This window comes from Molossus molossus, unplaced genomic scaffold (genome assembly GCF_014108415.1).
Source record: "Molossus molossus isolate mMolMol1 unplaced genomic scaffold, mMolMol1.p scaffold_m16_p_17, whole genome shotgun sequence".
Taxonomy (NCBI): Eukaryota; Metazoa; Chordata; class Mammalia; order Chiroptera; family Molossidae; genus Molossus; species Molossus molossus.
In genome coordinates, this window is record NW_023425352.1 from 23052000 (window position 1) to 23123411 (window position 71412).

At 48.8% G+C, this 71412-nt stretch overlaps 1 protein-coding gene across 1 annotated transcript; it reads right to left on the reverse strand.

Annotated features, from left to right (window-relative positions):
* Positions 1–38074: 38074 nt before the first annotated feature.
* Positions 38075–43702, reverse strand: TLX1 (T cell leukemia homeobox 1). The gene is made up of 3 exons (XM_036265787.1): positions 42901–43702; positions 40619–40820; positions 38075–38297 (listed from the first exon to the last, which is right to left on the reverse strand). The coding sequence occupies exons 1-3, from the start codon at positions 43460–43462 to the stop codon at positions 38075–38077; spliced, it is 987 nt and encodes a 328-aa protein (XP_036121680.1). The 5' UTR covers positions 43463–43702.
* Between the last annotated feature and the right edge of the window lie 27710 nt (positions 43703–71412).

A 71412-nucleotide genomic window follows, 5' to 3' on the forward strand; every position in this document is an offset into this window, starting at 1 on the left:
CAGATGGGGACATGAGGCTGAGGGCAAGGCCCTTGTCTGCTGTGGCAGATTGCAGGCGATCAGAACTGGACCTGCTTCCTGAAGCTGCAGAGCCCTCTCTGCTGTTCTCCCGGGGCCACCTCTGGGGCCTGCCCTTCTGTCTGCAGGGTCGCGGCTTCGCTTTCAGCCTCTCCTCCCCTCCTCCCAGGTGAATGGTGATGTTCGACTCTCGGCTTCTTGCAACTCCAAGTGTGGTCCTGGAGCCCATGACTGTGGCATCACCTGGGAGCCAGTTAGAAAGGCCCCACCCAGAACCTGCATTTTAACAAGATTTCACTGAGTGATTTATGTGCACGTTGGAGTTGAAGCTCAGCTCTCCGTCTCTCTGGCCAGTTGAAGGTAAGGAAAACCCTTAGGTAAGGGATGCTCATTTCATTCAAGACCTGCAGCCTCTCTGTTCTGCTTCAGATTTCCCAGGATTTCTCCCTTCCAAACCTTCCCTTCCCTTCCAACCAGAAAGCCAGCTCCTCCTGCCCTCCCCATATCCCTGCATTACCTTTTATTTAAAAGTAAACTTTTAATTTCAGAATAGCTTTTAATTTACAGAGAAGTTGCAAAGGTAGTACGGAGAGTCCCCACAGACCCCTCACCCAGTGGTGCATTTGTCCCAACTAAGCGAACAACATCGGTATATTACTACTAACTACACTCCACTGTATTCAGTTCCACCAGATGTTCTACTAAGGTCTTTTCTCCATTCCAGGACTTCATCAGGATACTACATGACATAGAGCTGTTACAGCTTCTCAGACTTCCCTTGTTGTTTTTTTGCTTGTTTGTTTTGTTTTTTAATTTTTATTTACTGATTTTAGTGAGAGAGTGGATGGAAGAGAAACATTGATTTGTTCTTCCACTTATTTATGCATTCATTTATGCTTTCTTTTTTTTTTATCCTCACCTGAGGACATTTTTTTCCCATTTTTTGTTCAGATAGAGTGGAAGGGAGGGAGGGGGAAAGAAAGAGAGAGAGAGAGAGAGAGAGAAACATCGACGTGAAAGGGACACATCGAGTGGCTGCCACCCGCATGACCAACCATGGCTGGGGACAAACTGCAACCGAGGTACATGCCCTTAGCAGGAACCAAACCTGGGTCTCTCTGGACTGCAGGCCAACGCTCTAACCACTGAACCAAACCGGCCAGGGCATCATTTATGCTTTCATTGGTTGCTTCTTGTATGTGTCCTGACCTGGGATCAAACCCAAAACCTTGGCCTATCGGGACAATGCTCTAACCAACTGAGCTACCCAGACAGGGCTTTCGCTTGTTTTTGTTTCTTTAACATTTTGGAGGAGTACTGGTCAGGTATTTTGTAGGATGTCTCTCAATTTGGGTTTGTCTGGTGGTTTTCTCATGGTTAAACTAGGCCTATGGGTTTTGGGAAGAAGACCACAGAAGTGAAGTGCCCTTCTCATCACATCACATCGGGAAACTTGCAATTGACATGACTCATTATTGATTATGTTAACCTTGATCACCTGGCTGAGGTCCTGTCTTACCTAACCTTCTCTCCCCACTTCTCTATAGTTTCCTTCCTGGTAGTTTCTCCTTATTTTAGGAGTTAATGATATGTTTGTACCGCAACATCTCCATCACCCTGCCCCGCACAGTCCTCCCCATGGGCTGTGGCTCTGGTGCTTTCTTCACCGCTGAAGTGGGTTGTTGGAACATCCTCTGCCAACAGAATCCCCGATGCAGTCATGGTTCTCCTGCCAGCATGAAGCTGAAAAGCTAAATGGAAGCTTCCCACCAGAGCCTGGAGGCAAACAGGTTGGACCTTGAACAAGCCAAGGTGTGCTTTGGATATCTACTCGAGGTAAAGGAGAAAATTAGAGTTATATCAGAAGGTGATCAGGAAAAGGGCAGTGCTGGATGTGTGAAGAGGGAAGTATCCAGTCATGCCCGAGTGTTTGCATTTCTTTATATTGTGTTCTGAACTCTGAATTACCCCTCTCAATCATGGGAGGCAGTAGCTATGTGCTTCTGCTCTAACACAATAGTCATATTTCCACTTTAGAATAGCAACAGTGAATGAAAAGCATTCTCCTGCCCTTCCCACTTTGAGCCTTCAGTCTGTCTGTGCTGCATAAGACAGTCCCCTTCCCACCCTAGATCCAGGGCTGCCTCTTGCCGAGTAATCATGACAAAGAAGTGGCCCTGGAGAGTTTGGCGGGCCAAAGGGTCTCAGGTTTGATTGCCGGTCAAGGGCATGTACCTGGGTTGCGGGTTTGATCCCTGGCCCCGGTCAGTGTCATGCAGGAGGCAACCAACTGATGTTTCTCTCTCATCTTTCCCTCCCTTCCACTCTCTCTAAAAATTAACTGAAATAGATCTTCAGGTGAAGATTAACCAAAAAAGAGAGAGAATTGAAAGACATTCATCCTACAAGGGCTCCAGCAAACAGACTTGGTGCTCAGGAAAGAAAACTCTGGCTTCTGGAGAATTGATGTCTTTGGAGCCCTAAGGTGGGAGGGGCACCCAAGATTCCTATGACCTGACTCAGCCCCTGCAGCCCTACCTACCACCCCTCGCCCCCCACCCTGAAATCTATAGAATCATGTTCAACTTCCAGAATTCTCCATCCAACATTACCTTTGTATGGTTCCAGGACTGTCCAGAGATGATGAAACATTGGTATTTGTTCTTCCTAAAAGGGCTACTCATGATCAACAGTCACGTCCATGCCAGGTAGGAGTCTGCCTATGGAACATTCTGCAGGGTTCTTTGCCACCCTACACAGGATGTATGATGGATCCAGAGAATCTGCCACTGGCCAGTGTGGTAGAGGGTGGTGGGTGGAGGGAGGGACAGTCAGCTGCCACCACCATGAATTCTGGTTGTTCAAGAGAGATCCACTGTGGAAGAATATTCTCTGCACTCATTTAGGAAGAACCAGCTTTTTGATCCAGCTGGACACTCTTGTGAGCCACACACCTTCCAGTAGAGAGAAGTGAGGGACAAAGAAGCCCCCTAAGGCTATTGGTAGTTGTTTTAATAAGCTCTGTTTGATGGCAGTGAATGGAAACCCACCCAAAGCAGTTTGATATAACAGCTATAGAGGACTCCTCTTTGACACTTCCCTGAAAGTGGACTTCAGGATCTGGGGTACAATGTGACCCCCACTCCACCAGACATGACTTATTGGAGCAAGAGTGGTTTCTAAGCCACATTGCTGATCTGGACAAGAGCTAGAGAGTGATCAGGACATCTCTGCGGCCACTCAGACGTGTGATCTCTGGGGCTGTGAAGCAGCCACGTTCAGCCTGGTGCACAGGGAGAACTGGAGGACAGTGGTCTCAAGGAAGATGCCTGAGACCATGGGGCTGAGAGAGAGCAGGGCGGCCTGGCTTCTAGGTCCTCTTGGGGCCCCGTGTGCCACCTGTCCTTACAATAACTATGTTAGGTAATACCTACACCTTATAATAACTACCATTTTTGCCTAAGTTAGCCTGAGTGAGTTTCTGTCACTTATATTCAAAAAAGCCCGAGACAGGGGGTATTGGAATGTTTTAGAGAATATCACAGAAAGGAAGGGTGGGAAGCACACTGGGGCTCAGGAATTGGAAAAATCATGCCCCCCTCTCTCAATCTGCCCATCTGGTTCTTTTCTTTTTCTGTTATCTCAATGGACCAGTTTTCTTTTTTGTTGCCAAAAGTGAATCCCCAAGCAAATGGCCACCCTAGTCCTGAATCCACACGATCTTTCAGTTCCAGGCATTGGACTGTAATTTCTGCATCTAGTTTAAATCTGAGAGACAGACTGGGGGAGGGAGAGAGAGATTGATTGATTCTGCTTGGTTTGGGGGACAAGGTGTCTACACAATATATTGACCAGAACTCCCCACCCCCCTTTTTTATTTAAGAAGAGACAGAAGTTCAACTTAAGGTAGCCCAAGAGGAAAAGAGGGAATGGATTAGCTCAGTAACTGATATGAATAGAGGGGGAAGCATCACTGGTCCAGGCATTAGGCCCGGGGAAGCCCAGGTTGAGCCGACTTCTGTCCCATAGAGGGTCTTAAAGTAGCCGTTCTAACAGCAATGTAAGCTCCTCTCTGTGTTGACTTCTGTCATCCCCAAGTCTTAAGCAAAGTTTTGTCAAATGCTAACAATAATAGAAAGACATTAGAGGTCAGAGGCCTGCAGGCAAACCCTCCCTTCAAAACTGAGACATGGGGAGACATCAGGATTACTTCACAACTCCAGTTGTCTCTCAAACAAGTCTGTTCAGACATCTTCAAATATGCATTTTAGCACCTCTTTCTGCCAGAGTGTTGACACTCTGGGCTGGCTTTCCCAGGGCTGAGTGATGCGTCCGCGGGTCTGTGTAGCACCTTCCTGGGGCTCGGAGGCACAGGCAGGAGAGTGAGCCAGAGGGGCATTCCTGCTTCTCAGTCAGTACCTTTTCTGTTTGCAAATCCCTCAGCACAAACCACTTAATACATGTGGACAAATCTGTCCAGACTCTCAAAAGATACAATACTTGGGAGTGAGGAAAGAGGAAGGATGGTCTTTTCCACACCCTTGGCCATCACTCTTTTCCCCACCTCTCAGCAAGGGCTGGCAAGATTCTTCCAGTGGATACAAAGGTGGAAGCTTGGGGATCGCAGTGAAGAGATAATGGGTAAGGACCTCACCCTGGGTCTCAATGGGTGGCTGGGATAGCGCTGCTTTTGGAACCCATTATCCTGCAAATGTGTAAACTAGCATCTATCAAGGTCTAAACTAGTGCCAGATTGTGTTCATTCAATAAGTCCCTTTTAGCAACCTTTTTACTTTGGAAAAAATTCAAACTTACAGAAAAGTTAAAAGAATAGTATAATAAACTCCTAACTGCCCTTTTCCAAGATTCACTGATAACTAATATTTTACTACATTTCATTTATTCATTCTTTCTCTTACACATGCACACAAAAAGGTGCAATTATCTTAGTATTATTTTTTTCTGAACTATTTGAGGATAAATTTCAGACATTGTAACCCTTCATCCCTAAATACTTCAGCATATCTCTCAAGAGCAAGAACATTTTCTTACATATCCTTCAGACAACTACCAAATTAAGGAAATGTCATTGACACACACTATTACCTAATTCATGGTCCATATTCAAAATTTGTCTTTTATAGCAATTTTTTTTTTTTTTCCTGATTCAGGAACTGATGTGTTGTGGTTCATTTTCATATCTCTGTAGTCTTCTTTAGCCTGGAAAAGTTCTTCTCAATCTGTTTTGCCTTTTATAATGTTGACTTTTTTGAAGAGTTTGGATGTCTGACAGTTTCCTCAGGATTAGATTCAGTTGGTGCCTTTTGGACAGAGATGCCACAGGAGTGATGCTGTGTCCCCCTGGGTGCATGGACCACAGGCACAGGATGTCAGGGGGCCTGATTATTGGTCATGTTACCTTTGAGGGTTGGTTGATGTGGATTCCTACAGCCACATTAAAAAAGTAAAGGCTACATTTTCCCCCTTTGAAATTAACAAATGCTCTGTGGGAAGATGCTTTGAGACTGTCCTTTCCCCCAGTAAGCTCTTGCCCAATAGTTTTAGCATCCATTGGTGAGTCTTTCCTAAATCAATAATTACTGTGACAATTGCAAAATTGAGTTGTCTCCTTTTAACATCTAGAATTAGCTGCTATTTATTATCTCACTTGATAGATCGGACCATTGAGGTTCTGAAGGTCAAGTAACTTGCCACGAAGCAGTGAGATTCAGACTTAGGCCTGATTCCAGAACCTGTAGCCATGCTGTCCTAGCCATGACATGCGGGAGGTGATGAGATGTTCCCTCACCCCTATCCCCCCACAGAACACTCTCACTCCCTGCCTCCCTTCCCAAATGTGAGGCTGAGGCTCTGGTCACAGTCGGGTGGAAAGAAATGGGCTGCAGGGTTACCTTTGCAAACCCCCACCCCCAAACTTTCCCTCTTAGTCCCTCACGAACCTTCCAAAAGTGACACCAGAGTAGAAATCTCACAAAGAAGTCACCTCAATTACCCTGCCCCCTTTTCCAACACAAAGGCAGACACATGTGCACACACCTCGGAGCTAAGAGGCTCTCTCCTCTCCAGATCTTGGGGAATTAAGAGACTTTGCAATGTGAATGAGAAGTACCTGTGACTAGAGAGGAGCCAGAGGCAAAGCTCCAGGGCAACTGCAGTGCTACAGCGGTGAGCTGGGAGTTCTGGAAGGGAAAAGAGGAGAGAGGGAGGGCATACAGGAAGTGCTTACAAGGGCCGGCTCTGGAGTCTGGAGCGGTCTGCTGGAATTTGAACCTGGGTTCACTAGCAACCTCTGCAACTTGGCATAAGTTACTGGCCCTCTCTAGGCCTTGCTTTTGTCACATGTAAAACACACCTGTAGGACATAGTAGTACCTACCTCAAAAGGTTGTTGTGAGGATTAAATGAGCTAATTCATGGAAGTGCTCTGCCCAGGTGAGTTATTGCTCCATCAGTGGTGCGGGTGTGCTGAAGAGGAAGATGACGTGGGTAATGGTGGGTGGCTGAGGAGTCTTGAAGGGCCCTGGCCCCAAGACAGTGCCCACATGAGGAGAGAACCCCTGGTTTGTTATTGGAGAGGCTGGTGGGTCAGACAGAGGCAGGAAGGATATTCCTGTCTTGCAGGGCTGGGAGGGCTGGGATGACTCACTCAGTCACTTGTTTACACTTTATCTCTCACCTGCTTCCAGAAAGGCTTTGAGGAGCTCATAATTAAAGCCTCAGGTGCCTCAGCCTGCTGAGACAGAAAAGACCGTGTCCCGGCTGGAGCATGGCTTGGGGGAGGCTGGCACAGCTTGGCAGGGCCTGGGCCGGCTCACCAGAGGGATGGAGAAGGCCGACTTCCGTAGTGTGTGGGGTGGAGGATAGCAGGGATGAGAGCAGAGGGAGGAAAGCCAGACTGAGCCCCGACTGACCAGAGGTACTGGAGGCTGGGAGTGTCCCTTTTAGATAAAGAAATGTGGTAGGAGTGGTGGGGGAGGGGCAGGAGGGCTCCAAAGGCCTGGAATCTGGCTGCGCCCATTTCCCATATTTGCTCAGTTGCTGTCTTTGGGCTTCCAGCGGCTGTCAACCTGTGGGTTGCGACCCCTTTGGGGGTCGAACGACCCTTTCGCAGGGGTCGCCTAAGACATAACAGTAGCAAAATTACAGTTATGAAATTACAGCAACGAAAATAATTTTATGGTTGGGGTCACCACAACATGAGGAACTGTATTAAAGGGTCGCGGCACTAGGAAGGTTGAGAACCACTGGGCCATCCTGTTGAAGATTCCTGTTGGCCAGTCCTGGGCCCTCCAGCTGCCCCAAGGCTCAGGCCTCTCTCCCGGGAACCACCAGCTTCTCATCTCTGGAGGGCGGATTTCCACTCCAGGTTAAGGCCCAGGGCCAGGTGCCTCTGGCTTCAGGTTGAAAAACTTATTAGAGGAAATCCTGTCCTCTGCCCAGGTCCCTATCTGATCCCCCACCTGCCTCGCCCCCATTCCCAGCATGAGTTGGGTGTCGCCCACTTCACCTTCACGCATTTGGGACATCCTAATGGCCCCTGTGCCTTGGTCTGGCAGCAGTGACAAAGAAGCCCTGCCCCCACCCCTGGGAGCTCTTCTTTCTCAGGCCACCCAGGGCCTGAGCTTTGCCTGCCCCTCCCCCAGGCCATTTCCTGCCTCTTACCTGGAACATCCCTCCTGCCCCAGTCTCAGCTCAGCTCAGGTTTCTTTGGGAGGCTCACCGACAGCGTCCCCACATTACACCAAGTTTTGGCAAGTCCAGCTCAACTCTGACAGACTTTCTGTCACACTCCCCTCCAGCAACTGAAACCACACTTTACCGGTAATAGAATACCTTTCGTTTAGGGAGGTGGAGGGAGTCTCCCCCAGGCGGGATTAAACATCATGACAGTTTCTAAAGGTAGGGGCTGGAATTCAGGCTAAAAAGTAAGGCAGCAAGACAGGGTAGGGGTTGGGGGTTGGACAGGGATGGTCAGAGGTTCTAGAACCAGCATCTGCCAGTCTGGGTTGTGGGGCCGCCCGAGCAACAGAGGTGCAGCTGTGGGGTACAGGAGGGCAGGTGGAGGGCAGGGAGGCAGGAGGTGCCTGAGTGGACAACCAATGGCCACCATGTAGAAAAATAACTTATAGGTTGAGATGTACCTGTGTGGGGACAAAGTTCCCTGTTAGAAAGAGGGGTCTGGCTACAAGGAGCAGAAATGCATTCAACTTGCTCAACCAAAACAGGGTGTTTACTAGAAGGAATAGCAGCACATGGACTTCAAGTTGCAGGGATGGAGCTGAGCCCTCTAAGGGCCTTGATTCAGGAACTTGAAGGATGTCTCTCCCCAAGTCTCCTGTAAGCCCAGTTGTTCCCAATTGTATGTCATTCTCTCTCTCTCTGGATTTGGTTTTATCTGCTTCCCTTTGTACTCATGTAGTGGACATTTGTCATTTTGGGGCCACTCAGCATCTATAATCCCCTTCCTAATAGCACCCCTATTTCCTATGTAGAAGTGTTTAAAAACGTAACCTGGATTTTGCCTTTATTCAGGTATGAGTGGCCAACTGATCAGGAGATGACTGCCGCTGAAATGATAATTTGTTACTCATAGTTTCCCTGAGGATGGGGCATGCGCACCATGCAGGGCCACATGGACGTGTCAGGCTGGCCAGGAGGCAGAGGAGTAAGAGCAGCGCATGGGCACAAGCCTTATGGTGGTTTCCGTGGGAAAGGCAAGGCCAGGGAGGCAAGCAGATTTAGGACTGGAAGTTTGAATAATTTCGGTGGGCTCTGGGCGATAGGGTTGTTGCCTGGTACCTGGCCCCGGGATAAATAGAGGGCAGAGAAATATTGTCTCCTGGAGTGTAAGAGCCAGACAGAGGAGTGGTTTGGAGGACGGGCTCTGGATTGGTTAGTTTACATGCAAAAGACACACCCCCTGTTTTGTTGTCTCTAAGAATTAGTTAACCCTAGTCGGTGAGGCCCCAGCTGCCAGAGCAGAAAGGAAATAAGAAATTATAGTTAATAGAGAGACCTAGTCCTCTCACACTGGCTATGATCTCGGTGAGATGGTAAAGCCAGGCATTCCTCTCTCTACAAAAACAGGGAAGGGAGTGAAGCTGGAGCTGTGGGCACTCTTTGTGTTTCTCAGGCTCATTCTTAAGGAACTGAGAACATCCTGTTTCACCCCAGCTCCTGAAACACAAATGTCCAGCACACCAGGGTCTGTGAGATAGAATCCATAGAGCCATCTCACCTACAACTATAGTCAGGGAGGAACCTGGGCACTAAGAGCCAGGTCATAGTGTCCTCTGGCCTTATGATTTCAAAACCCCCAAAGGGAAGTCCCCAGTGCCCTACATGAGGTACAGCACAAAGGTCTGGGACCGAGTAAAGGCTTCCACCCTGACCTAAAGTCGTGGGAGACCCACAAGATTATTGGTGACATATGGCAAGATGTCACTAATGAAGAGAAGCAAGATACTTGAACAAGTATGAAGTAGAAAATATAGGATAGAATGACTCTCTGAAGGCCTATCATAATTCCTCCGTATGCCTTCCTTTTACAAGTGCCAAGTCGTGCAGGAGCAGGTGGAGAGGAAGACAGGGACCATTTCACATGGAGAGGGAGATGCTTACATGAGCACTCAGCCTGCTGAAGACTACGGGTGGTTTTCTGATTAATTAATTAATTAATTAATAAAATACACCTTTTGCCCTGGCCAGTTTTGCTCAGTGGTTAGAGCATCAGCCCACAGACCAGAGAGTCCTGGGTTCGGTTCCCACTAAGGGCATGTACCTCGGTTATAGTTTGTCCCCGACCACAACCGTGTGGGTGGCTACCACTCGATGTGTCTCTCTCACATTGATGTTTCTCTCTCTCTCTCTCTCTCTCTCTCTATTTCTCTCTCCCTCCCTCCCTCTCTCCCACTCTATCTGAAGATAAATGCAAAAATGCCCTCAGGTGAGAATAAAAACAAATACTCCTTTTTTTAGAGAAGCTTTAGGTTCACAGCAAAGTTGAACAGAAACCACAGAGTCCCTGTGTACTGTCTTCCTCCCCACAGCTGACCCCCACCAGAGTGGTACATTTGTTACAGTGACACATTATCACCAAAGATCACAGTTCACATTGGATTCACTCTTGGTATGAACTTTATTCCATGGGTTTTGAGAAATGTATAATGTCATGTATCTGCCATTATAGTATCATGTAGAATAGTTTCACCACCCTAGAAGTCCTCTGTGGTCTGCCCATTCATCTCTCCCCTCCCCACACCCCTGGCAACCACTGATCTTTTTTTTTTTTTTATCCTCACCCGAGGACATTTTTCCATTTTTTGTTCAGATAGAGTGGGGAGGGAGAGAGAGAGAGAGAAACATCGATGTGAAAGGGACACATTGAGTGGTTGCCACCTGCATGACCCACCCAGGGCTGGGGACAAACTGCAACCAAGGTACATGCCCTTAGCGGGAACCGAACCGGGGTCTCTCTGGACCGCAGCCTGATGCTCTACCACTGAGCCAAACCAGCCAGGGCAACCACTGATCTTTTTACTGTCTGCATAGTTTTACCTTTTCCAGAATATCATATAGTTGGGATCATATAGTATGTAGCCTTTTCAGATTGGCTTCTTTCATTAGTAATATTCAAGTTTCCTCCATGTCTCTTTGTGGCTCATTTCGTTTTGGTCCTAAGGATATTCCAATGTCTGTGTGTATACAGTTATTCATTCACCCACTGAAGAACAGCTTGATTATTTCCAAGTATTGGCAAATATGAATAAAGCTGCTATGGATATATATGTGTAGGTTTGTACATGGACATAAATTTCAAGTCATTTGGGAACCAAGATTGAAACACAATGGGCTCATCCAAAGGCACTTCGTCTCCCGCCTAAGCGAACGGCTGGGAGGTGGCAAAATGAAGGACCCAGATCGTAGTAGTTCCTTCCCTGGGTGCACAACACAGGCCAAGGGAAAAATACCACAGGGGAACATGACATTCGAGAAGTGCGATAGTTATAAAAGAAACTTCAAAAATGAACAACCTATGTGAGAAGTAGAAGTAATGGACCAGTGAGAACAAGAACTTAAACAATCATAATAAAAATTCTCTAGGGATCACGGAGAATATTATAAATTTGAAAAAGGGAATGAGAATGTATAAAGAAGTTATCAAGTATGAAAAACATAGTAGCTGATCTTTACCTCATACCATATACAAAGTAAAATGATGTGTTAAAATGTGAAAGGCAAAACAAAAAAACTTATAAAAAATATAGGAGACTATTTTTTAATATATTTGGGGTATTAAAGCTCAAATTATTGATAGAAATACTGACATATTTGCTTACATTCAATGTCAAAAGACAAGCCATAGACTGAGATATGAAATTTGCTGGGCACATAACTGACAAAGCATCAGAACACAGACTACAGAATTAACTCCTACAAGTCCATAAGAAATAAACAGCTCACAATGGAATATTACATGGCTATAAAAAAAACCAACAAATTCTTACCCTTTGTCACAGCATAGATGGACCTGGAGATTATTATGCTAAGCGAACTAAGCCAGTCAGAGAAAGACAAATACCATATGATCTCAGGTATATGTGGAATCTAATGAATAAAATAAACAGATGAACAAAATAGAACCAGAGGTATGGGTATATGAAACAGACTGACAGATCTTAGATGGGTAGAATGGATAAAAGAAGATGAAGAGATTAGCCAAAGAACATATATGCATAGATCACAGACACAGACAACAGTGTAGTGAAGGCCTGGGGAGGGTGGGTGGGGGACAGGTAGATGGGTGCCAAGGTGAGAAATGGGGGACATCTGTAATAGTGTCAACAATAAAAGAAAAGAACAGCGAAACTCAGTGGCCAATAAAACATGTGAAAGGATGTCCAACCTTACTAGGAGCCAGGAAAGAAAAAGCAAATTTAAAAAATGAGATATATACCAATTCAGATGGATTAGATTGGAAGATTGTTTAACATCTGACCAGACCAAATGTTGTGAAGAAAGTAGGAAAAGAGGATCTCACATGTTGGTGGGAGTATAAATTCATATGTTAGTTTAAGTGGAAGAAAAATGCAACCCTGCATTTCACTTCCAGGTGTACCCCCCAGCGATACACTCACATATGTTCACAAGAAGACGTGAGCTAGAATATTCACCATTGATTGCAACAAATTTTAAACCACCTAAATGTTTATCAACAGCAGACTGGAAGAACTACAGTACAGCCACATGAGGGAATACTACACAGCAGTGAAAATGAACTGGAGCTACATCTATTAATATGCATAATTTCCACAACATAATTTGGAGAAGTTAAAGAATGATATATACATTATATATCTGTATTGAGTTTAAACTCCCTGAAACAAAAATCATGTAATAGCTAAGGAAGCAGAAATAAAATGAAAGTATACAGTGTATGTGGGAATGATAAAGACTATATTAATGATTGTGGTTTCCTCCGGTAAAGAAGGGAGTGGGGACAGAGGAGAGGTACACAACAGCTGCGGTGGAGGCTGTAATTTTTCAATAAAAGTTCTGAAGTCATTTTTTTTTTAACATCAAAGTTTGACGCCCTGGCTGGTTTGGTTCAGCAATTGGAGCATCAGCCCGCGGACCAAAGAATCACAGGTTCAATTCCGGTCAAGGGCACGAAACTCAGTTGTGGTTCGCAGAAGGCAACCAATCAATGTGTCTCTCTCACATCGATGTTTCTCTTTCTGTATCTCTCCCTTCCACTCTGCCTGAAAATAAATGGAAAAATATCCTTGGGTGAGAATTTAAATATATATATATTTAAATCGTGGGTACACAGGTGTTCATATACTATTATCTTTTCTTGTTGTGTGTTTGAAATTTTTCATAATGAAACAAAGAAGTTAAAAGTAAAAAAATATATTAGAAACAGCTTTATACCAATAAAACTGACAATCTATAAGAAATGAATGTTTATTGAGATATGTAAAATGCCAAACTTTGAACAAGAAGAAATAGAAAATAAGGCAACAACAGGTAAAATAATTGAGATAATCATCCAAGTCATCTCTTAAAAGGTTTTCTCAGCTCAGTCGGCCTCACAGCTCAGTTCTACGGAACCTGTTGTATGAAGCATGTCCTTGATGCCTGTGGCCTTGCTAACCCTGGAGACACTGACCTCAGAGGGCCAGCCAATTCTTAGATAGTGAAGGACTTACCTATGAGACCACCTTTCATATGCAAACTGACCGGTCCAGAGCCTACACACCCCACTACCTCTTCTACCCAGCTCCAACACCCTCTCCTTGCTCCAATCACCTCAGGGCCAGGTACCAGACACCTAGGGACAGCCCCTACACCCAAGAGCCTGTTGAAATTATTTCAACTAGCCAATTCCTTGTTCAGTAATTTCAGGATGATGCAGTAAAATGTTAATTCAAACAAATCACTTTAAATATTTGCTTCAAAAAAAAAAAAATAGCCAATCCTAAACCTGCTTACCTTGCCTTGCCTATCTCCTCCTGGTCATACGCCTCAGAGCTACTTAAACTCAGGTCCCTGAAGGGACATGTCTGAGTGCTGTTTGCCACAGCAGAGAATGGGAGGCATCCTAGGCATTCGTCCTGAGGAGAATGATCAGTAAAACACAATAGACACAGTCTATGCGGTACCAGTTTGAAGCAATAGGTTTGAGGTATAAAAAATAACATGGATAAATCTTAAAAGCAGTAAAAAAGGTAAGGGATAGAAAGATTTAAAATGCAGACAAATATAAAGCACAATATATTTTTCTTTTTTCTTTCTTTTTTTCCTCAGGATTATAGTCACTAGCTACTTACTGTTTTTCTGAGACATAGCGCCTCAGATAAGTTGCAGCTGTGATACTGTGGTCATTTTGATTACGAAATCCCCTGAGGGATGACTAGCTTCAGAGAGAGATTTAACAACTGAAGAGTGCAGGATTTTGTATCTAACTGAATGGTTGTACCTTCAGTAAAGAGGGAAAAAAATGATCCCTGGCTTCGAGTTTCCAGGATTTCCCATTGATCGGGGTTTGCAGAGGGAGTGAGCGGAGGAGCTGAAGTTGTTGGAAGGTCCAAGGATTACTGCCTCCCAAAAATATTGACCCAAAGAGACCAACTACCAGGCAGCAGAAATTTTCCACTAAAAATCATGAAAAGAGAAAGAAACGAGAGAGAGAGAGAGAGAGAGAGAGAGAGAGAGAGAGAGAGAGAAGAGGGCCATTTTTCAAAGATATGTGTCTACTCAAGGACATAGGCCAAATACAATCTAGTAAGTATCTATGAGGGAAAGGGGAAATACAAGCAGTAATGGAGAAAAAGGGAAGAAAAATAAGCATATAAAATAAAACTAGATAGGCCTCGTATGAGAGCATAATTGCTTTGCACGACCTGGGGAGTATGGTTAACTGAACTCTATATCTGATGTCTACCCCAGCCAAAACGACAAAACACACACACACGTACTCACACACAAGCTACATCTCGTACCAGATCTGTTGGCTCCCTTAAAATCAGGCCTGGGGCCTCTGAGGTGTCAGGCAGAAGGATTCTGGGGTACAGGTAGTGTTCTTTTTCTCGACCTGCACAATGGGTTATTCATTTTATAACTAATTGTTAAACTGCACAGTCAGATTGTACAAATGTTTCCTTATCGTTATTTCTCATTCACTTGAGCTCTTTTGGAGCTTCTCTAGTGAAGTGGAGACGGGGGGCTTTGCACATTCGTTGCCTACCCTGTCACCTCCCTCTGCCTGCCTTGTAGTCTCTGAGGGGTTCTGAGGAACAGTTTCCAACCCTTCAATCTGCAACTCTAGTTTCACTGAGGCACAGCTGCAGTTTGTATGGGCCACCTTTGCGATGGCCTCTGCCATTTTCCAAAGGTGGTTAAACATCCGATGACTGTAATGGGTCCTGTTGGGACTGAAGACCAGAGGTTAAGGCCCTCTTGACCCCAGGAGGCTGCCCTCTATGTGCCAGGCACTGAGTTGGGCCCAGGTAGCTGAGGTCTTGTCCCTGCCCTCTGGAGGGGACAGATAGTAACCAGAATCCGACCCTTGAAGTCCATCCCTGTCTGTGCTTCCTTCACCCGGAAATCCTTGTGCTGTCCCTTTTCTGCACTTGTCAGGTCCTGTACTTGTTAGTCCTCAACCTCAGTCAGACTACTGGGGAGAGAATTAAAAAGCAAGTGTGCCAACTTCCTGCCAGCCCCCACTTGACCCAGGTTTATCTCTGAGTAGAAGCCATCTGTCAGGAAACGAACCCTCTCCCTTTCAGGGGTTACCTGTACGTCTATCTGTGTTTGCTTAAAGCTCTCCCATGGGCGAGGGAAGAAAAGGAATAAAGGGACTTGTGAATATACCATTTTCCTGGGGGACCTGGTCCTTTCAACCAGCCCATAAAATAAGATGTTAAGTCTTTCAATCTCCCTATCATGGATGATGACTGGAGGTGATGTGACTTGTCCAAGGTCAACAGCAGAGTGAGGCTTGGACACTCCAGAGCATGTAGCCATCAAATCCTCTCCAGAAGCCACAGGGCAGAGACCATGGGGTTGAAAACAAAGAGTGCATTCCTAACCCTGGAAGGAGGTCTGTGGGAGAATAAAGACCTTTCATCCCCTCTGGAGAGCGACTGGGGCCTGCCTGGGGTTGACAGGCACAGAGACACGAAGCTCTGCTGGCCCAGAGGCATCAGAGGCCAGTGTCTCGCCCTCACTGGTGCTGCTTAAGGGAATGTGCCCCGGGGAATGCCAGGTGTGGGTGGGCAGAAACAGGAAGGGTGAAAAGAACATAATTGGTGGCTATTTTGAGGATTTGGAACTATTTTGAGATGGTGAGAGTTTAGAGGAACAAACCCTGTACTTTAAAAGAAAACACTAGGACAAAGCAGTCAGGAACCAGTTGGGCTCTGGCACATGACAGACTTAGCAGGAGCCAAGGTGTCTGGGGCACTTTGTAAGGTGTAAATGAACAGCCCTTTGTGGAGAGAATGGCTACAGTGCACCTGGAATGACAGGAGCCTGAACACACACTAACAGGGGATGAGCTCCCCCTTGTGGCATTTTGTGGTGATGGCATCCCTGAACTCAGGCCGGGGCATCTGGGGAAATTCCTTCCTGTCTCGAGCTGATGAAGTGCTTACAGTGTGTTGGGCTATGCATTTACATCCACCGCTTCACCTTCATAACAGCTGGTGGAAAACTGTTTCTCTTCACCAGCACTTGTCCTCCGTCCTATACCCTCAGGTTCAGGCGGAAGCCTCACTTCCTCTCAGAGAAGCCTGCTGACCCCTGCCCCTGGGTTCTATACTTCTCTTGGTACATCCAGAAAGCCTGGCTGTCTCTCTCCTGCTTCTCACACTTTACTATGATTAATTTACCTAATTGTTTACCTTCACCAACAGACCATAACTCCCTCAGGCAGCTTACTGTCCATTACATCCCTGGCAGAGAGAAGGAACTGAATTAATTTTTGTCAAATGAATAAAGATGAATGAAGGAGTATTCCTGGCATGCATAGTTTGGAGACAGGGTCAACATCACAGCCTGGGGTTATACAGTGCCTCAAAGTGCCACTCACTTTAGGGAGAATATCTCTAAAAGAACGTTAACCTTGCCCTGGCCGGTTTGGCTCAGCGGTTAGAGCGTCGGCCTGCGGTCCTGAGAGACCCAGGTTCGGTTCCCACTAAGGGCGCGTGCCTCGGTTGCAGTTTGTCCCCGGCCCTGGTCGGTTGTGCGGGTGGCAGCCACTTGGTGTGTCCCTTTCACATCGATGTTTCTCTCTCTCTCTCTCTGTTCCTCTCTCTCCCTCCCACTCTACCTGAACAAAAAATGGAAAAATGTCCTCGGGTGAGGATAAAAAAAAAGAACGTTAACCTTGAAACCTCGAGCACTTCCCCTTGCAAAATCCCACATGGCTACATGTTATATTCCTTTGTATTTACACCATTCCTTCCCTGATAAGCTACAGGGAGGAAAAAAAAGTAAGGAAGGAATTTTATGATACAACTATCAGGTGTTGGGACAGAGTCTCTGAGTATTGGTCCTGGGCAAGGTCACTAAAGTGGGGGAAGAGGGTTCATCAGGTGAGCCCCAAGAGGACATTTAAGTTGGCTCTCCGAAATTGGGGTCAAGATCAGTGGGGTCAGGGATCTCACCGTCTATCTCTCACTGTGTTACCTTTTGTGAAGTTCTAATAAGTGACCTTGGCTTCTGCAGGTCAGAGGTTTTCCCTTATTCGTCATCTGTATGTAATGGTGGAAATGGCAGCAGTGCCAGCAAAACCCTGGGCCCCCCAAATGTGCCACAGAAACACCTTTGGAATACCTTCAGAGCACCAGGAAGACTTCTAACAATCTATTTTCACGGATGAAGAAATGGAGGCCCAGAGAGTAATACAGCTTGCTCGCAATCACACGGCTGAAAAGTGGCAAAGCTGGGATGGCAATCCGATGTGTGTCCTTAAAATTGTTTTGAATAAATAATATACTCGCATAATACAAAATTCAAATAGTTCAAAGCAGTGACAAGTCTGCCTTCCTTCTACCGTCTGTCTCAGGCACTCCATTGCTTTTCCCAGAGAACCAGAGCTCTACTTTTCTTGAGTGTCTTTCCTGAACTTGTCTATACATATTGAGACCTACATATTCTTCCCCACACATGCACATGTGGGGGGCAGCTTGGCATGCGCTCTGTTCTGCATCTTGTTCTTCCCACCTAACTATGTATAGCTTTAGAGTTTGCCCCACATGTGTTCCTAGAGCTGCCTCATCCTTTTCATGGCTGCACATTATTACACTGAAGGATATGCCATATTTATTCTCCCAGTCCTCTGCTGATGGACACGGGAGTCCTTTCCAATCTTGTGAGATTACAAATAGTGTTCCAATGAATATGTTTGTAAACATGTCACTTCTTACATGTGAATGTTTATCTGGACCAACGCCTCTTAAGTATTATACTTTGTTTACTCACTTGTTTGTTTGGTCATTTATTCATTCAGGCCCTGAGGACACAGAGATGAAGCATACCCAGCCCCCTCCCTGGAAGTGTTAGCAGAGGTGGTGAACCACCATGGAAGGAGTGTTGGCCAGTCTCAGCTTTGAAACCTGAGGCTGACAACTGTTCCGAGGACTGACCTCCAAGCTCCTGGGTGGATGCTAGGAATCATGGAGACCACACACTTCTTTATACTGCACTGCACCCTCCCCAGGTCTTCCTGGCGTGGCAGTTTTCTGCCCCATTGTCGGTCTTCATTTGAGTAGTGTTCTAGAAGACACCGTGGAGGTGCTAGAACAGGTGCAGCATGGAGAGCGCCCTCTAATGCAGAATGGGAAAACCCAGTACTACTGAGCTCTGGGGTCTTCTAGTGCAGAAGAGAGCAGTCTCAAGACTCCTCCTTTGCCTCAAATGCTAAAGGCTGAGGGAAGAGTCCTTCCAAATCCCACCACCTCCTTCTAGAGACTGGAGGCTCAATTTTAGGGGTATCCTGTGCCCTAGGATGCATTAGGGTGTGAAATCAAGAGAAGAGAGTCAGAGAAATGGGAACGTGGAAACAAACAAACCAAAAAATGAAGGGAGAAACAGAGGTGAAAAAATGGGTCCACCAAAATGGGCTGAGATCACCCCTAGATGGAAATTACAAACACTGTACTTTCTTCACTCCCCAGGTTCACAGACCTTTGTGAGTTCCCAGACACCCCCCTCTCTGCAACTAAGACAGTGATGCTCAAATCAGCAAGTGGGGCCTAAACCCAGCCAAGTTGGGCAGGGCTGGCCTTGAGGAGAGCCAAGCCTGCAGCCCCTCTGCATTTGGGAAAGACTCTGGGTTGGACTTATGGCTTGATGTGGCCTTGTGCACCTGACTGACCCCAGGAGAGACAGTGTCTCCAGAACCCGGTCTGGCCCCTGATTCTTCTCCACATCCAGCCTATCTGCTAACCAGTGACAGCGACCATACCAAATACATCTATCAGTTCCAAGAGCCAGAGCACCTGAGTTCTGGGTCTCTGTCTTCTGAGACCATAGTATGTCTGAGGCTGTCCTGGATCCACATTTGGGAGAGACTGTGGGTTGTATGGTCAGGGTCTTGGGGAGAGCACAGGGGTCCATATGGGGAGAGAAAGAAATTAGTTCTGGTACTGGAGCTTCTATAAGTGACAGGTGTGATAGGCAGTCTTTGCAAAGGTTCCTAGTGACTCCTGGTTCCTGTGGAATCCCCATCTCTTTGTGGAATCATTTCCCACTGAGGGTGGATTATACCTTGAAATTTGCTTCTAATGAATAAAATATAGCAAAAGTGAGGGGCTGTTACTTTTGAGATTAGGTAACCAAAAGACTGTGGGTTCCATCTTGACTGTGGTTCCATCTTGCCTGCTCTTACAGCCTCTTGCTTACTTGCCCTGATGAAGCCAGCTGCTATGTTGTGAGCATGCCTGCAGAGAGACTATCATGGCAAAGAATTGAGGAAAGCTATCAGCCTACAGCTAGCAAGAAACTGAGGTCCTCCATCCAATAACCCACAAGGAACTTGAATCCTGCCAATAACCATGTAAATAAAACTGGAAGTTTACCCTTCCCCAGTCAAGCCTTCAGATGAGACTGCAGCCCCAGGTAACTCCTTGATTGCAATGTTTTGAGAGGAATACACACTGGAAGAAGGTTGGACAGATGTAGAATGGGCTACTTCACTGTACCCACCACACCTTCCAACTGATGATGGAACTCCATCCTCTCTCTCCAAATCCCACTGACTCAACCCAGTTAGCCCACACCCACCACCACCCCCATCTTCCCTACCCCAACCTGTCTCAGTGAGGAAGGACCCTCCCTGTCCCATCCACTATAAAGATGTCTTATCTGTTTGGTCAACCCTTATTCTCCAGGTAGAACCATTTTTCAGTAATTCACACTCTGCTTACCCCTGAAATGTCAAAGTCAGGCTGGTAGTCTTGGAGTCATTATTACCCACGTCCCCAGCTATTCTTGTAAAAATTTCTGCCTTATTCCTCAGGCCCTAATTGGGGGGAACCCAAAAGGGCCCTGAGGGAAATGAGGATCTTGGCTCATTTTCACTGAGCATCCCCCTCAATGGCTACAAGCCTCAGAGAATCTTATCTTTGGTCTTCTCCAAGTCTTGTCTCCTAGTATGCTGCTGACTGAATGATGTGGGGAGGGCAGTGTCCCTGTATCTCTATTGCCCTAAGCTGTCCTTGATCTCTGTGGCTGGGAGAAGGAGCTCAGTAACAACCATTTATGAAGCACCACTTCTGACTCAGCCCTGAGGCAGGTACAGGGACAGAGTTGGTCACAACTCAGAGGGTAGCCTTCAGAGCCTGTAGTCTAGTGGGAGAAGAAGACAAGAAAATGAACACTGACAAAACCCTGTAATGAGTGTGATGAGAGAAGAATACTGATCACATTTTCGGAGCTAGGGAGAAAGCATAATTCTTTCCCAAGGGCAGGGAAGGCTTCACAAAGGGTATAAGTTTATTGGGCACCCATGAAAGAGGAGAAGGTGTTCCAGACAGAGGAAATGACATGTACATGGCCATCGAGGTCTGAGAGAGTGCAGTGCACTCAGGGAACTGCATGCTATTTGGTGGAGATGGCACTCCAGTGAGAGGAGACAGGCATTTTTCTTTGTTTCGCTGACAAGAAAAGATGTCCAAGATAGGTTATCAAATGAATAAAGCCAGTCACATGTGAGTGTGTGGGGTGTGGTCCCTTTGTATTCTGTGTTAACATATGTTTTTGCTTGCATGTGAATGTCTAGAAACTTATTGGAAGAAAACACATAAAATCAACAGTTGATACTTTGAAGAGATGGACTGGACTGGAAAGGAGAAGAGAAGAGAAGAGAAGGAGAGGAGGAAGAGGACCGCTCTCCTTTATAACCTCATACCACTTTGTACATACCACAGCTCAAAGTAGTGACTTAAACCCATGGACTTTCTAAAATATACCTATTTCTTTCTTTTTTTCTTTTTTTATCCTCACCCGAGGACATTTTTCCATTTTTCGCACAGACAGAGTGGGAGGGAGAGAGAGGAAGAGAGAGAGAGGGAAACATCGACGTGAAAGGGACACATCGAGTAGCCGCCACCCGCACGACCAACCAGAGCCGGGGACAAACTGCAACCTAGGCACATGCCCCTAGCGGGAACCGAACCCGGGTCTCTCCGGACCGCAGGCGGACGCTAAAATATACCTATTTCTTATATCAACAGGACTGACATAAATGCAAATCAATCTGGAATTTGATTCTAATGGTTCTTAAACTATAATATCAGACAAATCACAGTCTTATAAAATAGAGCATTGATTAGAAAAAATAGAGCCCCAAGAATTGGTACAGAGATATCTAAGAGACACTCAGAGGAAGCCCCCAACTATACCAGCTGAAGCTGCTTCTCCCCATTGTCTGTCAATGTTCCTCTCTTGACTGACAATGCTGTGACTTCTTTAGGAGTTAACTTGCAAGAGGACACCATTTATCCTCATGTCTCAACCCTCGTACCCAACATTTTCTCTAGGTATGTCAAATCCCAACCCACCAATTTTGGAAGGTGAGGTTCTGTCTGAAGGAGCAGAGAGTTGACAGAAACCTGGATTCCCAGCTGCTCAAACTAGAACAATAACTCCTGAATCTTTACCAAGTGCTCGAACATCATTAAAATCAGTCTGATCTAAAGTTACAATGTCAGAAATGGTGCAACCTCAAAGGAATCTGAAAACTTATAGAGATAGAAACATTGGAGAAGATTTATCATGTGCAACTTGACCGCCTATCCATTATGTCCCAGGAAAGGGTCCCAGATATTTAATTCTCAAAGGCCTTTAAAAATACTTTGGTGGAGGAAATAATAGAGCAGCAAATAACACTTGTTAGCTGTTCTCTGTAGGCTGGGGATGCTATTAGGAGATGGTGTGTGACTTCCTGTTTAAAAGAAAATGAAGGCCTGGCTGGTTTGGCTCAGCAGTTAGAGCATCAGCCTTCGGACCAAAGGGTCTCAGATTTGATTCCCAGTCAAGGGCATGTACCTGGGTTGCAGGTTTGATCCCCATCCCAGGTTAAAGTCATCCAGGAGGCAACCAATTGATATGTCTCTCTCGCATTGATGTTTTTTTTTCTCTCTCCCTCTCTCTCCCTTCCACTCTATCTAAAAATCAATGGAAAAATATCCTCGGGTGAGGATTAACCAAAGAAAGAAAGAAAATAAAGGACTCTGCATGCTTTATATAAAGTAGGGACACTTGAGTAGTAGAGGCAAATGAACATAAATAGTATATTAGTCAACAGAGCTGGCAGGTACTCCATGGACAAAGATCCTTAGGTCCCTGATCATTATTATTTTTGCTTCTTCTAATTAAATGTCTGGAATCAAAATGGCCCATTAAGGTACCACTTGATCAGTACTTTTTTTTAAAAATGGTAAAAACTGGTGAACAGAGCTTTGAGTTGAGTTAGTATGGCAAAGACTACTAATTGTTTTTCAATACTATTTTCCCCTTCTCTCTCATAGAAACAGAACCTCTGGTTTTTAGCCAAATACAGGGCTACCCAGAATAAAGACTACATTTACCAGCCTCCCTTGCAGCTAGGTATGGCCATTTTACTAAGCTCTAACCAATAAAATGTGAGTGGAAGTAATATGTATAATTTCCAGGTGTGTCCTTAAAGGTAGGGGTTATCTTCTTCTTCCTGCCCTTTCTCCATCCTGCTGCTCAGAATACAGAAGCAGTTATGAGGCATTTTGGAGTATAGACGAGGGCAATACTCTAGTGATGGTGCAGACTACAGAAGCAGTTATGAGGCATTTTGGAGTATAGACAAGGGCAATACTCTAGTGATGGTGAGAAAACATTATTAAAGGAAGCCTAGGTCCCTGGATGGCCCTGTGAAATAGAGACATCATCTGATCCCTGAACAACTTACATTTGGACTGTCACATGAGAAAGAAATGGACTTCTATCTTGTTTAAGTCACTGTTATTTTAGGTCTTCATTACTTACAGTTAAGTAAGTAATAATGATAGATAGTAAGTCCCAATGAAAAGAATGTAGGCACCTCCATTAATTCCCAAATCTGAGTCATTTCACAGACCCAAAGCCCCTTAAGTAAAGGGGAGATTGAACATTCTCAGTGAGGAACTCTGTAATAGTATCAAAAGAATGTTCTTTAATAATTATAGCTATCATTTATGGAATTTCATTATGTGCCTTACAGTGGGCCCAGTGGGACTCCAAACCCATTCTATGGCTATCTTCCTTTCTACCCTCAACAACTAGCGAAAAACGAACAAACAAAACAAAACACACACACACACACACACACACACACACACACAATCCAGTAATTGGAAAGCAAAATGGAAGCCCCTGGAGCTCTCACTTTCTGTCAAAAGAATAGATCAAAAGCTACATCCTGGGATAATTGCAAAGATTATACCATAAAAGACTATAAAAATGAAGAGTAATAGTTCCTATCTATCTTCACTTAATTATCCAGAAATGGTAGAACGTGAATGAGGCTTGGAGAAAGTTTAAAGTTTCTATGGCACATCAAAATGCTACATAGAGCCTATAGCATGTCACAATAAAAGAATTACAGTGGAGGCACCTCTTATGGCCCAGTAGAGAACCAAGAGCTATTTACAGGAGGGGGCCTGGGTTTGGTGTAAATCACTAGGTGTACATGAGACACCAAAATAAACTGAGCTGGCTGCTTTCTGATCTACCTTGCCATGTAGAGTCTATCTTTAGAGTCTATCATCAAGTGAAAGTGGAATTTATGGAATCAAGTCCATGTAGGTCCTAAAGGCATAAATAAGTGTCCTGTGCAGTCCATTCAACAGGGCCCAGACTAGGATGAGGTAGGCAAGATGCTTAAGGTGTAATATTTAAGGAGGCACTCATTCAGGTCTGACTATGTATTTGTAAGACCTTGAGTGTGAGGCCTCCTTATATTTTTCACTATAGGCAGACAATTTACCTCATTGTCACACATACCACAATGTGCCATTCCTTCCTCCACATCTATGATCTGATGAGGAATACCTTAATACCAGAAGATGGAGAAAGATAACTGTCAAGTCCAGTTTATAGAGCACTACACCAACCATGGCCAGAAACAGAACATTGATGTACAGTCCCATTCAGGTGTGGCTCTGAAAAATATCAGAGAAAAAGAAGTTTCCAAGTGGGCAGAATATTGAACATTATATTTTGTGGCTCACTGTCTGGAGAAAGAGATGACTTGAGAAAGATGTGCAGTACATATATGGGCAGTGACTATTGGTGTAGACAGATGGCCAAGGGCTTGAAGGAATGAGATTAAAGATTTGGGAAAAGGAAGTAGAAGGACAAAGTATAAAAAAATATATTTGGGGATGGATATAGAATGTGAAAATATGTTGTATGAAAAATTGATCACCCAAAGTCTCCCACTATAAAAGAGGGTTCTCAATAATGAGGTGGACAAGATAAACCACTCTGGATCTCAGTCAATCTCCCTCCCCAGGCACCCCAGGGTCTGCTCAGTGTTCTCCTGAACAAATGGTCCCAAGATTGAGATGAAAGCTATTCATGAAGTCACCAGCTCACCAAAGTTCACCTGGTTACTATCATTGTCAAGTGACTATTTTGCCAGCAGCAGTAATCAACCCTGACACCTTTATACTATTCTATAACCTCAGAAGGACCAGTGAGGTATCTAAGCTTTGAATATGCCTTCTCTGAGCATCAAGCTCTGTCAATACTATCATCCATGGACTTATTCTATGTCTTATTTTCCATACAACATTGCTTCTTAATAAGAATTCATTTTTCAGTTTAAAAAACAGGCCAATGTTCATGAGATTCACTAATCTTACTTATATATCTCATTATCCCAAAGCAGCTGACTTTATAGATCAATGGAATGGTATGGCAGAGACAATGGCTTGTCCCCTCATACCTATTCTCCCTTTCTCCTGAGCATATGGTTGTCTGCCTATGGACTACATTACCCAGCCTCCCTTGTGGCTAGTTCTCCTCAATGAAGTATGAGTGGAATTGATAGATACAGCTTTCAACTCATCTTCTTAAAGAGCTTGCTGTACCATTTCCTTCCCTCTAGCAAGAACCGACAACTTTGGAAGGAGCCTGTTGAAGATGGCAGAGCTTTCTCTTAGCTTGGGTTTCCAGATATATTCATCTTCCCTGGATATAAAAGAAAAGTAAACCTTCATCATGTTTGAGCAATTGTGTTTTTGGACTCTTTCTTAGAACAATTTAGTATTTTATGGTGGTGTGATACAGTACTTTAAGAAAGGTATATGCTGTGAGCTAGCAATTAATATAGGATGTTATTTCTCCCATAGCCAAATTATATGTAACTAGAAAGAAGGGGTGGCACTTCTTACAAGTACCCAATGATCCCCTCACTTCCTGTGACTCTTGTTTCTGCTGCATTAGGGTTAGAGAATCCTTGAGGAAAGAAGGTTCCCCCTAGAACAAACAATAGTTGCTCATGCCAATGGATGAATATGTGAAAGGAGGATTATTATGGGATTGGCCAGGGTAATTAATTCTGAATATCAAGGTCAAATAGGGTTTTTTTCTTTACACAATGGGAAAAAAAAGAAGTATTCATGGAACCAAGGGGCTCTCTTGGGTTTCCTCCTAGTGCTGTTATGTCCAGTGATAAAAGTTAATGGAAGACCACTGTAACCCTTCATAGACAGAACCATCAAGGGCTCAGAACCCTCAGGAATAAAGGCTTGCTTTTCCTCTGGGTAAAGAACACAAACCAGCTCAGTTGCTGGCTGAAGGCAAAAAAAATTTTTTTTCAAATCATAGAATGGAGAAAGGAGGAGGGATGTCATCAATGCAAAACAGAATCTTGTATGCGGAAAGATAATGACCTTTACCTCCTTTCTGTCATGTTAGACATTTATATATTTTATTTTTTAAATATTTTTTATTGAACTTATAGGGGTTACATTGGTTGATAAAATTATGTGGGTTTCAAGTGTATAATTCTATAATACATTTGTTTATTGAATTGTGTATTTACTACCCAAAGTCAAGTCTTCTTCTGTCACCATTTATCCCCCTTTTACTCTCTTCTATCTGCTCCCAACCCACCCCCTTTCCCTCTGGTAATCACCCTGCTGTTGTCTGGTTCTTTGTTGTTGTTTTGTTTTTGCTTAATTTCTTCACTTATTTTCCCAGCCTGCCAATCCCCCTCTCCTCTAACAGCTGTTAGTCTGTTCTCTGTATCATTAGTCTGTTTCTAATTTGTTTATTTTGTTTATTAGAATCCACATATAAGTGGAATAATATGATATTAGACACTTATATTTTTTAACTTCTATTCATTTTCTTACTGTTGCTATTGTATTGTGTAATGATGCTTAACTTTACAATTTAGTCTAGTCCAAAGGTTGCAGAGTATTGAGACGGGACTCCAACATAACTACAAGAGGAATAGAAGACCCTGAACTTAAGAGCTATGCGGGTTTGGATTGCCTCCCTTGGGGCCAAGTTGAATACATTCTGTATGAGTGATGTTGGATGGGAGCTTTGGGAGGGGGGCTGTAAATTTAGAAAGAAAGGCATATGTGGATGGTGAGTAGCCAAAGGGGTGGACTGTAGTGGCATTTATCATTTTCCTTTATTTTAAACCTACCATCTGAACACTCTTCCTGTTTGGGCAGACTTTCCCCAAACCAGGTAAATTGGTAGAGGAGTTTTAGCTTTTCTTATAGAAACTTAAGGGACTTTGTTCTCTCCCCATCTCCAACAGCTAGTGCTAAACATACACCTTAGGTTTAGATAGTCAAATGATCCCACATGAGCTTTGAATCTCGAGGGAGTAAAGTGAGCAAGGATAAAAGTAGACTGGAAAAATTAAACATAGTGATGTTCATGTCCATAGTCTAGTGACAGGGGTGCCAGCTGTTGTGCCCTAACCAACTTTTCCTGTGGTGTGACCTCATGGTGTTTTCTGAAGCCACTTTTCCCTAATTCGATATATTTCCTGTAAACTGCCTTAAATCAAGGATTAAAGGAAGGAGCGTCTTCTATGCAGTCTAGGGTTGAGAAATATTTTCTGAACCTTCTGTAGATAAGAATACGCTTGTCCTCTGTTGGTTGGAGAGGGATGCTGTTTCCTACAGGTTCTTTTTGTGCACTCTGGTCACTAAGAAAACCCATTTGTCAAAACAACTGTGGGGGCTATTGACAATTGCTAGGCATGTGGCACAGAGATTTAAAGGACTCAGCATTCTGCGCCCCCATCTCCACCCAGAGGTCCACGGGCCAGAAAGGCAGATATGCAGGGAAGGTTCAGCTCTCTAGGGAGGCGCAGTCAGAGCTGGGTTAGCTCTTCATTTTCTCCGGATTCTGGACCCTCTGAAGAAGTGTGAAGAGTGGGCAGCAGCGCTCACTGTGATGAACCTCATGGTACAGCCACAAGGGAGCTTCCTGTGACACAGGAGCCTGGTGCTTTCTCCTCAACAAAAAGTAACAGCACCTGAACTCTTCCCTCAGCCTTGCCCTTGCCACGATCCTTCGTGGATACTGTGGATGCTGTGAACTGGGTCGTGTGACAGGAGAACTCATTTCAGGGTGGGAGTACCTCGAGCTGGTTCCATAGATGTCCCCCTGGGATGTCTTCCCTACTTATCTCCTGCAGGAGCCTCACAAGGCCCAGGACCAAGGCAGAACCAGAGAGGAGGCTTGGAGTAGTGCTTATCTGCACCCGAGAGCCACGGGAGTGTGTTTCTCTTTTCAGGTTCTCCCCTTGGAATCCTGCACCCGCCTGCTCCTGGACACAGGATGAATCCTGACCCAAGAGACCCTGCCCCTCCTACGGGTTTCCAAGCGCTTACCTTTCTGCTGCTGAGCGGGTCGATCCCGGGGGAGGCGCTGTGCCGGCTCAGGGCCGGCTGAGCTCTGCTCTCGCGGATTTCTGCCGCTAAATCCCCCAGGAGAGAATCCTCAGCCCGGGGCGTTTCCCAGGTTAGACAGGGCAGGACCAGGCGTCCAGGTGACCTCTGCATAGTCTGCTTTCCCACAATTTCTGGAGGCGGAGAGTGCAGGATCCTGCAGAAAAAAAGCAAGGCCTCCGTGCACTTTCCTGCCCGGACCTGGGCCCAGGAAAGGATCAAACCCAAATAACTCATGGTAGATCTCGCTGAGACCCAAGCCGCCTTGGACATGCGTCCCTGGAGCGCGAGGATGACGGCAAGCCCTCCTCTGCCAGGGTCAAGGCGCGGCCTCTCAGGCTGCCCCCGCAGCCCAGGACAGCGCAGGGTGGCTGGATTCCCTGGCAGGTGGGCGCACTCAGGTCTGCTGGGAGGAGCGGAGCAACTCACTGCTGAAGAACCGGCCCCGTTTGCTGTATTCTCCAGCCTCTGTGGCAACAGTGCAGTCAGGACCGCACTGCTCAGGACCCGTGCGTCCAAATCAGAGCTGGGTGGAGGTTCGAGTTTTCGGACTGGTCGGATCCAAGCGCGTGCATGCAGGCTGTTTTCTTCTAGGCCGCCCCGCCCCTCGACACACCCAGAGGACCAGATTTTGGGGGACGGTAGTGCAGGAAGTCCCTTCTATCCGGGAACCTATTTATATTGCGAATTCCGGATCCTGGCCGACCGGGCTCAAAATGAGAGCCTGTTTCTCACCTTTCTCACCTTTCTGGCAAATTCCAGCCTGGTATACCCTGCCTCCGAGTGTCCCCTGCTGTCTGGCCAAACAGTCCCTGCAGCTTGGGGGGGGGGGGGCGGGGGGCGGGGCGCATGGAAAGGCAAATATTGGGCATTTCTGAGTCTGTCACTAACCCTCCCTACAGCGCTTTCAGCCAAACTCTCAACCTGGAACACAGGCCTAAGGACGACCCACGCCCTGGGCTGTCTTAAGGGCACAGCTGGGTAGCTCCATGCTGATGCCACTTTGTGTGTGTGCCCCCGGGGCCCTCTGGGGTCCCAAGAACTCCTGTGAACTGGTGGTGACACCCCATGACAAGAGATGAAGCTGAACTGTTCTGTGGAGGGGACAGTGGAAACCACCCCAGAAAGTTTAGGGGATTGCTAGGGGGCCTCCCTTAAACACAAGGTTCTGCTCAGTTGGTGTAACCAAAGGCTCCAGGCCTTCCAATGATCTGCTGCCTCAGCCCCTGCTTATCGAGGAACATCTCTCAGCACTTTCCCTGTGCCAGAAGCCTCTTCCACTGGGTCTAGGCTGGCTGTTATGGCTGGCGCTGTGGACCTTTGGGTTCCAGCATCCCTGTGCACAGAGAAAGGTGGGCAGCTCACTCTCCCTAGGACGTAAATCTGACTTGGGGCTGCTGTGGGGTTAATAACTGTCCAGTCCTTCTCCTGCCTGATCCCCTGCAAAATCCACTCCAGGACAGTACTCAGCAGCCTTTGTGCTGATCAGAAAGCACCCAATTTCTGGCTTGAGATGTTCCAAGAAAGGGAGAGAAACCTGTGGATACGAAATGGGTTCAAGGGTAGGACCATGTGTCTGTGAGCTCGAAGCCAGGCTCCCAAACAATCGTGCCAACATGTAGAAGAAGCTGGTTCTCCCCTGAAAGCAAGTGAACAGTGAGAGCTTGTCAGTGAAGATCCCTAAGAATTTTTTTTGGCCCTGGCCAGTTTGGCTTAGCGGTCAGAGTGTTGGCATGCAGACCAGAGAGTCCCAGGTTCAGTTCCTGCTAAGGGCATATAACTCCGTTGCAGTTTGTCCCCAGCCCCAGTTGGGGTCATGTGGATGGCAGCCAGTCGATGTGTCTCTCTCACATCGATGTTTCTCTCGCTCTCTTCCCCACTCTCTCCCTCACACTCTATCTGAAGATAAATGCAAAAAGGAAAAAAAAAAAAAAGAATTTTCTTTTGAACTTACAGGACCTGCCACCTAGTCTGCATGCAGTCAGGTGTGGCCATGTGGCCACCCAGGAACAAGTGATTTTGTGTTTCCCTGGACTGAAGGCAAACATGGGGGTGAGACCTAAGGACAGCAGCTGGTGTGTAACTGATGGATGTCCAAGGAAAGAGGGGGTCAATGAGTAGACATGCAGCAGGACTATCTCCTTGTGTGGACACAAACTAATGGGTTAGCCTGAGAACCAGCCTGAGAGATTGAGAGAGACAGAGCAACAGTGTGTTCTTCTGTTGTGAGGTGGTGTGGGGTGGGGGGTGGGGGTGGGGTACGTGGCAAGGGGACTCACCACTCTGAAATCTTTTTTATTTTTTTCAATCCTCACCAGGGGATACTTTTCCATTTATCTCCAGATAGAGTGGGAGAGGGAGAGAGAAAGAAACATCAATGTGAGAGAGACACATCGATTGGTTGCCTCCTGCACGACCCCACCAGGGCCAGGGACTGAACTGCAACCCAGGCACGTGCCCTTGACTGGAATCGACCGGAACCAAACCCATGACTCTTTGGTCTGCAGGCTGATGCTCTAACCACTGAACCAAACTGGCCTGGGCAAGACTCACTGCTCTGAAGCAGCCCCACCCTGAGTTTCCTCCCTCTGGTCTCCACCTATCCCCGCTAGGTCTCTACCAGTTCTCACTCTGCCCACCAGCCCCACAGAGAGTTGGGCACCTGTGAACATGGGGATTTGCTAATCTGCCCCTTGCTCCAAGGAGGTGTAGAAAGCTCAGCACCTAAATACACAATAAACCTCCCTTTGAAGTGCTGTGGAGGGAAAATTCCCAGCAAGGAGAACAGCCACTTGACTTTCCCTGTAAAATAAAGAGTCTCTGAATGAGGTGGGGAGAGCAGGGCACCTGCAGTTTGTAGGATGTGTCCCCTAGAGCCGCACCCCACCTGGCTGGTGGAAAAACCAGGTCAAGCCACTCTGGGGGGCTCCCCAGGCCCTTCCTGGAGCACCTGAAAAGAGCCAAGTGCTTTTGCCTGTTTTATCTCCTTAATCCCTTTGGTAATCTGAGGAAAGATTGGCCCTATAATTTGGGCAATAAAAGTGCAGGTTCCTAAAATTTAATTAACTTTCTGGATATTAGAAAGCACAGAAGCTGAGCTCAGAACTTAGGCTGATATCCAAAGCCACCTCAGCAGCCACCTGGGAGTGAAAGAGGACTTTAGAAAGAGGGACAGGTGCAGAAGAAGAGGAAATGGCAGATTGGAGAAGCCTTGCAGGTCACAGGGAAGGAGCAGGCATAAGAGACCAGGGAGGGCTGAGTGGCGTGCTGGGGAGTGAATTATCAGAACCATATCAGAAGGGATATTGTTTGCATCTGTATTTTTCATTTCTGTAAATGAAATGGAAATATACTCTAGGGAAAATAAAATAAGACTGCAAGCCATATTTGACAGGCAAGTTTGAGAACCTAGGATTAGATCTCAGACATAGGGTGGGTTTAAGGCCTTGATCCGTGAACTAGCATCAGCACCACTGGAAGTTGTTCTAAATCTGGAATCTCCATTCCAGACATAATTAACGAGAATCTGCATTTTACCAAGTGTTTCTTCCATACATTAAAGTTTAAGACATTGCCCTGGCCAGTTTGGCTCAGCGGTTGGAGCGTGGGCCTGTGGACCAGAGTCCCAGGTTCGGTTCCCGTTAGGGGCACATACCAAAAAAAAAGAGAGACATTGTCAGGGCATATTTATACAGTATATAAATGAGTATACCTTCTATTGTGTTTAAAAGAGTCTCTCCAGGGACACTTCACTACCTCCTCCTCCTCTACTACTCTGGAGGAGGCAGGGAGGACAGGAAGGCCATGCTTTCTTTTGTTTTCATATTCTGGCTGATTCTTACTGCCTAAAAAGGTCAATATAAAATGCCTGCAGGCTGCACCTTCCTACCCACCCCAATATAGTCTCACATTCTCCAGCTCAGAGCAGCCTCCCCAGCTACAGGCTTTGCACAGAGCAGATGGAAAGGGAAAGGAACGATATTCCTTCCTGGTTCTCCATACTTTTATCTAATAAAGTGTGGTCTGTCACTTGTACTTTTAACTTTCTGTTTGTTTGAGTCCTCTCACCCTGTTAACCTAGAAGAGGGAGAAGAAAGGGTAGAAATACAAAGAACCCCCTTCCACCCCAGAAAGAGGCAAGCTCAAGCTGGGAAGGCCCAGAAGGTGGGCATTGAATAGGTGTGGAGGAAGAGAGGTCTTGTAGGCCTGGCAGTGATCAGGGATAATCTTGGCAAAGGTGGGTGGTGAGGGGGTGGGGCAGACAGTCAAGGCCAGAAGGGGCCCAGTGGCTTGGAAGCATTTTTTTCAGAGCAGTAGGAGGCAAACTCCCAGTGGACTTCTGAGCTAAGAACTCTCTCCACAAAATGAGACATCCCTTTAGGAGGCTGTCAGAGTCTCAACTTGAGGCCTCCCCAAATCCACCACCTCTCTGGACTCAGCCATCTCATCCAAGAGCCCTGGTTCTAGGATTAGACCCTCAATTGGAATGCTGATTCCCACCTTTTATCAGCTGCATGCTCTTAGGCATGTTGCCTAACCACTTTGGACTTCAATTTTCCTTCTCTATAAAGTGGGATGGAAATACCACCTACCTCACAGGGTGGTTGTTAGGTACATATAATACCTTTAAAACCTAGTGCAGTGCCCGGAACAAAGAAATCGCTCAATAATGTTGCTTATTAATATTTTTATCGTTATTTTCTGTCAAGGCTGGTAGTAGCCATCCTGCTGTCCCAAGGGTCCCTCAGACCCCAAGCTCTGAGGGCCTTGGCTCCAGGCACCTCTCCCAACGCGGCCCCTAGAGGGCGCCCGGAACTCATTTGTTCGTTTCTGCGTTGAGGCCCAAGGCCCGGCTCCCACTTGGGGACGCTGAGTCGCCACCGCTGCTTCCAGCTTTTGGGTCTTGAGACTCCTCCCGCAGGAACCGAAGATAAGTGGGCTCTGGGTCCACAGGGTGGAAAACGTGAGGGAGCAGGAGCAGCTCCCATCAAAACCACCCCTTAGGGCGACACTTGGCACTGGGGACCTCGCAACCCCAGGCCCTCCACCACCTTCTCGCACACACAAGGAGACCGAACTTCCGTAGGCCTGAGGAGGCAGCGGCGGCCACTGTACCTCTAGGCCTTGTTAGGGTCCCTGGCCAGAATCCAGGGCGGGCCATGGCCCCCAAACCCAGACTCAACCCTATGGGGTGTGTGGCCGCTAAGCGGCAGGGCTGGAATTTAATGCGCAGAAAATTCCCACCCCCAGGCCTACCGGCAGTCGCGTTCGACCCTCCTCTCTCCGGGCTAAGTTCCCACCCCCAGGCCTACCGGCAGTCGCGTTCGACCCTCCTCTCTCCGGGCTAAGGTAGGAGGGGAGAGAAAGCGGAGGAGGGGTGCCGGTGGCCGGGTGGCTGTGGGACAGCCCTGCACAGGAGCTTGGTGGGGCCCTGCGGGGGTAAGCTTGTGAGAGTAGCTGAGAATGACAGCAGTGGAGACTGTGTGCGTGTGTGTACCTAGCCCCGCACACCTGTAGCTCCCCTTGAGTAACAGGGCACACCCCATGCACAGCAGGAGGTATGTGAGGTTGTACACATGCAGGCTGTGAATGAGGGGATGTGAGTTTGTACCCATTCCTCAACACAACAAGGATACCCAACACTCCCTCCACCCATCCCCGTTCCCCCATCCATCGAACACACCATCTTCTGAGTCTGCCCTGAGCTCCTTGGAAATCTGCACTGGCTCCAGCTCTCCTCCTTGCTCAGTCTGTTCCTATCGGACTCCCTGGGGTAAAGAATCCAGGCTTGGGTGCAGGTGAGTGGTGCCAGAGGCCTCCATATTGGGCAGCGGATTAGTGCCATGGGGGAAGGGGGGAGCCCAGGCAGCTCTTGTTAGTTGCCCAGGCAAATGCCTGGCTGTGGGGCTCCAAACTCTGAGCTGATTAGGGAGCGCTGAGGATGGGGTGTTACTGCTTAGGAGCAGGACTCTGGGGGCTGCATGGGAGTGAGAAGTGGGTGTGAGGGGAGCAGAAGGAGCAGAGCATGGGAAGGGGGTTTCCTCCCACATCTAATCTGAGGGGCCCTTGGGACACCCCTGGGGCCACAGCATGGCTTCTAATTCCTAGCTGCTCCAGCTCTGCTCAACCAGGAGGCAGGTCCCTGCTTAGTTGTCTCGTACACCTGGAACCTATTTCACCCACCTGCAAGTCACTCACATCACAAACAGGACACCATTTGAGTCCTGGGCATAGGGCAAACACCATACCTGCCACCCCGGGAGGACATTACAAGGCAGTGCTCAGGCCATGCCCACACAGCCCCCAAGCACAGATCCGGCCCCACAAAGCCACTATTATAGTTAACAGGTTGAGCCAGATTCTCTGTGTGTCACCTGAGGCACAGCACTGGCTTCTAGTACCCCAGCCCTGTATGGGTTTCTGGGCCTCCACTAAACCACCCCGCTGGGTGCTCAGGGCTCACTCTTCCTGAAATTTGCTAAGTGCAGTCGGCTCCCTCAAGGAAAGGAAGGAAGCAGGCCTTTCTGCCCAGGCTGGTTCGTTAATTTCTCTTCTTCCCCCGCACCTCTACACGCAAGTATTCCGATAATTCCTTTGCTCTTTTTGAACAGAGACCGACCATTGTCGGCAGGCGCTTCTCTGCTGCGGGTAGTTGGCCCTGCCGGTGACCCTCGAAGCCCCCTTCGCTCCTGCCTCCGCCGCATTAGGGACGGGGTTGCAGGCCCCGCCGCCAGCGTGGCCTTTCCCGGCTGCATCGGCCCTCGTCCGAAGCGGGATTCACCGAGATTCGGTCCCAACGAATTCAGGGAGAAGGGTGGGGAGTCTTGTGCGGCTCCTCAGCGCCAAGAGCCTCGGTGCCCCGGGGGTCTGGTATTTCTGGGACGTCTCGCCCTAGGGTCTGTGCACGTGGGAGGGGCCCCGGGAGAGCGCGCGACCAGGGCCACCAGCGCACGGGGAGGGGGGAGTTGGAGGGAGTTGGGGATCTGGGTAGCTGGTTGGGGCAGCGGGGTGGCAGCCTGCGCCCCGCATCAGGAATGAGGTGAGGGACTGCAGCGCTCGGGATCCTGACATGCCGGGTGCCCACTTTACCGAGAATCCCGGACAAACTGGACAGGAGCCGAGAGCAGCGGGCCGAGCTGGCATTCCTGGGCTGGGGCAGGAGTGTGAACCCTAGCTACTTGTAAAGACGGGAAGGTAGGAGGTATTGGGGGTAGCAGGTGCCTTATGCCTAATTTTTGCTTGCTTTTGTCTTGCAAGAGGGAGAGAGGAGTGGTGGGGAAGAGCCCGGTTGGAGGGTTTGTGTTTGGGCCAGGCAGCCGCTCCCTATTCGGGCCTCAGCTTCTCAGCTGGATAGTCTGAGGCCAGAAAAACTCCAGGAGCCTCCAGGGGGGCAGCAGCTTCTTAGTAGGTGGTAGGAAGGCCCCAGTCTTCCCCAGGACCCGGAACTCTGGAATCCTGCACCCGGGAGGCACTGAGGTGTGTCTTAAAGACCGAAAATGGAGGAGACTTCACCCGAACGAAGAGTTGGGGCTGGGAAGCTCCAGTACTGGTGAGAGGGGAGGAGACAGCCAGACCTGCCCAGGCAGAAGAGGACGAATTCTACCGTTATAGGAGGCCATTTCCAGATTTCGCTCAGCCTGGTACTGGGCTCTGCAGCCACTGCAGGCCAACACCCGCTGCAGACCCCACGTTGTGGCCAGAACTTTCTCCCCACCACCAACAAAGTCTGCCAGGGCCTGGCATTGGTCATCCCATGGGCCTGAGGTGTGGGAGCAGGAAGCTGACCTACAATTTTTAGACCCAGAATTCTCTTACAGAGAGCCAGCTCCAAGAGGGCCATGGACGAGGGATGAAGGAGCACTATCTATTTCCCACACAGATGAATTTCCCCTTGGACTTCCTTGGGTAGGAGGTTGTTGTGCTTTGTCCCCATTTCATAAGGCACGTGTGGCTCCGCCAACCCCAGCTCCGCACACAGTTCTGCACACACAAACATCCTCACACACACTCACTTCTAGTTTCTAGTCACAAAGTTCTCACTCTTCCATCCCAAAGAAAGAGCCTCCTGTCTCCCCACTCTACTCTTCCAGAGGGTATGTTCCCCAGACCCTCCACCATCTAGCTTCTTTCACAAAAGCAAACCCAAGTCCATTTTATGCACCTGAGGTTGGTCTAGTGTGTGTTGGGGTGGGGCTAGATGTTATGGAAAGTGTGCACTGTGGCTACTATCCTGGCTAGAATGGTTTGGGACCTCTCTGAAGATCCTTGAAAAGTTACTTATTCAGATCTTAGGGCAGCCTAGTGCTGGTAGCTATGAAGTCTGGGTTAGAGCACCACAGAGGCCCCCTTAGGGACTCAGTGTGCTTGCTGGGTAAGGGCCCAGAACTCCAGAACTCCTAGTAGATGTTGGTACCCTCACAATGTATCTGCATACCCTATCTTAGACCCTCTCCATCTTGTACACCACCAGTGCACAATTATACCCACTCAAAAGCAGGGACAGTCACCCACAATGACCCACACTCCCCACTAATTAATTTCCCCAAATATATACAAGCAATCACACACAAGTATATACAATAAAATACACATCTCACGCATGATTGCATCTCACACACAGTTACATTTACACAGTTACAAATGATATACAATCATAAACACTCACACATTTAACACAAAAACAGATTCATAAGTAGAAACTAATATGTACTCTCACAAACATTAACACATAATTCATACACAATCACAAATATGGGTGGGTAATCACACAATTACCCCCCCCAAAGCACAGCCCCATTTACACATGGTTACACACACACCCCAAATTTGAGTGTATAATGATAGTTTCGATTTGCAACTTAAGCAGAAGTAAGCACACACAGTAATTGCAAACACAACTGCATACTGTTCCAAACAATCAGTAATATTCTTATTGCCCACGCCATTACAAACACAATGCACACAGACAACTCTCACACTCAAAGACACTATATCCTCTTGAACACTAGCTACTCCAGGAGAGCCTTTCTCTCCCTTCTTTCCTCAGCTCTGCCTTCTCTCTGTTTGTCCCCCTTCTTTCTTCCCCTCTCCAGAACCTGCAGGTCCTGGGCCCCAGATGTTCCTCAAGTTCAGGCACCAGTGGCTGCCCAAGCAGCACCAAGTCACACCAAACCCAAGTAGCTGCAAGCTGCTGGGGTCGGCAAGGAGCAGGCATCCCTAACTCCGGATCCGGAGGGTTTTATTATTTTTTCACATAAATTACACAAGCACTTTATAAAATGGTTACACAGAAAACACCTTATAAGTGCATAACTTAAACCCCCCTACAAATAGGATCTGGGGAAATAGGCTGAGTTTGTGTGAAAACCTGCCTGTGTGTACCTGGGTGCAGCTAGGATGTGTGGTGGAGGTCTGGCAGGTCAAGTGACTGACACTGTTATGGCTGTTGTGTGTGGAATGGTGTGTCACAGTATGGTCACAGCCTTGTGTTTATGAGAAGTGCCATACTGTTCAGAATGAGTCTAGGTCACTCCTGGCCTGGTCCAGACAGTGAGGATCAAAAGTAAGAAGGCTATGGCCCTGTGTGTGCATGATACTCTGCCATAGGTCCCCTATGTGTGACTCTGGGGTGACACCAAGAGGAACAGTTGAGTCATCTCTTTGTGAGCCTATGGGTGACAGTGTGTGATGAGGAGTGGGATACAGAGAAGAAGGTTCAAATGACAGCTCATGCTGTCCCTTGGGGACCCCAGAAGCTCTTCTTCCCCCACTTCCCCTGCCTCTCTAGTCCCATGTTAAAAATCAGAATAAAATAAAATAGACGCAAACTGAGACGACTCTGAACAGTTTTAGCAGGCGCAGGACCGCATGGGAGTCTGGGAGGAGGTCTATGTCCTACGCACTCTTCTTTTCCATGGAAGAGAGAACAGTTTCAACGAGCGAGCAGAGCGTGCAGGCCGCTGTGGAGGGGCGCAGCGTCCCCCTCCCGAGTGCTGTCTCAGGCCATAGGGTGGGACAGAGTGCTGGCTCTCTGGCCTCAGCGGCCACCCCGTGGCTGGGCCGGGGTCTCCCCGGGTGGAGTGGGCAGGCTCACTCGCAGGCCGATGCCACCGACGTGACGCTGGTGATCTTGGTCGAGTCATCAGACCACGGCTGCAGGTTCTGCAGGGCGAAGAGCGAGGAGTTGTGAACGCAGAGCGGGTCGGCGGGCAGCGGCTGCGCCAGGCTCTTCTGGAAGGCCTCTTGCTGCAGCTGCAGGAGGATGCGATTCGCCTGCTGCCTCTCGGCCTCACGCTCCTCCGCGGTCTGCCGCCTAAACCGGGGACAAGCTGTTACCTACGCTTCCATGCGATCCCCGCAGATAACCTGCGAGAGCACTGCTCCAGCGTGGGCCCCTCATAACGCATTCCCTTATGTTGAAGGTCCTGACTCCGACGAAGATCGGTAACCCCAAAAGTAGATGGAACGGAGCTATATCAAGGAAGCTGTGCGAAATTCGCTAGGGACGAAGCTGGGGCTCCTTGTCTGAGCGCGGCACACACACACACACTGGCCCAGAAGGGCGCAGACAAGGGTAAGATGGCATATCGCCTGTCCCCAACCCCGAGGAAGGTCAGACACTTCCGTTCCAATCCTGAGGGGCTTCACCTTCCCCACCAGTCCAGGGCAGAGGCAAGGGCCGGTGGATACAGCTGCCCTGCCCGACCTCTCTTCTCCCCCTTTTCTCTTCGAATATCTCCCAGGCCTTCGACCTCCTGCACCGAGCCCTGCGCCCTGCCAGGACTACTGCCGGACCAGCCGGCTTCCTCAGAAGCGGTCCAGGGAGGCGATGACTCACTTATTCCATTTAATGCCTCCCCTCCACCCCGTCAACTGAGATCAAACGTCTGTCTCTAAGGTGGACAGACCTAATGGGAGTCCCCGGGGCCTCCAGAAGCAATTTGTAGGCGATCGATGAAGCCGAACGAAGCCAGCGAGGGCCTCTCCCAGCGACGGACGCCTGCCTCCTTCCCGTCGCCCCTTCTTGCTTTTCGCTCTGGCTCTGACTCTCTTCTTCCCCTTCGTTCCTGCACTTTAAACTATTTGACTGTTTCTCTTCCTTTAGGCTTTGTGTCTTTATCTCTTGTTTTCTTTCACCCCCTCCTCCCCACTCCCACCCTTTGGTTTCTCAAAATTAAGGGAATTTGTTTGAAACGAAAATGGAGGTTTTTCTCATCCATTGCTTTCTTTTTTTTATATGTAAGATTTCGTTAGGCTGCCTGGTTTCTTTTTCTCACCGGGGTAGGGTATCTATCTTTGCCCTCCCCCTTTATGTTTCAGTTTCTCTCTTTGCCTGCCACTCCTTCTTTGTCCCCCCACTTGGGGGGGGGGTGCTTATCTGGCTCCGTCCCTTAGGCTCCAGCCCTGAGTGGGCCTTGAGAACACCAGTGTCCCCCCTACCCAGCTAGCCCTTGCTCCCTCTTTAACTAGCTTTCCTTCCAGAGGTCTGAAGCTGGCCCCCCACCCCTTCCCCGGCGGCAGGAATGTGGGGAGGGGAGGGCAGCAGACTCGAGGGGCAGTGGCTTCCTTTGTGGCCACGATGGGCGGAATCCCGGGCAGATTCCTCGCCTTCATTCAGAAAAAGAGGAAACTCCAATTCCTTCCTCCGGCCCCAGGCCCGCCCGGCCAGGCGCCGCTGCCTTTGCCCAGACTCTTACTCTCCCCCTAAGGCCTGAGCTATCGAGAAACTCCTGGCAGACATGGAACCGAGTATGCGAGCTAGATGTGAGCGAGGGTGCTGGGGTGCAAGAGGGCCCAGAGGAGAAAGTGCTGCTGTGTGCGGAGAAGAAGGCTGCCTAGGAGTCAGTGGGACACCTTGTGTACACAAGAAAGAAAGGGAGGGAGGGGAGGAAAGAGAGGGAGAGGGAGAAGGAAAGAGGGAGAGAGAGAGAAAGAGAGAACAGAGGTGGAGGTATATATATGTATACAGGAAAAAAATTAGCGTAGTTGTGGGTGTGTGGCATGAGAAGGGGAAATGTCTCTGCCTCTCAGTCTCTCTCTCTCTCTCTCTCTCTCTCTCTCTCTCTCTCTCTCACCCATCTGCTCCTAATTGATCCCGGGTTCTGTGGGACCCTAGAAAACCCCACCGCAGCCGGCGCGGATTGATTTTCCCCTTCCAGTGTGGAGAACCTGCTGCGGAAAGGCGGGGGTTGCCTGAGGAGGGAGTCAGCACAGCCCAGGCTGAGGTCTGGGGCCCCAGACGGTCTGCAGGGACCCGGGCTGGGGAGCAGAAACAGGACGAGGGCCATCCTGTCCCCAGTCTCCCGGATAGAGGAGGTATCTTTGTACGTACTAGTTTGCGCAAATAAAAAGCCCCACAGGACTCTGATCCAGATAACGCGGACTGCATAGACGGAGTGTGCGGGCCAGAAAGCCAGGAAGCCTCCAGTAAAACAGAGCTGGGGCTCAACAACGCCTTCTCGGTCTTTGGCCTCGCTTGTCTCCCACTCCCGGAGAGCCTAGCAGGAGCTGCCCGCTCCTCAGAACAGATGGGAAACCGGGAGTGGAGACAGTGTGAGCGCCCGCCCGGAGAGGTCCGGAGCCTTGAGCTGCGGAAACTGCGCCTCCCGCGCTTCACCCGCCCCGCGCGCTCACCTCCACTTTGTCCGCCGGTTCTGGAACCAGGTTTTGACCTGCGCGTCAGTCATTTTGAGCGCCTTGGCCAGGGCGGCGCGCTCGGCCGAGGCCAGGTACTTCTGGCGGTGGAAGCGCTTCTCCAGCTCGCAGATCTGCAGGCGTGTGAAGGACGTGCGTGGCTTCTTCTTCTTGGGGGGCGTCCGGTTCTGATAGGGGTGACCTATACGGCGTGTTACAGTGAAGGGTGAGAGGGCCACTGGAGCGGGAGACAGACAGACGGCAGAGGCAAGCGGCAGAGCGTCAGGAGGCGTCCCAGGCTCGACACCCCGCGAATCAGCGAGCATAGCGGCTAGACCCCACGATCAGGGCCTTGATCTTCTAGTCAGCCCTCAGCTCCATGCCGAGCAGGAAAGGGCTCCCTCCCACCGCCAAGCCTCAGCCACCGCCACTGCCACCACGAAGGAAGTTCTCCCTAGCCCCGTGCTCCCACGTGCCCAACCAGTCACTGCCACAGTCACCTCCCCAATCTCCCTGGGGGCGAGCTAAAGATCGCAGCCCCCCACAACCCCAGTCCTCCAACCTCAGAGAAGCTGCCCAACAGTAAGAGGCCATGCTTGATTAAGACCCTGGACCCTGGGTCCTGACCTGAGCCTCCATCACAAAGCAATATACATAGGCACATTACATACAACAGTGGCAAATTATTGATCTATACATCCAAACAAGCTGGCTAACAGATAGGCACAGGCACACAGGCAGACGCACACAGGACACAGGGCAACACAAGGTGACACAGGCAACAGCCCTGTACTCCCTCAGAACCTTCTTTAGGCCTGAAGGAAGATTAGATGGGCTGTGGCTCCCCTAGGTAGGCCCTATGTGGAGTACCTTTCACCAGAGCCAGGACCGGCGGGTTCCAGGCTGGGGGTTCTATCAGAATCCTTCAAGACTGGCCTGAGTTGGGAGGAGAAGGATGGGCACCAGGCCCTGACTCCCCAGGCTTGATAGAATTTGGGTTGGGGCAGTAGGTCCCCTTGAGTACAGGGTCCTTCCTGGAGGCCCAAAGTGGAATGGCTGTTCTGCCTCTGCAAATCCTCCACCCCTAAACTTTTGCCACAGACTCACCGAGAGTCTGAGCCAAGGTTCTAAGGTTGGAACAGGAGCAGGGGGTGGCTGTGGTGCCTTGGAGTCTCCCAGCCCAGGTCTAGTTCTATGCTGCCTGTCCCCCTTTCACAGTTGGGCCCTGGAGCCTGAGCCCCATTGGAGTCCCGGCCTGTGCCTCCTCTCCCCAAGGCCTGGTCCGGAACCCAGGCTCAATTCGTAGCTTCTTCCCGGCGGGGGATGAGGGTCTGGCTCGGCGGGAGGATAACACTCTCAAATCCAGGGGAGGCCAAGGGAAGCGGGAAGTGAAGCTGGGGAAAAGGGCCCGCGCAGGAGCGAGGGCTGAGTGCCGAGAACGGAAGCGGGAGCGCAGGGAGCCGGGACTAGCGGAGGAAGGCACCGAGCAGGCAGCGGAGAGGGCGGCAGCCGGCGCCGCTGAATATGTAATCGTCCCAGGAGTAGTCCTTTGGTGGCCAATCGATCGTGGGCCTGGCCAGTGCATTATTTACGGCGGAGGGCCAGGGGTAGGAAGTGGGGGGAGGACGCCGAGCCCGGGCAGAACGAAAATGAAGCGGGCGGCTCAGCCTCACGCTGCCACCAACACGGAGGAAGCCCACAGTTCGAGAAGGAGGGCCCACCAGCTCTGCTGCTTTACTCGGGCTCCTGGCCTCTGCTGGCCCGCAGCGCAACAAACACTGGATCTTGGAGTGTGTGTGTGTGTGTGTGTGTGTGTGTGTGTGGTGGGGGGCAGAGGTGGAGAACCTGTTCTTTTCTTGTGTCTGATTCTGGGGCTCCCCGCCTGGGCCAGAGAACATCAGCCGGGTCGGAAGAAACAGTTTGTTCACATTGCGCCCCTTCTCTGAGATCCCAGAACCCCAAATGCGGGCTGAATGTAATTCCAAAGCTACATTCCCCTTCTCTCCGCCTGGCCGGGCCCAAGGACTCCGAGAGGGGTTCAGAGAGCACTTCTTAGAGCAGGGGTCCTGCGGGAGAGACGCAGAGGGACCCAGGCTGGGAGAACTCTTCCAGCATGGCGATTCCTGGAGCATAGAAAGGTGGCAGGCGGCTGAACTTGGGGGAAGTACCAAGAGGAGTTGGGAGATCAGGCAAGCAAAGGGGGCTGCGAGGAGCCAAGAGGGAGGCTGGGGAGCGCAGAGCCCGGGCCGCGGCCAGGCGGGGCGTGTGCGGGCCGGACTCACCTGTGAACCTGTCCTTTGTGTATCTGCGGTTACTCTCCATCCAGGGGAAGGTGAGGCCGGTGAGGTTGTTGACGCCCGGCACGGCAGGCACGGAGGGCACTGTTGGCAAGCCGGTAGCCAGAGGCTGGGGGTGGGCCACCGCTCCGGCTAGTGGCCTGTGCGCGGGCACCCGAATTACCCCCGCAGCGCTCAGAGCCCCTCCGCTTCCACCGCCACCTCCTGGACCCGGGCCGCCCGCTAAGGCCATGTTCACGTTGTAGGAGCCGGCCAGCGGGCCCAAGCTGCAGGCACCGCCCCCGCCGCCCGCCGGGCCACCAGGACCGCTCGGGCCGCCAGCGCCATAAGCTCCCGCGTTCCCGGCTCCCGCACCGGCCACCGGTCCCCCGCCGCCGTAAGCGTAGGCGCCTCCGACCAAACAGCCAAGACCATATTCTCCGTCCTGGAGGCGTGAGTTTGGCCCCATGCAGCCGCCCTGGTCTGGGCTGTTGAGGATCTGGTCGATGCCGAAGCTGATGGGCTCCGCGTGGCCCGGATGGAGATGGTGCGGACCCAGGTGCTCCATGCTGGCCCCGGCCCCGGCCCCGCGGGGGGGCCTGGGCGGCGGGGCTCGCTGTTTTTCTCCCTGGGTGCAGCGCGCAGGGGCGCGAAGGCAGGAGCGGCTCCTGGCTGCGCGGAGACTTGGAGGCGAAGTACACAGAAGGGCTAAAGTAGGGGGGAGGGGAAGGAGAGGGGGCGCAGTATTCTACTCCTCTCCCGCTGCTCCTTCCCCTCTCCGGCTGCTTGCTCGCTGTTGACTCTGGGACATCAATCACCAGACGAAAAAGCCCGGTGCGAGCGAGCTTTGCCGTTCCGACCGGATCTCTCCATTGGCTGTACGCAGAGAGGAGCGGGGTGAATGACAGCGCGGGGGAGGGGCGGAGACGAGGAGTAGGAGGCCGGGAGCCGAGACAGATGCCGGAGCCAGAGACAGAAGGACGGAGACTGAGGCTCAGAGAAGTAGTTCAGGAAGAGGGGAAACAGAGACTTAAAAGGAGAAAGAAAAAGAACAAGAGGCGGCCATTCCCAGGGACCGACCGACAGACGGAGCCCAGGAGGTGGAGGTCAGAGCCCTCTTCCCAGCCATGCAGGAGCCACCCTCTAACTTTGAATTGGGTCAAAGGGGTCCAGCCCACTGGCCTCTGGGGAAGAACTGTCCTTGCGCTATTGGAGAATCTTCCCAAGGGCTCAGCTGGGAAACACTTGTCCATCAACCAGGGTATTTAAACCAAACTTCAAGCCCAGCTTATTAGAAAGTAGAAGACTGTCTACTCTCCAGGTATGGAGCCAGGCCCCTGAGTCAGGGAAAGTGAGTTTAGGCTTGTCTTTCTTTAAAACACAGGTCTGTAAATTACTGGCTATATGTTGAAAAAATAACCATCCAACTTAGCCTGTTTGGAGAAATTGAGGAAGGGAAGACTTCCTGAAAGGCAGGCACAGACAAGGGAGTTAGCTTGGGGCCTGTTGCCAGGGTTCTGATGCTTCAAGATACCTCTTTCCTTTAAAATAAACAAATGTTTCAAGAACCAGTTCCCATAATATGTTAATAAATTCAATCAGATTGTTTCACCTAGCAACTAGGCCAGGGGTGGCTATTTCAAGCAAGAAACCTTTGGACTGTGGTAAGGGGAAGGAGTTATTTTCCTACTTTTGGAGTCTTGGGAGGGAGGCCTAGGGTCTTAAGGCTGTGAGGGTGTGGGGATGGTGGGACCAAGATGAGGGAAGTGTATCCAGGACAAATTTAGGCCTTTTCAAAGTTTTGCCTGTGGCAGACTGGCTTAGAGCCCAGGAGAGATGGAGGAAACTCCCTTTTCTGCTTCTCTTCTTTCCCCTCTCCAGTAAGGAAATGTTTGATGCCTTCCAGAAGCCAAGATTAGGGACAGAAGAAGGTTGGATCACTTGGGATCTATTTCTGGTCTACTCCGAATTCAGCAGGCCTTCAGAGAGGGACTGTCTCTCTCTCAGGCAAGATGCTAGAATATGAAGGTGCACATTCTACTTATCAAGTCTCAATGCAATGTAGTATTTGCTTTGGCCACGTCTATTACTTCCACTTGAAGAAATCTCCTTGGAGGCAAGGAATGGCTTACTTATCTCTGTTCCCCCCTATGGAGTATAGCCCCAACCCACAAAATGTAATCATTTTGAGTGAATAATGAACGAATGAACCTCCTTATTCAACAAAATTTTTTGAGTCCCTACTATGTGTTAGGCATGGTTCTTGGCATTGAGAGAAGAGCAATGAGCAAAACAAAGTTCCTGCCCTTGTGGAGCTTACATTCCAGAGGAGGGATGTAAAGAAGCAAATACAATAAACCAGGTGACAGTAAGTGTAATGGAGAATACTCTACACTCTACACTAACTCTTTGAGATGAGTATTATCCCTATTTTACAGATGCAAAGAAACCAAATCTCAGAGAGGCTAAGAGACTTGATCAAGATGGAAGAGCTGGGTTCTACTTGCTTTTATGGGTTACCCTGGAAATTGGCTTCTGGTCAGAAGGGCATCTCTATAAGGAAAACTTTGTCTAGGCTCCAGTCAAGTGGACAGAGGCTCACTCAGTATAAAGTCAGATCTGGTTGTTTTCAACACTAAACAGAGACATGAAGAGAGAGCCCCACTCTCTTGCCAGCTCTCTCCTCTCCACCCTTCCAATTCAGGTACTACACCTCTACTAGGAGGTTCCATACCTTTCTTTGGAAGTTGTTTGAACCTGAATGTGTCTCTTTCCTGCCTCTTATGTTGAAAGAACTGAAGAAGAGAGAGACACAAGCGTTTTACTGAGAAACTGCTATGTGCCATGCACTACACCACACTGATCTCATTTATGACTCACAACAACCCTGTGAAATTAATAGAAGCATCCCCATTTTTAAATGATTAAGAAAAAGGGAATCTTAATAGTAGTATTATTCATAATGGCCAAAAAGTAGAAGCAATTTTTTGATGAATTTTGATGACTGGATAAATAAAATATGGTATCTCCATTCAATTGAATATTATTCAGTCATAAAAAGCAATAAAATGGATGTCTTGGTTCAAGCTACAACATGGAAGAACCTAGACAAAATTATGCTATGTGAAAGAAGCCAGGCACAAAAGGTCACATATATAATTTCATTGATATGAACCATTCAGAATAGGCAAATCTACAAAGACAGAAAGTAGATCATTGGTTTCCAGGACCTTGCCGGGGGTGGGGGGGATTGGGAATGGACTACAAATGGATAGAAAGTTACTATTTGCAGTGATAAAAATATTCTGAAGTTAGATAGTGGTGATGGTTGCACAACTTTGTGAATATACTAAAAACCACTGAGTTGAATGATTTAAAGGGCTGAAATTATGTTACATGAATTATATGTCATTTTTAGAAAGAAAAAACAAAAACTCAGACTCAGTGAGATGAATGAAGTTGCCCAATGGTCCACAGACAGTAGAGGATTGAGCTGGGATCCCAGACCCGAGCTATTTTTCCTGTAGAGGGTGAAAATTGAGGGGAGAGACCCTTCAGCATCATTTGAGGTTGGGTCCCTGTTGCCTTGCTCTGCCTTTCTCCTTTAGTCACGAAGTCACATTTGTGTCTAACCACAGTTCTGCCTGCTGCAATTAAAATCCTATCTTTCTGGGGACAGGGTGAAGAGGGAGAGGAGGGGAGAATCAGTGGGAGAAAAATAAGAAACATCTGTAACAAAAATAAATTGATTAAATAAAAATAAAATAAAATCCTATCTTTCTAGGTTATCCTCAAAACAATTTCTCTTTGCCACTCTCTTGCCCTTGCTGGAAACCCCTTGAATGTTCACAACACTCTCCCCCTTCCTCCCTCTCCTCTTCCTAATGCACCTTTCCAGCTGCTATGACTTTCCAACTCTGCCTTTTCCAACCCTTTGGGCATCTGCCTTACTTACCTTTAAACTCCTCACTTCTGTCACCAGTGGTCCAGGGTACCTGGGAGGAGACCTCATCCTTGCTGGCCTAGTCAAATTTTGGCAGAAGTCACAGTTGCCTCAGGACCCACTAAGACTGTCAGGATGCTCTCCTCACCAAATTCAGCAACCCAGGGACACCCTGCCTTTCCTCTGCCCTCGCTCTGCTGCCTGCCTCTCCTGCTTATCAGTCAACTTTTATCCCAATCCAGTTCTGAGCTGCTGCCCCGCCCCCTCCAGCAGAAGTTGAGTCCACCTTGACCCTGGCCTTTGTCTTCCAAGGGGATAGTGGCTGAGGGCAGGGTTACCCTCTCAGTCCCTCCTCTGCCAGGAAGGTGAGACAAGAGTGTCCGGATTTGTTGGGTTCTGGCCCCTGCCACTCCCTGAAGCAGTGGTTCCTGAGCACAGTGTTACAGCTTAGAAAGTTTTCTGCCCTGGCCGGTTTTCTCAGTGGTTAGAGTGTTGGCCCATGAACCAGAGAGTCCTGGGTTTGGTTCTTGCTAAGGGCACATACCTTGGTTGCAGTTTGTCCCAGGAACCGGTTGGGGTCATGTGGGTGGCAGCCAGTGGATGTGTCTCTCTCACATTGATGTTTCTCTCTCTCTTCCTCCCTCCCTCCCTCCCTTACGCTCTATCTGAAAATAAATGCAAAAAAAGAAAAAAGAAAACAAAAAAGAATGTCCTCAGATAAGGATAACAATAAAATAAAAATAATGAAAAAAATTTTTCTGAAATGGAGGAGGAGACTCAGAACTTATATTCAGTGCAGCTTGTGTTCCCTGCCTTGCAGAGTAGCCTTGTTAGGAAAGAGGAGGGGAGGGAAAGGAGGCGCAACTCACAAAGCACCGGTGATGTCCTAGGTACCTTCTCATCCCATCCTCCTGTGATGTGGCTTTTGTTGTCTCCATTTTACAGATGAAAACAAACAAACAAACAAAAAAACAAACAAAAACAAACCAAGGACTGAAAGCTGGAAAGGGACAGAACTGGACTCAAATGCTGCTTTTCTGACTCATTACAAGCTGCTTCCTCAACACCAAACTTGGCAGATGTGGTCTTTGCCTCGCAGGAGTATCTTTGCACACATCTAGGTGAGGTCCAGCCCTGAGGCCACCTGGTAACACCCTCCCTTCCAGCAGCAGCCCCCTAACCCCCCCCCATCCGCCTGCAGAATAAAGAAGTGCTTCCAATTAAAAGAGGAGCAGCTGGGGCTGAGGCTGGGGCCTGGGGAGGAGAAAAAGGAGGGCTCAGCCACAGGGGAAGGCCCCTTTGGATCCCACATTGCTTCCTTCCCCCTCTGGGAGAGACCCCTGAGCCAGGGGTTGTCCTTTAGCTTAGGGGTGTGTATGATAACTTAATTACTTTGTGTTTGTGGGACTGTGTGTCCATGAGGAGAAAGCTGGATGTGGAAGTGTGCATGACATGAAGGTAGCTGTGCTTGTTTTTGAGGAATAATTTTAAAAATTTACCCAGCTTATGTTTTTACCCAGATATGTACTGAGTGTCCATTATGTTGTGTTAGGCTGTCGGTTCACACCTGCAAACAAGAGGCCTGTCGATAAGGGGGGGAGGGTGTGGGTCTGTTTGCAACTGGATTTGCCTGTGTAAAAGATGTGTGTGTCAGTGAGAATGCAAGTGAGTGTGTGTTTTCTGTAACAGGACGATTGTGTGTGTCTACAGCTGTTCCTCTGTAATGGACACATACAGGATGGTGTAAGGGTTTCCCTTGGCCAGTGTGTGAAAGTGTGAATGTGATAATAGTGTGTGCTGCTGATGGTGTGTGTGTATCTGTGGGAGTGGTGTCTTATTTTTCTCGTGAGTTGTCGGGAAAATGGCTATATGTGGACCTGTGGGTGTGGGAAGAGGGGGACAGAGCATGCCCAATGGGTATTTAGCAGGAACGGGTGGAACATGCTGAGAAATATGTAAGGGGACGTGTTATATGAAACAGTCCATGGTGGCACCATTGAGATCTGGATTCCCAATACCCAAGGTGCCCCTTCTGCCTTGTTCACCTACCTCAGTAAAGGGGTAGAAAATTTCCCCTTCCATGAAGGAGGCAGGCACAGCTGATGACTTAGGGACTTAGAGACCCAGTAAAGGGGACCCCACCTGCCCAGATCCCTGGGGGTGGGGGTACTTGTCTCTAGGAGCCTATGTTGGGGGAGGAGGGGGTAAGCAGGTCAGGCTGGATCCAGGCACACAGCTCAATGATTCTTCAGGGCTTGGAGAGGGCAGCAGGGGTTGTACAGGGCCATCCCCAGGTGTCCCCACCCAATCCATACAGTAACAGGGGCTGAGAGACAGGCACACATTTCCCATCAGTGGAGGAACCTCGGATGAGTTGAAGATGGAGGAATAGGGGACAAAGCTTCTCTGATGTAGAATATACCTTAGTGTCACCTGGTTTAGGGGCCAGCACCTTTCTCCTCCTCCTGCCCCACCCCAAAGCCTGCTAGAGCAATGGGGCCCCTATGTCTAGCCCTCCCCGCTAGGGGGAAGCTGTTGGCCCCATCACCCCTGGGCACCTAGCACTCAGGCCTCTCTCTGACCAACTCCCAGGGGAGGACCAGAGACCCTCAGGTCTCACCATCCAGCATTGGTGCCCCTGACTCAGCATATCTTAGCCCTGACATCCCCTGACAGCGCCAGGAGGGCTCCCTGGGCACCACTCAAGAGAACACTGAGTTGGGCCTCTCACCAGTGAAGCAGCTCCACTTGGGACCCAGAACGGGCCCTGGCCGATTTGGCTCAGCGGTTAGAGCCTCGACCTTCGGTCCAGAGAGACCGGGTACCTCGGTGGCAGTTTGTCCCTGGCCCTGGTTGGATCGTGCGGGTGGCAGCCACTCCATGTGTGCCACTCCATGTGTCCCTTTCACGGAGATGTTTTGCTCTCTCTTCCCCTCTCTCCCTCCCACTCTATCTGAACAAAAACTGAAAAAAATGTCCTGAGGTGAGGATTAAAAAAAAAAAGGACCCAGAACAGGTGTGGGGGTGTGAGAGGGTAGGGGGTGGGGGGGCAGGGCACAGCCTCCCATCCTTAGCCTCTACGCATGGCCCTACCCAGCCGCTGGTTGGGTCTGTGCCCAGCCCGAAGAATTTTGGGTGTTAGAGGGCACCCCGGTAGCCAGGCCCTGAGCGGGGTGCGGGGAGGGGGTGGGGAGCGGAGAGAGCGCTAGCCTGCCGCAGGCCAGGCCTCAGAGGGCGCCGCCGCCTTCTAGGCACCTCCCTACTGCCTGCGAAGCGAAGGGCTGACCCGATTCCCTTCCCCATCGAGGGCTGGACCTCCGCAGCTGTGCGGGTTCTCCCACTCCACCCCTGCAGCAAAGCCAGAATGAGCGAGCTTTCCTGGGCCATGAACCTGCAGTGCTCATGTCTACGCAGACTTCTCGCCTCCGTTCCTCGCCCTCAGAGAGCATAGATTTGGCCTCAGAGGTAGGCCCGATGGAGACCTTCGAGCCCTGAAACCCAGACTCCAGCGGGCTTCAGTCCGGGCTGTGGTAGGGGAGGCGGGGTCGGAGGTCTCGCGGTCGCCCCCAGGAGCCTGGGCCACCTTGGCATGGCTAGGTCTGATCATTTCAGGGGCGCCAGGAGTGCGTCGGAAGCTGCCAGCCGCGGGCCCCAGCTGAGCCGCGGCCGGCTATTCTGGAAACGGGTAACCCGGCCCACCCCGACCTCGCGGCTAGATGAGAGGGCCTGACGGCCTGGTAGATTCGGGAAGTGTTCTCCCAGTAAATGAGTTGAGCTGGAGTTAGGGTTTGAATGAATTCTCCAAGCTCCTCCTCCATCAGAACAACACTGGGCATGGTGAAGTGGAGAACGAATTCGGCCTGGGAGATCCAGCTGCTGCAGGGCTGCTGGTGCTGGTGGTGGTAATGTGTTCCACTCCACGTCCTCAATGCACGCGGAGCCGCGCTTACATGCAAACGGCCGGGCACAGACACACGGAACACCCAAGGCTTTCAGGTGCAGCGTCGGAGCAGCTACAACACCCTCTCACACCTACCCCCAGAGCCACACTCACCCTTGCACACAAAATGCAGACATTCCTGAGTGCTGTCCCAAGGATGCTCACAAAGCCCCCTTCACACATCCGCACACAGGTACCCACGGACACACCCAGCCACACACACACCCTCCACACAGATGCAAAACAAAACAAAACTCCTCCCTTCACACACACAACCTACAGGTCACACGTGCACAGGTACACCCCTTACCACATGCCTTCCTGCTCCCTCCCTTCACACTGATAGGGTTCACCAGCGCCACACAGTTTCCCAACTTTTCCGGGGAGACCAAGGTCTTCTTCTCTCCTAAGGGGGTGGAGAACAGAGCCGCAGGTGCCAGAAGTGGGGGCGTGCCGAGGGGGAGGGACTGTATCCATATGCATGGCTTCCGTGCACAAAGAGCAGCTGCCCGAAGCCCAGCCCCCGCGGGCCCAGAGTTGCGCAGAGGCGGCGGCCGCCCAGCTAATTGAATTAGGCCGGTCAGGCTCTGCCACCCGTGCGCCACCCGCGACCGCTTTGCCACCGGTCCCAGGGCGCCGCAGGCGCTTGTTGGGCGCCGAGAGACGGGTTGAGGGAAGGAAACACCGCCGCCTGAGCCCCTGCCGGAGGCGGCCTCTCCCTCCAAAAATAATCCCATTGTCCCAATGGCTGCGTGTGGCACTGAGCGCCTGGGATCCCCAACTGCACGGCGACTGCACGCTGTGATTAATGGGACAGCGGGAGAAGGGGCTGACAGGATCCTCCTTCACCCATCCTCTCCCTGGTTCTCAGCTGCCTCCGATTAGGGTGCCCCTTCCCCACCTGGGAAATGAGGGAAGGAGTAGGGAGGCGAATGGCCCTGGAAATTAGATAGGTTGGATGCCTTAGTGAGGGAGGTGTGCCCTGCGCGAGCAGGCACAGCGTGGCCTGTGAGAGTGGAGCGGATGAGTGGTAGAGGTTTCCAGCTAACTTAACGAGTGTGCAGGAGCATTGAGAGCTGTAAGCCACTGACCCTGAGCAGTGAGGTGCTGTGCGTGTGTGAATGTGGTTTAAGTGTAGAGTGTGGAGTTGTGTGTGAGTGAGGTGTGAATGGGGTATGTAAGGAGACCCAGCTCCCATCTGTCTCTGGGGGCCACACCAACCCCAAAGCCAGGGAGCTGGGCTGAGTGTCTGGCACTGCCTGGGGTCCCACAGGAAGTGCCTACCTGGGCACTTGCCTTCCTCACAGCCTCGATTTCCACAATGGCCTCACCAGAGACCCCACCTGAATCCCCACCACCAGCGATGGAATCCAGAGCATTCAGGAGCAGTGAGTGCACAGCCATGCCTCTGAGTTCCATGGCCAATTTCACATTCCACCCAAAAGCAAAAGACCTGGGACTGGCCCCGTGTGTGTGTGTGTGTGTGTGTGTGTGTGTGTGTGTGTGTGTGTATAAGGGGGTGTCCTAGAGAGTGAGACATATGATCCTCTCTAGGGCTACAGTGGGCTTTGGGGATCATTCAGTGGCCAGCACTGGTCCATCCCAGACCTTCCGTCTGCTGTTGCGTGCTGAGATTCATCAAACTACCTAAGTTGCACAGTGAAGGTGAAGTTCCTTAGAAATCCAACTAAGGGTGGCAATGATCAAAAGCTGGGGGCCTTGTGCCCTCCAGAAGGGTTCAGTGCATCTGCAGGGACCAGGGCCTTTAGGAGGAGTAATGCCAAGGGGAGCAGTAGCTGTCAACTCCACACCCCCTTGCCCTACTGCCCAAGGCTCCTGAGTGGAGATGGAAGTGGGAATGGGTGGCAATGGTCTGGGGGCCCACTCTTACAGGCCAGGGGCCAGGCCTCTGCAGCCCACACTATATTTCCCGGGACTTTTACTGCATCACCAAGATGAGCAGTGACATCCCCCTCTCCCCTTTCATAAATATTGCATCTTCCCAATGCAATTACAGGAGACGGAGCGGCATGAGCATTTACTAAATAAGATTATGGGGTAATGCTAATGCAGTTTATGTCTGCGCTCTGACACCAGACAAACTCCCTATTAATAACCTCTCAATGAGGCAGGAGGCTTGGAAGGCAGAGCTTGGGGCTGCCCACACTTCACACTCGGTAAGAATGGCCACAGCATGGTCACCCGGGCTCTGGGGCTCCACTAGCCTCCGTTCGCTCCTTGGGCTGCCAGGGCCACCCTCCTCTCTGGGCCTCTTGGCTTGGAGCTCTGTTTTCCCAGAGGTAGCCTCGCCATCTGCCTCCAACCTGAGAGGCTCACTGATACCCTCACTTCTTCCACTTCTTTTTGGGCAACAGTTTGATCCCAGCTGGTGCTCTAACCCTCTCTTTGGAGTCCACACTGCTGGAGGGGCCCAATTTCCTCCCCTAAAGTGTTTATAGGACCCATTCTTCCCTGGCTTAGCAACTGCTCACCTTGCCTACGGGAAAATCAAACCCATCATTCAAGGCCCTCAACTTACTTTATGCTTCATCTGTAGTACCCTTCCCCATTCACTGGCTACCATTAGCCATTTTGTATTAACTGAGACAAACACTCTTACATCTTCGCACTTGTACCCAACTTTTTGGATGCAGTGCTCTGACAGAGCCCATAATCCACTGCAACAAAGAAAGAAAGAAAATTCCTACTTCTACTTCAAAACCCAGCTCAAATTTCTGTCTCCGCAACATTCTCCAGGCATAATTCACGAGTCCTTCAAGTGGCCAATAACACACTGTTTTAAAATTTTCTTTTCTTTTCTCTTTTCTTTTGGCGGTGGTGTAGATTTGGAGTGACAGAGACATGGACTGGAGTTCCAGCCACACTGCTTTACGAATGTGAATCAGAACAGATCAGTTAACTTTTCTGGCCCTTGAGTAAAAACACAACAACAAAAGGCACAGTGAATTCTGCCTATTTTATCAAGCCATTGTCAGAATCAACATAAAGATGAACCACTGTGAAAGTTTCCTAATTCATTGGGTATAGCTCTGCTTTACCATCTTTTTTTATTGCATTAACACGTATGCAAAATGTTTGTCATCCCTGTTGGTCTAGGAGTCCTGGAAAGTGAATTTTGTCCAATCCTGCTCAGGTTCCCAGACATACTACATGCCCTTGTCCTGGCCTCCCTAACTTCTCTTGAGGGCCCGCTGAGAGGACAGGGCTAAGGCAGCAGAGATAAGTTCTGGAAAAATAGGATGTCAGTGCAACAGAAAAAGTTCAGACAGGATTTCAAGGTCAAGAGAGCTAGTCCCCTGCCTCAGGCCACACCCTGGTGCTGGCTGGTCATTAACACAGCCCTGGGTTCTTTTTGGCCTTCAAATAAAAAGACATTTCATGCCCAAGGACCACAGTAATGAGGAACCAGGGAGGGGCTGGGTAGCCTGCAGGCTCAGCAAAAGCTTCCCCACCTCAGAGGCCTCTTCTCCTTTCTCCCTCCTCCTCCATCCCTCTGAAGTCAGCGAAAACTTTGAGTAGGTCTGGAAGAAGAAGGCTCCTTTGCCTTTGGAGCAGGCAGAGGGGTGAGGGGCACTGGCAAGGCCTCTTGATAGGCCTACTAGAGCCTCTCTCCTCTGTCCCCACTTAACTACCAAGACCAAACCATCTTTACCCCAGAGAGGCCAAAGAGTCTGTAGGGATAGGCTAGAGCCCAGGGCTTAGAAGGTGGGAGGGGGGGAGAAGTGCTTTACCATATCCTTCAGTCCCTTGTCCCTTAAAACTGGGGTTATGCCTGGTCAGGCCAGCACATACCAACTCTGACCTGCCATTCCTGCCCTGGACTACAAGTGACACTGAGTGCTGCAAACCTGTCTGGATCTGCCTGGGGCATTGCGGACTTACCACAACATCCCTTCGCTATTTACTAAGCATTAGACTTGACTCTCTTTTCCCTTTCTCTACATCCTACCTCTTCAGTCCAGTTTCCCTCCTGAGTGCTGCTGGAAACTCTCCTAACCAGCCCTTTTACCCAACTTGTACAGTGTGTGCACGCAAACACATATACCAACTCACAGGTATGTGTAGACCCTTTCTCTCTCTCTCTCTCTCTCTCTCTCTCTCTCTCTCTCACACACACACACACACACACACACACACATACACACACGCCAAGAGCAAAAACTCCTGAACACAAGAGTCCATCCTTGAAGTCCCGGGTGCACCTATAAAGACACATAGCTGTGTTCTCTCCCACTGAGAAGCATGCACAGAGAAGTATACGAGCATAGTTTTTGAAGCTGATGCTGCCTTTCTGAATCTTCCAGAGCCTGTCAGGGATCAGAGAAGGGCCTTCTTTTATCCTTGGTGGGAATTCTGTGTACAGAGCATAATGTGTGTTCAGGGTGTTTGGGGCTTGTATAAATTGTATGACAGGATTGGGGAAAACCACTCCCCGGAAGGTAGCTGAGCTCTGAGTCATCCCAGAGGACCTGCAGAAGTAGGAGCACAAATCTGAGCTGGGGGTGTGGTCTGTTCATTGGAACCAGAACCTGCCCATCATCTGTATTCAGTAAATTAGCTGAAGATCCTAAGGCAGGAAGTAGAAATTAGTGGGCAGGCTCCAGAGGGGTGTGGGCTTTGAAACAGGAAAGGAAGGAGCTATGTGGGCCTCTCTCAGGGAGTGGCCCTCAGTTCCAAAAAGCACAAGGTAATGATGGCACTTTCCTTGGGGGTGGCTACTTGGGCCCTGGTGAAGCCAGGCTGGACAGTGGCCAGGAAGAGCAGCGGTGCTGCAACACAAAGGTTTCTTCCCACCTCGGTGTACTTCAAGAAAAACATCAGGAGAAGGAGAAATAAACTAGAGTAAAGTGTAGGGCTTCAGGGGGGCCAGAGAGGAGCCAAGTATAATGGAAAGACCAAAGGCACTAATGTTTGAACAGGATTCAAATTCTTCCTCTGCTACTCTACTAGCTGTGTGATCTTGGGCAGCACACCTAATCTCTCTGATCCTTTGTTTCCTCTACTATAAAATGAAGGTAGTCTGCCTACTTTGTATGATTGTGGTAGAGATGAAAAGAGATGGAAAGATGTAAAAGTGCTTAGCCCAGTGGCTGGCACATAGCAGGATCCAACAGATATGAGAAAGTCATAAGAAGGCCTGAAACCCAAGACAGGAAATCTAGGGTCTCCCGTCCCTGGAAGGGATTAGGGCTGCTGGGGCCAAGGTAAGACCCAGAGGAAGAAGGGCAGCTACAAGCTGAAGTGATTGCTCCCAGTCAAGAAAGCAGTGCACAGTGGTTAATAATCTAACTCCAGACTGCCTGATCTTCAAATCCACTAGGTATGTGACCTACAGCAAATTTCCCTGACTCAGTTTCTTCATCTGTAAAATAGTCATGACAATAATAGGATCTACTTTATGCACTTATTATAAAAAGTAAATGAGTTAATATTTGTAAAGTGCTTAGAACAGTACCTGACACATAATAATTGCTTTGCAAACATATGCTAAGTAAATAAAAACAAACCAGGCCCACATGCTGGTGGGGAATCTGGGTCAGAGAAGGACTCAGAGGAAGCAGGGCAGCCACAGGTGGGGGCAGCCGGCCTCTGGCCGCAGAATCAGTGCTCTTCAGAACCCTGTACTATCAACCCCCTCTCTTCTCCTCCAGTGGCTGTGGTTTGTTACCTTAGGAACAAGTTACCCCTTTAAGTCTTCAGGCTGCTCAAGGGTTTGTTAAGGGAAAAGTAGATATTTCTTTATATGTTGCTGGTGGTGCTGTAAATTGGCCCCATTCTCCCTGGGTGATGTAACAAGAACCATGATACTGTTCATATCCTTTGATCAGATAATCCCACTTTGAGGACCACATCCCAAGGAAATAAAAAAGCAATTTGTACAAAGATGTTTATAGCAGCTCAACCTTGGAAGCAACCCAAATACTCAACACAAGGGAAATGGTTAAGCCATCTAAGGAACAGCAGCACAAGGAGTAGTACACAGCCATTCAAATTGCTAGATAGGACACAAATGAAGTAGTGGGACATACCAAGATGTCAAGCATTGTAAAAATGTCGCTATTCCCCAGAGATTTATAGACTTAATATCCTACTAATCTAAATCGCACTAGACACTTTCTTGTAACTCGGGGGAAAAAATGATTCTAAGTTTCACATGCAAAGCAAATGAATGAACAAACATATCAAATAATTTTCTAAAGAAGAGCAAGTGTGACCAGATGTTAAAATGTTTTGTTATAGGGAAACAATGAAAACAGTGTGGTATAGGTTCCAAAACAGACATTTAAATCAGTGGGACCGAAAAGAGTCCAGAAATAGACCCAACCACCTAAGAATTTAATACAGATGTTAGGAAACAAGCAGAAAGAAACATAACTCAATAAATGGTGTTGAGAAAAGCTTTGTTACTTGAAAAATGTTATTTTATATCATATAAAATTAAGTGTAAGATGGATCAAATAATTAAAACAACCATGAGAATCTGTAGATGCAGGGAAATATAGGTGCAATGCAATGTTAAATTTTAAAAATTCAAAGAAGATTGTATGTTCTTACTGACTACAATTCCATAAAAGTACAGTTCTTAACCTTGATAAGGATCAAGGGATGAAACATTATGATTGATGTAAAGAGTTGGTTTTTCAAATTGATGGAATTTTTTGTTGTTGAGAATGTAGGAGTTGAATGAAATGGGGAAAGGAGAGGGATATAAATGCTTTCACCTTTCCATCAATGCAGACAAGAAGTTGGTGCTGGTCATGGAGGGGCTGGGACTACATCTGCTCCAGGTCAGGTGGGGGGACCCAGCCGTGGATTGCCAGGACAGGGCCTGTGGATACTCACTTCCTTCTAATTTGACTTTTGACTCTGGCCCTGAACCTGGGCTTCCCTGACCCCAAACCAGACTCAGACACATTTACCAGCTCCCGAGAGGCCAGACTGCCTGGGTTCCAATTTCAGTCCTTCACTTAAAAACTGGGTGACCTTGGACGAGTAACTTATCCTCTCTGAATCCTAGTCTTCTCATCTGTAAAATGGAGAACATGATAGCACCTATTCATAGGACTGTTGTAAGGATTAAATCAGTTAATTCATGTAAACCCACAGAACAGTGTGTGACCCAGAGTAATTTCTCAGTAAAACTTTTTTATAATTTGGGTTGGGGTTGAGGAAACTCTAAGGGAGGAGGTGAAAGCAATGTTTGATTTCCATGACATCTAAGTCTTCTGGGTGGCCAGTTGGTTTGGAAGCTGAGCCCACCCGAATTTCTCCCTCATCTCAGCTGACAAGGCAAGAGACACTTGGCCAAGAGGGGGTCTTGGGGGTAGACCAAGAACCCAGTGCTGACACACAGGGCTTAGCAGCCTCAGATGCCTCCTCCTTTATAGGGGTTTAGCCTTCCCTTCCCCCCAGGAAAAAAATCCAAGCCAAATATCCATCAAAGATTTGGGAAAAACAGGCTTTGTGCCCGGGGGATAAAGAGAAGAGCGGCCAGGTTCTGGGAACTTGACTGTAGGCCATGTCTTACTGGGCCGAGGACTGGCCACAGGACACTCTGTTCTGCTTGGAGCGTTCTCGCACTCACCTTCCTCCAGCGATCGCTCCCTCCAGTTCCACTGCAGCTCCAGCCACAAGGTTCCAGGCTTACAGGAAAGTGGGGATGCTTTTCTTGAACTGTCTTTCTAGTCTTCTCGCTAAGTCAGGCACAGATGGGGTGACACGATGGGAGGTGTAATGAGTGGTCTGTTTTCTGTCATCTTCCCTATATGTCCCTCACATATTAAGCTGGGAGTGTACTTATCTATTGGTGAAAACTTTTGTGCTTATTGCTGCATTTTACTGTTATTATCACTCTCATTATAATTAGCCAAGGTAAGACTTCCAAGAATCTACTTAATGGCCCCTTAGTGGACCCCAGGAGGAGCACAGGGAGTGGCCACTGGGTCTGTGCAGGACCAAGGGACAGGCAGCGCATGGCTCTCTGAGAGCCAGATTGCAAAGCACTCTCTCCTCCAGGGGATGGGACCAGGTGAAAGTTTAAGAGCAATGGTAGCCCTGGCCGGTTTGGTTCAGCGGTTGGAGCGTCGGCCTACAGACCAGAGAGTCTCGGGTTCAGTACCTGCTAGGGGCATGTACCAAAAATAAATAAATAAATAAAAAATAAATCAGACAACCCTTTCTTACAAAAAAAGAGCAATGGTAGCCCTGGCCGATTGCTCAGTGGTTAGAGCATCTGACCAATGAGTTGCGGGTTCGATTCCGGTCCAGGGCATGTACCTGGTTGTGGTTCGTCCCCAGCCCTGGTCGGGTCCTGCAGGAGGCAACCAATCGATGTGGTTCTCTCACATCGATGTTTCTCTCTGTCTCTCTCTCTCCCTCCCTCCCACTCCATCTGATAATAAATGGAAAACTATCCTTGGGTGAGAAATAAAAAAAAGAGCCATGGTGGCTATAGAACAAAGTGAATGTCAGCCCTGGGAAGAGGGGGCCCAGAGGGGCTGCAGAAAGAAGAGAAAGGAGAGGCCTGAAAAGACCTGAGGAGGCTTCCTGAGTCCACAGTGAAGCCAACCAAACACTTGTGTTCAAAGAGTTTTGAACCCGAACAGAGTTGGGGAGGTTGATTACCAAGAAATCTTTCACTCATCCACCCGTTTATTCATTTATCTATGCAGCCAACTTTGTTGAGCTTTGCTCCAAGTCAGGGACTGTGCCTGCTGAAGGCTGAGCTGGGCAAACCTTCTGGGAAAAGGGTTCAGAAGGGGCCCAAGGTGGGGGGCGGTGGGCAGGCCCAACAACACTCATTTCTGTCAAAGCCTGAACCAACCACTTTTCAATCTTTCTGGAATTCCTGGTGACTTTGTACTGTGCCTGTGTTTGTTGTTTTTGCTAACCCCTGTTTGCCTGTAGTTCCTGGTGATTAGAAAAACAAGCAAACCAAGCCTTAAACATGAGAAGGGGAATGTATGCTTGTTTCAGAGACCAGGAGCAGAAGAGACCTAGAGAGATGACGAGAGAATGAGAGAGAGAGAGAAAGAGAGAGAGAGAGAGAGCCAGAGTCGGAGTTCTCCCTGTCCCCACTCCTCCCCAAGACCCCAACTTCTCCCAGTGTCCCTAACCACCATCCTTATCCCCTACTCCTTTCTTCTCCCATCATCCCTTTAAATGACCCCTGGCATCATACAGCTTCTCAAGTCTTCTCCCCCTTGGGAGTCTGGCCTTGAGCCTAAAGTACTGGAGAACTTGGGCTAGGTCTGAGCATCCCCCTCCCCAATGAGCATTCATCCTGAGATGCACCCTGGCCTCCAAGGGTCAAAGGTGGCAGCTTTATTTACTCACAGCCGTGCCCTCACTGCGCCGGTCCTTTCATCATTTTTTATAATGGAAACAGCCCAATGGCCACAGGCGCCCTGAGAGACCACCCCAGCACCTTCCTTCTCCCCCAGCCTTCAGACACACAGACACTTGTCGCCCTCCAGTAAAGGCTCCAGTTTCTCAACAAAGTACAGCTTTACCCTTAGGACAGTTTTCAGCTGTCGATTTGATCACATTCCTCTGTCTGTTTAGAACCTGAGCCTGAGAGGCTGAGGGTTGACCAGTGTGTGAGAGTAGGCAAGTATGTGTGTGTGTGTGTGTGTGAAATGGGCACCAACGTGTGAGGCTGAGTGTGCATGGTGTGAGATGCATATTGGAGTGTGAAAACCAATGTTCATTTGACACGTCTATCTTGAGAATATTTTGTGTGTGAGAGAACCTGCATGTGTGTAAAAGCATGAGTTTTGGAGTGTGGGTATATATACATATATGTGTGCATGATAGTCACATGTGTCCATGCAATGAGAATGTGCCTATGTGCACAAAAACCTGTGCATTTGTAATTGTGTGGGCAGTTTTCAGTGTGCAGACTTGCAACAGGACCATATACACACAGGGCTGCCTGTGTGTCAGCTCTTATGTCCATCTCCAGGTATAAAATGTGTCTGCACAACAACATGGATAGATCTCAGAACTATAATGTTAAGTGACAGAGCCAGACCCAGAAGTTAACATACTCTGTGATTCCAATTATATAAAGTCTAAAAACAGGCAAAATTAATCTATGAGGTGAAAAGCCAAAATAGGGTATTATGCCTGAAACGGCAGCATAAGGGGTGCAAGGGTAGCAATAATATCCTACTTTTCATCAGGATGCTGATTACTTGGGTGTCTACTTTGTGGAAATTCACTGAGCAATACACTCAGATAATAATAAACTATAAAGTACATATATAATGTAGGTACTGTCTGGATTTATGTTTGTTTAATTCAATAAACATTTACTCCAAAAAACTGAACATGAAGATTGCCCCTCTACTGTCCCCCATGTCCCTCACACATGCCCACATTGCTCACCTTCTTCAGCTGGCCCTGGACTGTCTTCCTCTTTCCCTCCTCGTTCCCCCTAAAGGCGAGGTGTCTGAGTGTGTAAGCAGCATGTGAATCTGAGCAGCTAAGTCTGGTGAAATGCTTGCCTGAATCACAGCTCACCTCCGAGTTTCTCCCAGCCCACAGCTCTCCTCCCCACCTCCATTCCACCTTTCTTGGCCTCCTCTTGGGACTCGGTGACCCCTCCTAAGGCGGTGTCCCTGGAGGTAGAACTCAGATGGGGGAAGACTTGGTCCCACCCTCCAGGAGCCCCCCCGCTCAAGTTCTGGATTGGGTCAGACCTCAGCTGTGCACAACAGTGTGGCAATACTGGAAAGCCAGCCACTCTACAGAGGGACAAACTGCACGTGGGAGGGAGTGGGTGGCTGGAGGGCATTAAGTTGAGGGTGGCTTTTTAGAAGACCCCCCCAATAGTGTGGACTGTGGCCACACTATTTAAGCTCCCAGAATCTGGTTTCTTCTTTTTTTTAAATTAATTTATTTATTTCTGTTACAGATGTTTCTCCTTTCCCCCCCACTGATACTCCCCTCCCTCTCCCTCCCCGCCCTGTCCCCAGCTTTGTCGTCCATGTCCATTGTTCATGCATACATGCATACAAGTTCTGTAGTTTATCTCTCCCTCCCACCCCCTCTTCTGGGGATTGTCAGTCTGTACCCCACTTCCACATCTCTGGGACTACCCCGTTCCTCAGACTGTTATGTTCATTATATTCCACAAATAAGTGAGATCATGTGATATTTGTCTTTCTCTTGTTTGTCTTTCTCTTGGCTTGTTTTGCTTAGGATAATACTCTCCAGGTCCCTCCATGTCGTCTCAAAGGATAAGAGATCTTTCTTACAGCTGCGTAGTACTCCATTGTGTATATGTACCACAGTTTTTTTATCCATTTGTCTACTGATGGACACTGGGGCTGTTTCCAGATCTTAGCTACTGTAAATAGTGCTGCTATGAACATGGAGGTACATATACTCTTTCTGATTGGTGTTTCAGGCTGCTTAGGGTATATTCTTAGAAGTGGGATCACTGGGTCAAATGGCAGTTCACAGAATCTGGTTTCTTAATCTGTAAAGTGACAGAAAGCACCCTGGGTTCCAGCACTATCCCTGGATTGTCTGCCTGTGTGTATCTGTGTGGACATGATTGTGTGCACATGCCCATACGAGGGAGATGTGCGTGACTGCGTGTGCTTGTGCTTGTGCAATCGGATGCACACGTGAGCCTCTGGGTGTGACCTCATGGCTACCTGTGCTTCTGCTCCAGGGAGGAAGTAGAGCAAGTTTATCCCATTCCAAATTATTCAACCCTGTGATTTCCACAAACACTTGCCTACCATATATGTTCCAGTTTAGGGTTCAGAATCTCTGATTTCTCCAAGTCTCCAGGACATAGGGGCTACACTGGGAGAAGGGCTATGCCTCCAAGGGGAGAGGGTCAGTCTGGCTCAGCTCCCCCATCTTCCTCTAGGCTGGGCTCACTCACTCCTCTCTTCAGGCTGGAGCTGGCCTTGGCACCTTGAGTAGCCAGGCTCTGCCAGCTCCATCCCAGGCCCAGGCCCTCCCCCAAGATAAGGCTCGTCCCACCCCTTCTCAACCTGTTCAACCCACCTGGTGGCCCAGCATCTCCCAGGGGTGCCTTCAGTGCCCCTCTTGAGGGGAACAACCATCCCACCAGAACCATGAGAGGCAGCCAGAGCTGGGAGTGGGGTAGGTGGGGGAGCAGGCTGACCCTTTCAAAGGGGTTGGGGAAAGTAGGCTTGCTGCTGCCGGAAGCTGCTTCACGTGCTTCTCTCTGCCCTCAGCTTGCAGTGCCCCCTCCCTCACTGCCCCAGTCTCTCTTTCCTACCCTCCTGCAGTGGAGAAGGACCTCCTCCTCCCAACCTCCACCCTTAATGGGCCAGTCCTGGTTCAGCTGCCATTTTATCTGAGTGACTCCATGGCTCCCCCAGGAGTGTCCTGGAAACATGAAAGGGATGAGAGCTAGAGGTAAGCCACCCCTCTCATCCCCAGGTGTCCCTTTGAGGATGGGGCCCTGCTCTGGACTCTTGAAAAAGCACCCTAGGTCTCCATAGTAGGTGTCTACAAACAGACCAAAAGGGCAGACAGAATGCCCCCGACTCCACCATCTCCTCCTCCTCGAAAGAAGATGGGTCAAGATAGCATGTTTCTTTTAAGAGGATGAGAAACACTAAGACATATGCACAGATACCCAAAATAAAAAACATTTATTGAACAGTTATTATGTGCCAGGGGCTATTCTAAGAGTTTTACATAACTTAGCTCATTTAACCATTTAACCTTCATAGCAATCCTATGGAGAAGGTACATTTATTAACCACATTTTAAAGATAGGAAGACTGGCCCTGGCCAGTTTGGCTCAGCGGTTAGAGTGTCGGCCTGCGGTCCAGAGAGACCTGGGTTCGGTTCCCGCTAAGGGCACGTACCTCGGTTGCAGTTTGTCCCCGGCCCTGGTTGGTCGTGCGGGTGGCAGCCGCTTGATGTGTTCCTTTCACATCGATGTTTCTCTCTCTCTCTCTGTTCCTCTCTCTCCCTCCTACTCTACCTGAACAAAAATGGAAAAATGTCCTCGGGTGAGGATAAAAATAAATAAATAAATAAAATAATAATAAAAAAAAAAAGATAGGAAGACTGAGGCACAAAAAGGTTAAATAATTTTGTCGGGATCATATCTCTTGTAAATAGTAGGCTCAGGATTCAAACCCAGGCAACATGGCTACTGAGCCTGTTCTCTTAACCACCACCTATAATATATGCATAATTACCCTTAAGGAGATATATATACATATGTATACATATATATATACACACACACACATATATATATACACCTACTCATACTTAAGACAAACCATTTCACATTCATAATTGTGCATAGAAATATATCATTACCCAGATGTTAATCATACCTAACATTTATACAGCAATTTATTTACAAATCACTTTCACGCCCAGACACAGTGCCCACAGAAGGAGAGATTGCTACCCATTAATAGACAGTAATTAAAGCTGCCATTCACTGACTCAACCAAGGCTCAGCTATTTGGCTGGAAGTGGTTTGTCTTTTCCTTCCTTCCTTTCTTTAAATAAAAGTAAAATGTGCTTAGTAGTAAAATTAAAACAGTACAGAAGAAAAGCAAGTGAAAGGTGGAAGTCCCCTCTTTCCTCCTGCTATCCCCATGTCCAGAGGTAACCACCGCCGGCAGCCTCTCTGTGTACCCCCGGAAGCTGTCAGTGCACACAGAAGCAATAGTGTTAGAGATCATAGGTGCCTTCCAAGCCTTGCAGCAAAATCCTTGGGAAGAAATTCTGCTTCTTCTCCTTTTGCACATGAAAAAACCCTTAAAAGGGGGGTAGCTCTCCAAGGTCACTTGGGTATTAAGTGGGGAACTTCAGTTGCCAATCCGAGTCTTCATGAACTGGAAGCTGTGTCTTACATGCCCTCTGTGCAAGGGCCCATTGCCTCCTCCATCCCATGCTGGCACCTTGATGGCCCAGCTGAGGTGAGAGGCTCCCTCACCGCCATGAGCAGTCCGGGACTCTGCTGCTCCATGCTCTTGGGTCAGGGCCAGGGGCTGTGCTGGAACAGGACGCCCCTTCCGGCAACTCAGTCCAGGGGAGAACTTGCTGGGCTGAGCCCTGCTGAGGAGGAGGGAAGGAAGAAGGCCTGGGGACCTGACAGACTACATCAGGGTCCACACCAGCCAAGGGATGGGTTCCAGTATGACCCTCTCGAGTCCATCTCAGGTTTCAGAGGCCTTGAGGTTACGGAGAGTTGCAGACAGATAGGCCTCAGTCTCCACAGTACCTCCCGGCCAGGGACACAAGCTCGGGGAGGAGGGGAATCTTTGGCTCCCAGAGAGAAGAGGAACTTTTAGATAAGAACTCCCACTCTTCCATCCCCTGGAGAGGGGGCTGAGCAGGGGCAAGGTAAGTACTACTTTTAGCTCCTGGATTCCAGGGGGCTATGAAAGCCCCTGGCCCCTGAGTGAGCTTTCTGTGACCCCTCATAAGCTTTAAAAGGACCCCCCGCCCCAGACCTCTCTTCAACTTCTCTTTCATGCAGAGCCTGCAGAGCTGGGACATCAGGAGATGTGACTTGCCAAGGCTCAATCATAATCCAGCTGCTGAGGGTTTCCCAAGGGGCTAGGCACTAGTGCCAGGGCATTCTTTTTAGTGTATGAGACGGCTCTCCAAACGACTGAGCCACCCAGTCAGGCAGAGGTGCCCCTTCTTATCCAACCAAGAGGGAGCTTGCATCAGGGATCCCTGAGGTCAGTGCTCAGTGGAGGGGAAGCCAAGGTGAGGCTTGCGAGAGCTAGAGGAGGGACTGAGGCTGGACCCATCTCTCCAAATGCGTGGGCCTGCCGGAGAGCTCACCCTCTCCCTCCTTTGCACACAGCCGAGCCTGCTGGTGACCCCATTACCTCCAGGATCCTGTCATGCACCTTAGTGTGAACTTACTCCTTTTGAGTCCCACAGCTCTGTTGAGTACAGGGCAGGCCTGTGTTGGAACCCTGTTTTTATCTGTTGATAGCAACAGTACTGGGCTGGGAGTCCAAGGACACGAGACCACTCACAGCTTGGCTTTTAACTGACTGAAGGACCTTAGACAAGACACTTCCCCACTCTGAGTCTCAGTTTGCCCATCTGTAAAACATAAGAGCTGGACTCAATTTAGAATCATGGGTATCTGGAAATGAGTTGGGGTGAGTGGGCTTGGTAGTGGTTGTTCTGCTTGTTGAATTAAACAGACTCTCTCTAGAGACCTGGGAAACACTGTGGAAACTAGGGACACTTAAAACAATAGTACTGGTCAAGAAGAAAGAATGCACGTATTTGTTATGAGTGTATATGTGATATGAACATGTTCACACGAGGGCATGATTACATGCATAGGTGTGTGTGTGTGTGTGTGTATGTGTGTGTGTGTGTACAGCAGCTAATTGATCCCACTCTCCCAATTGGGGTGGGGGAAGGGGCCAAGAAGGCAGTCACTCATTAGAAGGCATCTAATGGGCCCAAATGGCCATGTCAGCAAAGGCTGAGCTCAGATGAGCTTCCTCCCAGAGGGGAGAGGGGAGAAGAGAGTGAAGAAGAGAGGGAGGAGGAGGGGGGAAGAAAAAAGCTTTCCTGGGAAACTATAAATTTTACCATGTCTTGACTTTGTTCCCATTAATCATACCTCTCACCTGTGAGGAGAAAAATCTCCGTGACCAGAGAAATAGAGGGTGGAGAAACTGGTGGAGGAGGAGGGAAGGAAAGCACATGTGTGTTCCTGTGCCCACTGACATAGGTATGCCAGCCTGCACTCACAGGCCCACAAGGTCTGAGACACAAGGACACACACTTCCCATCATGTATTCAACATGTATCCATGCACACGGTAGGAAGGGGGCAGTTTGCTCACCCAGGGACTCGCCTCTTGCACACAGAAATGCAGTTACATGCAAATGAGAATGTGTATGTGTGTCCACCCAAGGGTGCCAGCTGTGTCAGGTGTGGGGGAGATGAAAATGCAGAGGACACAGTCCCTGCCCCCAGGGAATGATATTTTGGTTGGGTATGGTGCTAAGGAAACAGTTCACGTGGTGTGACATGTGCTGTACACCAGGTGCACGCAGAGATGTGCCTTTCAGGATCCTGAGAATCACCTGCTGTTCTCTTTGCCTGGAGCCATTTTCATACTGAGGGGTGGAAAAAGGGGAGCCAATGCCAGTGTCCTGAGGTTAGTTACTTTCACTCAGCTGAGTCCTGTGAGGGGACCCCTCATGTCACACCCACCTCCTCCCCAGCCTTCCTTCGCCACACCAGATACCTGCCATCGCTTACAAAGTCTCTCATTTCCAAATTGTGAAAACACTAACGACGTGCCTGATATTAGCAAGTCAGATTCATAGTCTGGATGCCCTGTGATGGTGGGGGAGGTCTCCAAACTACTTTACAAAAGGATTATTCCTATTGTGCACAAAGAAGTAAAGTCCTGACTCTAAAATGTTAGAAGACAATATAAGTTAAACTTAAATAACTTTGGATTAGAAAAGGCTGTTTAAAATAAGACCCAAACTATAAAAGCCATCAGGAAAATATTGATAAGTATACTACCTCTAAATTTGAAACTGCTGAAAGAAGATTGAAAACGACAGAAAGACAAGCAACTAAAGCATAATAAATATTAACATCCAGAATAAAGAAAGCTAACATACCAATAAGAAAACCAATGTTAAAAGCCCACTAGGCAAAGTTTATGATCAGGCGATTTACACAAATAGATATACAACAATGTCCAATAAACTTAGGAAAATATACTCAATATTAGAGACTCGCAATCATAATTAGTAAAATGCAAATTAAAACAGACATAAGATTTATTTTTGCTTGCTCTATTAAATTAGCAAAAATTCAAAAATATTGTTAAAAATGTTGGAGAGAATGTATAAAAAGTGAGTTGTTCAAACTCATAGATGCAGAGAACACATTTATGGTCACCAGATTGGGAGAGGGCTAGGGAGATGAGTGAAAAAAGTGGGAGGATTAAGCAGTACAAATTGGCGGTCATAAAAATGTGAAGTACAGCATAGGGAATATAGTTGAAAATACTGTAACTATATGGAGTCAGATGGGCATGAGACTTATCAGGGTGATAGCCTCCCAAGTTATGTAAATGTCTAATCACTATGTTGTACACCTGAAACTAATATAATATTGTATGTCGACTGTAATTGAAGATTTTTTTTAAATTCTAAAGAAAAGTGGGGTGTCTCATCAGAAATTGAAAGCGCGTAAACTTATCCAGTCTTCCTGGAGGTACTTTGGCAGTTTCTGTTAAAGTTAAAAACTGCCCATCTCTGCCTTAACAACTCTGTTTCTAGAGATCGTTATCCTAACAAAAATATTCATGTCTGCCCACAGAACCACATAGCAGGGTGTTTACTGAGCATCATAAAATAATGAAAAGTTAGAAGTAACCTAACAGTCCACTGGTGGGGCTTGGCTAATGAACAACGGCACCCCATGCTATGGAATACTCAATCTGTAGCAGTTAAAAATAATGACCTACCCTGGCCGGTTTGGCTCAGCGGTTGGAGCGGCCTGCCGACCAGAGAGTCCCAGGTTTGGTTCCCGCTAGGGGCACGTACCAAAAAAACAAAACAAAAAAAAACCCAGAATAAAAATAATGACCTAGATCTATGTGTATTCATTCAGGAGAATCTCCAAGCCACATATTTTTCCACATCATATTTTTAATTAGAAAAGCAAATTGCAGAAAACTAACACGTGTGCAAAGATAAACATATACCCCCCCAAACAGTATATTTGTTTATGTGTTATATATACATGTATGTAAATACACAGGAAATGATCAGGAATGCTACCCAGTACACTGACCACAGCAGTGACCTCTGGGAAGAATTCTGGAATTAAAAAGAGTGCTTCATCTATATTTCTTATAGAAAAATGATAGTCATAGCTTACTTTTGAAATTTAAAATAAATTTTAATAAAGGTATGTTGAATGAATCAATAAAGGCATCAGCAATGAAATTTGATATACACACATGAGGCACCAAGGGCCTTATCCACTGAATGAAGAGAGAGGTCTTTCTTTGGCAATAATTCTGCTTTGGCAAATGTCACAAGGATTTGCCTTCCATTCCACCCCTGGGAAGCTGTCCAGACTGACTGGCTAGAGTCCTTCCTTTTACAGAGGTAAGGAAAATGGCCCAAGCCATAGCGGCCACAAAGATCACAAAGGGTTAATAGAAAGCGGAGAGTGGCAAGTTGACTGTACTCTTGCTTGACTTGTAGTTTGTGGTCTTAGAAACTAGTCCAGGCCCAGAAGGTCCTGGCTGTACCCACAGCCCCTGGACTCAGTTCCAGCAATTCATGACAAATATTGAGTGATGGCTGGTGCTAATAGTCACATCAGGCAGCCTTCTGCCTTGAACATTTCCTCATTTGTTCCTCATTATAACACTGAGAGGTAACTTCTGCTATCCCCGTGTCACATTTGACCTTCATCATGACCCTGTGAGAGCTTTTCTCCCCACTGAGGTATGGAAATTTAGACAGCAACGTGTCTAAAGTCACATAACTGGTTAATAGCAGAGCAGGGATTGAACTCTGGATCTTCTGGGATTTTTCTCTAAGACACACACAGACAGTAACTGTCTTTCTATCCATGTTTGTGTGCTCATACCCACACCTAATTGCTTATTCTCAGGAGCACCCATACCCCACATGGTTACACTCTCACACTTGTCTAGTCACACTTTCTCTTTCACAGACACACACATTCACACTGACACTGGTGCATACACTCAGCCTCACAGGCACACACCTACATACAGCCACAGACACACACCCTCTCGTCTCCAGCATACACTCACACAGGCACAACCTTCATAAGCCCCTAGTGGTTCTCCCTCTTTCTCAGAGGTCAGGTCTCTAATCTTCACCTTGACCTCACTGAGTCTGGGCCTCTGAGGAGAGGCTGGGGAGCAGATTTCTGACTCCCACAGCCCACCTCCCATCCCTCCACCTGCCACATTGTGGCCCCAGCCCAGGGGCAGAGGCTGCCTGTGTTTGGGCTGCAGCCAGGGTTGAATGAGTAAGAGAGGCCAGAATAGAAACCCACTGTCATTCAGACCCTCTTCAGGATGTCCTGAGCCTGGTGCAAACACCTGCGGCTCAGAAGTCAGGGCTTTGGGGTTTGAATCCAGTTCTACCACCTCCTAGTAAGGTGACTTGGACAATTTCCTTCACCGCTCTAAGTCTCTGCTTCCTCACCTGTAAAGCTGGGCTGCTGTATCTGCCTGCCTTGCAGGACTAATATGAAAATCAAACTGCAGAAACATCTGGCACAACACATGGAAAGTGTTCAATAAATGGGGGCTGTTTTTGTTACCCTTATTATTATCACTGTTATTTAAAATATTCCTAGGTGTAGCTCATTGCAGAGATTGGCCAGTGGGCAGATGGGCTGAGGTGGCCTTTCCAGGGCACAGCAGAAGGGCAAGGGTTGGGATAAAGCAGGTGCCGGGGTGAGAAGCCAGAGCAGGCAGCAATGAGTGAGGGGTGCCTCCCAGAGGAGGCAGGCACAGCTGGAAGCAGATGTTCAAGCATGGCTTCTGCTGGGTCCCCTGGTTCAGAGGGCAATTCCTGCCCTGCCACAGAGGCAGGTGGGAGCTGGAGATCTAGTCTTGGATGCCTGATATCCCATCCCTCTGAAGCCCTAGATGGAAATCAGGGCCCACTCATCAGCACTGCCCCCATTTTTCCTCCTTGTCCCTGTCACCAGTGCCCCAAACAGGCACCATGTCTCACTTACCCTTGCTCCCTGAGAAGCCAGGGAGGGTTAGAATTTTTCTGCCTTGTGGGTAGTCAGATTGGGAAGCATTTTCTGCTAACTGACCTTGAAGTGGGAAACTGAGGCACAGGACCCCAATCCAAATCACGGGGTGAGTCCAGCAGAGCTGGGGCTGGAATCCCTGACTTTTGCCTCCAATACTAGACCACCAGGTCTGAGAGGGGGTACAAAGGTCTCCATGGCCTGGGCTGAGAGTCAAGGTCTGTATCTTCCGGAGGGAGGCCTGACTTAGCACATGGCTGAGAAGAAATGAGGCTTTTCCAAGGCAGCCCCAGGCCTCTGTTAGGCGAGATCACAGGGAAGTGGGAGACAGGGTGGACACTGAGGCCAAGACTGCTGTCTCTGTGGCCTGGGTCCTAGTTGAAGAGGCCAATTACCCATGAGCCCCTACTCCCCAGGGCCCCATCAATAGGAGCAGTTCTCATCACCTCCAGACCCAATCAGATCCCCCTTTATCAGCCCCCCTGGCACCAGCCTGTCTGAGCCTCCCCCACCTCTAACGCCCAGCACTTTTGTTTTGGTATCTGTGGTGACTGTGGTCAGGGCATAATTGGGATTGAAACACCCACTCGGACTCCCTGAAGGATAAACAACCTGGGCTGGGGCAGTCCTGGAACTGATGTGAAGACAGACATGAAGACAGCGGTCCAGGGAAACTAGGCAAGCTGGGTGTGGAAGGGCTGCTGGGGAAGGGGGGGGGAACAGGTGGAAGAGAGGCAGGAGGCCAAGGGTATGCCTGCTTTCAGGGTAGCCACTGCCAGGAGGCAGCACTCTGATGCCAACTAGGAAAGCCTTCCCACCCAGCCGC

What these genes read in the sequence shown, in the direction of transcription:
- TLX1 (XM_036265787.1), bottom strand. Translation starts at nt 43,462, where the DNA reads ATGGAGCACCTGGGTCCGCACCATCTCCATCCGGGCCACGCGGAGCCC. An exon ending in CACAAAGGACAGGTTCACAG is followed by an intron (nt 40,821 to 42,900) that starts GTGAGTCCGGCC and finishes CACGCCGTATAG; the next exon opens with GTCACCCCTATCAGAACCGG. An exon ending in AACCGGCGGACAAAGTGGAG is followed by an intron (nt 38,298 to 40,618) that starts GTGAGCGCGCGG and finishes TCCCCGGTTTAG; the next exon opens with GCGGCAGACCGCGGAGGAGC.